The 72,089-nt window shown below is 40.5% G+C and overlaps 1 protein-coding gene and 2 long non-coding RNA genes across 5 annotated transcripts in view; 1 reads left to right on the top strand and 2 right to left on the bottom strand.

Annotated features, from left to right (window-relative positions):
- Positions 1-26,758: 26,758 nt before the first annotated feature.
- Positions 26,759-29,794, bottom strand: LOC107204056. The gene is made up of 2 exons (XR_001521448.1): positions 29,630-29,794; positions 26,759-27,010 (listed from the first exon to the last, which is right to left on the bottom strand). It is a non-coding gene; the product is annotated as an uncharacterized LOC107204056 (long non-coding RNA).
- A 15,400-nt stretch (positions 29,795-45,194) lies between these two features.
- LOC107203665 lies at positions 45,195-50,389 on the bottom strand. Its single transcript, XR_001521298.2, has 4 exons — positions 50,199-50,389; positions 49,289-49,391; positions 47,627-47,673; positions 45,195-47,499 (listed from the first exon to the last, which is right to left on the bottom strand). It is a non-coding gene; the product is annotated as an uncharacterized LOC107203665 (long non-coding RNA).
- A 14,322-nt stretch (positions 50,390-64,711) lies between these two features.
- Positions 64,712-72,089, top strand: part of PCDH11X (protocadherin 11 X-linked) — a 429,361-nt gene continuing 421,983 nt past the window's right edge. For 2 of the 3 annotated variants that reach the window (XM_019006551.2, XM_015626720.3), the window contains exon 1: positions 64,712-65,201. The gene's annotated coding sequence lies outside the window, so the exon portion shown is untranslated. The remainder of the gene's footprint in view (positions 65,202-72,089) is intronic. The other variant, XM_015626722.3, reaches the window with a different exon arrangement.

Below are 72,089 nucleotides of genomic sequence, written 5' to 3'. Positions count from 1 at the left end.
CCCAGCGTTCGGCAGAGACATGAATTAAAAAGAGGCGCCTTGTCTAGCCATCCTAAAGACTCACACACATATATCCATTCCAATCATGAGGAAGGTGAGAATAACAGTCATTTAATTTTACGTGGCTCTACCCATAACAGATTTCTTCTGACAAAAATTTCCTTTAGAAAGAATGGAGAATTTCTCCCAAGGGAAAAAATTTAGACATCCACCACAGAACCAGCTTCATTTTCATCTCCCATCAACACCCTTCAGGTACCCCAATCCATTCATTTCCTTCCTATATAAACATTTATGTAGTACATATCTCTCATAAATGAAATCCCAAAGCAATGATGAGCTTGTTATAAGAACAACTTGATAAAGATTATTATTCTGCAAGGGTACAGCCAGCAAAATAAAACCATCTTAAAGCCAGCATTTGGCAGGGGCTATCAAATCCAGCTTGTTACACAATGTTACCATCGTTTATAAAAGTGCACTCTAATTAAGGTAAATGAGGTAGCAAGAACACAGTGACATTGGTAACTTAATGACCCATAGCCAAATTATTTAAAACTTCTTTGAAGTTCAACTTAATTGTAATAGATATAATATGGAAGAATTTTTAAAAGCCCTGGATGCTGCCTGGTAGAGTAACCTTAATGATGTTTTTCTCCTCTCCCTTATATTCTCGGTGTTTGTGTGCTTGTGTTTAGAATACTGCTTAGAATCCTGGTATTTAGTATGGAAGTGAATTCCAGTTTATAGCTGGTGCCATCCCCGCAGTAAAATGACATCCCTGTTCTCCAGGCCCATCACACTGCCATATTTTAAACTAATAAGGTGCGAGAACTTGGCAGTTATTAGGAGAAAACTGGGTTTTGACCAGATTTCCATTCTGTCAAATGAGATTTTGTCCATGCAAAGAAGAATATTTTTCCATAATCTAAAGACACTTTCTAAAAAAAACCCCAAAAGTTCTAAATACAAAGCACGCAGAAAACCACTTTAAATTAATTACCAACATAACTGTATTTTGCCTTGTTTTAGAAAGCAATCTCAGAAGCACCACAGTGTACTGTGGGCTTCCAACCAAAACAAAAGCCATTAAAAAAAACTAAGCTTTACTGCAAACAGCAAGTTTAAGTTACTCTGGAGATGGAGAGTGAAATCCAACATACTTTATTTTTCTTAGCTGAATTATGAGTGCATTGTTTTCATCTGCAAAGTGAGACCTGATGTCTAATACAAACTTGTTATAAAGCAGAAATAGGAGGAACATTTTTTTCCAAATTATTTGATTATGAGTTCCAGAAGGAGAGCTGCTTCCCACACATTGCAGAACACTCAGATCTGTTTAAGACCATTGGTACAAATCACAGAAGAGATTTGGATTATCCAGAAAAGATGGGCATGTTGTATTTCCCTAGTGGTTATCAGAGACTAAAGAGACAATCAAAAGCACATTTACAGCAAGCATAACACACATGGAAAAACCCCCAAAACCTGAATCAGCTCAGACTGCAGCTTTGTGGTGCCTGAATGCTGGAGACCCCTTGCACACAGCCAGTTCTTCCATTAATGGAAATTTCTGTTAATCACCACATCCTGGGGTTACAGAAGGGGTAGGATGCCCTTAACACCTCCAGAATTACCTTTATTTCACACAAGACAGTAAAAAGCTCCACTGTTACTCACAAAATCCCTCTCTTAACACCACTATCCATCTTCACCTCCAAATGCCAGAAACTTTGTGTAAATGCTTTGTGATCTTCCCACCCACTCCACGAGGTGGGAGATGATTTCATCAGCCAGATCTGCTGCTTTCCAAATCACCCCAGGCTTCAGGCTCAGCGTGCCAAGCACAGGGGGCAGGGGAGGCTTAGCTTTAGTCCTGAGCTCAGGCCTATTTTGCCAAGCCGAGTTCTAGAGATCAGAGCTCAGGAAGAGCAGTGCTGGGCTGTATTTAGCATTTCACAAGACACCACTTCCACCCCTGTGTCACACTGCAGGTTTTTCATCCTCTGTCTTGTTAATGCAAACATCTCTTTCCCCCTTCTCTTTTGAAGGCTTCTTGAAGCATCTCTATTTTATTTCTAATCATGTCTTATTCCTGAATAACTTCACACACAGCTCAAACCCACGGTACTGCATAGCAATTTTCCCCCTCAGTAGCACTGCTTTGGAGCTGACCAGTGGATTATAGGACAACATAATATTAGTGAAAAGGACTCCCTGGAGCAACAGGCCAGGACTGTTAGAAAATCCATCATATTGCTTAAATTTTCCATAAGCTGATCAAACTACACTCCAATTTAACTAAATTTAGTTAGATCATCTAACTACTGGTTAGATTTTATTTTCTTCTGACACTTCTACAAATTATTATTCCAGAGCTGTCTTTAATTACCATTATTTTCTTGCATGACAGACTTTATTTTAATTTCCTCTGAAAAAGCCATATCCTAAAACCCTAATTTAAGGAGAAGCAACATGTGCAGTGAGGAGACAGCAGTCCAAAGTGAGCACAGCCTGTACAACACATCAGAGGCTCTGCATTTGTACACGGGTCACTGCAGTTCCCATTGCTCAATTATCACATATTTACTAATGCCAGCTAAAATGGAATTAGTTTGGATTTGCTTGCTTACACTGTTAATCATATTTTCTTCAGCCACACTGGCAGATTACTAAAGTGAGCTTTTTTAAGTATATGTTTGATTAGAAATGCATAGGAAATGCTGGGGCAAGTGGCATTTCCAGGCAGCCTTTTGGAGATTTCGGTGCCCTGCCACTGTCACAGGCTGCAGGAAATCACAAAGTGGGGCTCTGAGCTCCCAGGCTCTTATTTCACACACAAAGTGCAACATTTCCATGGACTGATGCAACTTTTCAGTTACAACCATTTTATATATATATAATATACCTATATATATATATATATATATATATATATATATAATATACCTCTATACCTCTATATATATATATAAAATATACCTATATATATATTATAGACATATATATGCATATATAATGTAATATATATTATATTAGCATATAATAAATGTTAATTATATTTTAGCATTTTATAATGCTAAAAAACCAACATAAAAATAAATTAAAATCCCTCATAGTGGCTAAAGTAACAACCAACATGGTGAATATATTTTAGTAAACCCATCTGCTGCCTCTCTTTACACAACACCTGCCCAAATAGAGCCCTAATTCCAGTGTTACCTCCATGGTGATTCTGGAGTGTCCTCTGGGTAAATTTCTCTCAAAATTTGGATGCAATAAATGGAATATTCCCTTTGCTCTCTTTCTCACCCAGGCAGTCTATGGTGGTTTTAGCTGCGAATTTGACATGGATGTTTTTAATGCTATTTGCAGATCAATGCAAACAGGAAATTTGTGCTGCATTTAGCAGAAACATAAAGTAATAAAAAGGCAAAAGCAAACCTATTGTGTTTGTGGTTGGGAGTTTTACATTTTAATCACACAGATTCTCAATCTTTCTGCAGTCAGTTGAGAAAGATAACAGATATTTACCATCAGTCTCACCAGTCTCTTGATCAGAGCAAGTGAATTTTCTAAAATGCCTCTATTGGGGGAGAGATGTTTTTTGAGAGCTACTCTGGAATTTTGTAGAGACAAAGTACTTTCTGTACAGAGAGCCTTATCATTAGAGGTGAAACACAGGACAAGCTAACAATATGTTGGGATTTCTGAGACAAAAACGAGCTCAAAACTACTGCAAATGACTCAGGGATTATTTTCCATTTGCAGTTTCAGCTCAGATTGGAAACTGCTGTCGTGCTAGAATGGCCTCATCCTCTTCTTAGGTGTTTCAATGTTATTTAAGGTGCAAATACAGAAAGAGGGATTTGCCTTTTAGAGAATTCCTGCTGCAGTGCTGGCAGCTTCCTTTTGTCTTTTCACAGAGTTTGTACTTCAGCAGGAAGAATCCCTTTCGTGTAACTCAGAGTTTTCTGTTGTGGTAATGAGTGTGGACACCAGAATGGTTTTGTCCACGAAGGGATTGTGTGTAAATAAAGGGGCTGGAGCTCCTATTTCTCATCAGATCCTCCTCCCAAACAATCAGATAAGGATGTCAAAACCCATCACAATTCATTTATAGCAAGTGTTGGGAAATGGTAAAGTCTAGGAGATACGAATGTTATGACCAAAAAATGGTACTGATGTATTCAGCACTGAGACAGAGCTGAACTGAGGAATTGGGACATTTGATTTCTGTACACACAGTGACCAAAAACAGAGCTCTCTATAATTAATATCAGGCAAATTCCATTGCACTTGAAACTTTTGCTGTTCCACAGGGTAAGTTACAGTGGATCCAACGTGCAGTGCTGGTGTTTTAGCAAACACTGAAATACTCAGTTATCACTGTGGAATCACTCACTGGTAATTTTTGTAACATTTCTTTTGACTGAGGTTCAGTGGCATTAGGTAGGACCCATGAAAAGCAATTACAAAAGCTGAATAGCCCATGTTTTTGCAAGAAGCATTTACACCATGGCTGTTTCTTCAATCTATCCGTTCTGTCTTGAAATCCCACAGTGACAAACAAAATAAAACCAAGGCAGAGCTGCTGTGAACTTGAGTAGTGACTTTACCATTTATTCCTTTTCTGCCACATCTGGCATTTCAATATCCCCACAGCAGAAGGGAGCAGAGGGCTCCTGAAGGCTGAATAAAACCCAGGGAGCACGAGGGGTAACACATGTGCATTTGCACTCTGATTTCTAACATCACACTTAATCTATTCCTGCTTGAAAACTCTCACTTTGAAATACTCGGGGGATTTCTTCTCCTTATTTTCCTGAGCTGGCATGAATCAGTGTTATTTGTTAGGGCTAAAATGCTCTCTGTTGTAAAACCTTTTATAATTTCATATTGTAAATTAAAATTTATTTCATATTCCTTAATCTAGCAACTTAATATGTCTTATGATTCACTTGGTTAAACAATGCCTCACTGGATATTTTTTTAATATTTTACTTTAAAATTTCCTTTTAAAATTCTAAGATCCCTTTATATGATGTGTTTCTGTGGCCAACAAGTTCTGGTCATTGATAGAAAAGATAATTTGGGACCATATTCCCTTTTTAACTGAATACCAAACCAATCTTTAGCCTTTTTTACAGTAGGGACCAGCAAAAACATTAAAGAAAAAAATCAGAGTTCACAAACAGAAACGCACGTGGATAACTAAAACAAAAAAGGTAAAATGTAATCAATGCTTATTAACTTTCATATAGGATCTAGAGACTTTTTGCTTTAAATTTGTTTTATACTGACATTATAATTGGCTTCATTAGTCTTGAAAATTGTCGCTGCAAGTCAGACAGGCTGACTGCCTGGCTCCTGCAGTTAGAAAATAGCATTAGAAAATGCTAATTGTTAAATGAAATTTCAGGCTAAAATATCCTACATTGAAACACATTGCACTTTAAACTCGCTGACAGAGCTTTAGAGCAGGCAAGTGGAACGGGGATTTTAAAATACAAACTCAGATCAAGACCAAAATTGAAAATGGAGAACATTGGAACTTTTAAGGTTGAGGCTGATTTGAAGAAACACAAACACAATATATGCAGGAAACACTACAGCTTCTAAAAAAAATAATTTAATGAAGAAACAAACCCTCCATGCTCTGCTAAACTGTTATTTTGCACTTCTCATTTTTTCTAAGATTTGGAAGAAATAATATACAGCAAAAATCCCAAGGAAAAATTGTGATTATTGATAAAGTATTGTTAAATGGCAGAAACATGGGGAAAAGGCTGGTTTTTAATAAGTTTTGCGTAACTTAGTAGTGAGAAGTTCCACCAATGCCTTCTTATAAGGCAAATAATTGATTTGGAATAATGAAGGAGGAAGCAATCATGAGACTTAACTTTAATAAATTATTTGGATTAGGTCTTCCTTAGGAAGAGATTTAGATCTTCATATATTTCTGCTGTTTTATTAAATACTTAAGCATTCGAGTTTTCCTCTATTTGTCATCATTTTTCCCCAGTACTTCCCCATTAAAACATTAGCAGAAGTTGAGAATGGTTGGGGGAAAAAGTAAAATCTTTTTATACACAATGGTCTCTAAAATGGGCTCCTTCACCTTATTTTTCCTTTGAGGCTTCTTTAGACTCTCCATCCAAAATCCATGTGCAGCAGCATCCTAACACAGGCATTGCAAAGTTGAGAGAGAACTACCTCTGAGTGAAATCCAAAACAGAATAAATGTAAAGAAATAAGGTCTGTAAAAATCACTTTGAAATCTGTCATTTACTCAGTTCTTCAGTCTCATCTAAGAGGAAAAAAATAATTAAAAAAAAAAAAAAAAAGACTGGAGGAGGCAGCCTCCTCTCTCTCACATAGAAGAAAATGCATGTTAGCCAAGAAAAACTTCACAGGTCTGCAAAGCTGGTTCATGAAACTTGTCAGACTTTCAGAGCTCAGCTCCAAGTTCCAGATGTAAATTCCATGACAACCTTGGCTAGAAACTGACGTTCAAAAATCTGCACAGAGATGGATTGTATTAGGGCTGAAATCTAGAAAGCAGCCGAGGAAATCAGCGAGACAAACAGAGTTCCTTACTCCTCCTCCCCTAGAAATGTTTGAGAAACATCTCTCAGGAGCATTCCAAGGAACACCCATCCTGCCAGACACTCCTTCACATCCCGAGGGCCCCGCTCCTCCTGGCGCTGGATCTGCCAGCGCAGACACAGTGTCACCAACTATGGAATATTCAGAAAACCAGAGGTGGGGAAAACACAACATTTCTTAAAGCTGATCAGAAAATTCAATCTGGAGACACGAAGAATTGTGCTGACTCCAGATGACAATTTCCTGCTTTGCCCCAGCCCCCAAACAAGCCCTGGACTCTGCTTTGTCCATCTGACGAGGATATGGAATTAGAGCTGAGGTTACACTGGGAGACAGCTCTTCCCACTCTGCTCCCAAGCCACCCAGTACAAGAAGGAGGAACAATCAGGATGAACTCGCTACAGAACCCAGAGGGGAGGAAAATCATGGATTTGGAGACAGATTCTGGCAAAGCTTGGAGCAGTTTACAGCAGCTGCAGTCAAGGATGTGCTCCGTGCTCTCGGAGGAGGGAGCAGGGTACCTCCAGCACAGGAGGTACAGCTCCAGGAGCCCAGCTGGGCTGGGACAGCTCAAGAGCTGAGCTGGGACAGCTCAAGGGCTGAGCTGGGACAGCTCAAGGGCTGGGGTGTGTTCCCAAAGCAGCACCCAGCAGGGACAGGAATCTGCAGCAGTGACAGCCAGCAGCCCCCAGAGCCACTGCCAGGGGAGGGAGGTGTCATCAGCCCCTCCAGTCACTCCCTGTGCTCTGTCACTGCTGCCAGCACCCCTGAGTGACAGAGCAGCAGCAGAGGGGCTTGGGCTGGAGGTTCTGCTCCTAGATGATCTCAAAGCACAGATTTGCTCCCCTTGCCTGCCCCTAGGGAGGAGGAATTATACACACACAGATGCACTGAGCTACTGGAGACTGCTGAGGCGCAGGCAGGATGAATTTATCTGCATCTGGGAAAAGCTATGGAGCAGCAGCACCTTTGACACTTCTGTAACAGTCTGTGTTCAAAGGATCACAAAGAAATTCACATTTTTGTACTCTGGAACAATAATCCTGCAAGATGCTGTGTTTCTCCATATGCTCTGTAAGAGATAACAATTACAAATTCTATTTTCTCTCGTAAGGCTAATGTAGTTTTTAAAATAGTGTTTATGTGTAACTACAAGATATGTTTTCCTGCAAGTGCTCAGATAGCTACTGGAGACAAAAATTGGTTTTGCTTATTCCGAGATCCCCATTAAAAAAGTCATCAGCAGACCATTATGCTGTGCAAAAGAAGCACTCTCCTTTTTTTCTGTCTAGCCTTAAGAAAGTTGTAACAGCTTTGTTATATCAAAATTCAGCAGCACCACAGAGTTTTGTAAAACTGGAGTGTCTCCTACAGCCTATGAAGTCTAAAAGAGACACAAATTTAAGCAGTACATCCTCTCAGCACTGAACACTTGAACACTTGTCTCCAACAAAACACCTTTTCCTTCCACTATCACCTTTGATAGATATTGCTGGTACATCTAAAATCAGCTGACAATGCATGTAAAACCTGACATTTCCTTAATCAATTACTTGCTAAATTACCTCATAGCTTCCATATGAAGTGTTGGTGGGGGGAAAAAAGAGAAAAGTTTGAATTCTATCATGAGATCAAGGCAGGAGGATCTTGCAGGGACTGTAAAAACTTCCAGAGCCTGGTGAGTAAAGTGGTTTAAGTTTTAAAGTACCTGACTAGAACAGCGTGATAATTTTAAAACTAGTAATTTAGACATAGCAAAGATTACTAACCAACATCAATATATCTCCTGAATTATTAATCCAGAATATTCTTATATTTATTTATGCAGTTCTAGCACCCCTGCCCAGGCTAGCTGCTCTCCTGGTGCTTTCATACCAGCATAATTCAGACAGGACTTAGAAAGACACAGAGTGTTGACAGTGGGTGGAAATCAGCCTGAGACTTCACACAGGTAACAGCTGACTCCATCCTATTTGTGCAGAAAATAACAAATCCAGTTTTCTCTCTTGCAGGTAGCACTAAAGACTGATGAAAATGCTGCTTAAGTGGAAGCACAGCAGCGAGTAAGGAGCAGGGAGCAAAGCTGACTGCGAGCTGTGCAGCAGCCCAGCTACCTGGGGATGCTCCTGGGATCCTTCAGGGGAGGCAGAGCACTGAGAACTCTCTTGACAGCCTGTCATAAGGAAAAAAAGAAACAGAATTCCTTTGGCACAGGGAAGGAATCCCTATTGTTGGTTAACATTCTGATTCCATCCTTGAAAGGAGGCATCGAGGCTAACGCTTCATTTGGGTCGATGCCTGCAGCCTCAGCCTTGTTTTGCCAAGGTTTTACTGAGCCCAGCTTAGAGGTGCAAGTGTTAAATCAGAAACTTTTCAAAAGGCAGCTATAAAACAAAACCAAAAAAAAAAGGATTATCAAAGAATCTGAAGTCTCCATGAAAGGCATGACTACAGAATACAAAATATTTAAAAACCTTCCTAAGCACAGCTGCACAATTTCCTCACAAGAAGTTTTGGTGCCCCTCAGATTTCAGCTTTGTTTCCATTTCAGTCCTCTTCCCTAGAATGTATCAAATTTAACAGTATGATTTGGGATTTTGGTTTGATTGTTGTAAAACAGAATAAAAAAGACCACATAAAATATCCATTAATGATTTCAGCAGGCCAAGGGTAAAAGAAACTGCCTGTTTTTTTCTTGATATGGTGGCCTGACAGTCCATAATAAAATTTATGATTCCTTCTGCAGACTGTATAGAGCTTGAAGTATTTATCAACATATTAACTATATATTTTTGGCATTGATTCCACACCTTTCATCTTTGTGATGGAGAGCTTTGCAACTGTGACAAGGAGGAAACCACAACAACTTCAAAGCTTTGCATCATTAAATATCTTTACTTTAGGGCTTTAGTCATTATCACAAGAATATCAGCTGGGCAGAGAGCAAAATTACCTGGGGACAGGTGTTGGGACTGTGCTGGAGTGGGCAAAGAGGCCAAATTCCACATGGTCTGGTGTTTTATCTGTCCTCAGGAGCTTTTAGCACTGGCCTGGGAGCAGAGCACAGCTCCCAGCCTCCCTTCCCAAAATACACAGCAATGCAGGCAAGCCTGTCCTCCACCTGAAGTAGCTCCTGAAAGTAGGTTAAAAACCCTATGAAATGTTCATGGACTAAGGGAAAACTATTTCTCAGCATGAAATGGATTAGTTAAGCACGGAGATGAGAATTTCTATCATGATACTGACTGCTTTATTGTATTTTGCCACAACTTCACAGTGCCATTCATTCAGTGGTTTTCACTGACACATGAGAAAGGCATGAAAAGAGGCAGCATTTTTGTAACATTTAGTCATGGAGGGTCCATGAGGTACCATAACTGTGCAGATGAAAAAGGGAAAAAATATTAACCTAAAAATTAAAAATATATCTATTTATTTTTCTGATGTAGTACATGACACAGGTACAGCACAATCCCAGCCACAGCACTGTGTGAAGAGCCTGTAAAGCCTTGATATCAATCCTAGAGACAGAGGGAGAAAGGGACATTTATTTTGAAGCATCCACTTTTCACTCCTTCAGAACCCCACAGGATCTAGCACAGGCAACATTACCAGGGCCCTTACAAACTCACATTCTTAATGTGTGTTTTAAAAACTTTCCTTTATTATTCCTCCTTCCTTCCAGACACTCTCAAAATCTATTATTTCATACCACTCTAGGCTTTATTTCAACAAAATTATCAGCACCTCCATGTGCAAATATGTTCTCAACTCCCAGCACCTACAAGCATTAGCATATTCCCTTTTCCTTTTTGAAGTAATCTCAGATATGTGCAGAGCTGCTGTTACCTCAGAGAGCTGCTCTCTTTGGGCACAGGATTGGTGCTGAGGATCTCAGCACTCCAGATTTAGTCCAGATTGGTTGCATCACTCAGTACAAGGAGTTTTCTGAGATAATGAGACAAGATAGTGACTAAAATGTCTTGTTTGGCAAGGGGGGAGACACTCAGCAGGGCTGTGCTCCTCTCTGCCTGTGGTTTCAGCTCTGCAAAAGCTGCAGTGTTTGAGCTCTGTGTTCTCTGGCAGAACTCCTGAGGCAGAGAGATGCTCAAGTTTGAGGGCTTGAGGCGCTGAGCAGATCAGAGCTTTGCTGATGGCACGGATTCCAAAGCAATCCTTCCCCCACACACGGGTTAACCTGAGCATTTGAGCAGCCAAGCTGATCCCACAGGATGTGCTGAGTGTGAGGGTGACAGAGGGACACCAGGACTGGCAGCACAGGAGATCAAGGTAACCCAATCAGCAATTTCAGCTGTCCTCAGGATGCTGCAGAACAGAGCTGGAGCACAGAGCTTGTGCCTACTACAAACGATAGGCTGAAATTTAATTTCTGACGCTGCTAACAAGTTTAGGAATTGCCTATTACTTACTGCAGCTCTGTTTGGTGTGTAAAATAGTGCAGTGCAGCTCAGGAAACAGCTCAGGAAACAGCTCAGGAAACATCCAGGGGGAGAATGAAGCACCTTGCCCAGCAGAACGCCTGGTGCTGGCTCAGTGATGGGAGAACTTTCTACTCACTGGAGTCAGGAGTCAGCCTGCCCAGAAAACCACAGATTTCCTAGGGCTGAGAGGGCCCTGAAGCAACAGAGAAAAGTCCTTTGTGTTTAAGTGAAATCAGGATTCTGAATCTAAGGAAACAAACACCCAGCGAGGAATAAAAAGACCATCACGCTCTGTGTATTTCTAGGAGAATTTTGGGATCATCTGTGTATTAGGAAGGAAAGAAATGAATAGAACAATGGAGCCTCAAAATGAAACTTTTCTAGGTAAATTTATGCTTTTGATAGTGTTGTAGAGTATTATAGATCTTTTACAACTGGTGCAAAAAATTGTCCTAGTCTGACACAGGAGTAGGGATTTTTATTTGAACGAAACAATAACACACAACCCCACACAGACCTAGGTTAGAGGAAAACTTAAACCTTAAATTTAAAAAAAAAATAAATAAAAAACCATATTTCACATATTTTTGATGATTCTCCTATCATCCCTGATGGCATTTTGAGATAAAGGTAACTTTTTTTTGCTCGTTGGTGGGCACAGGGCTGTGTTTTGGGTTTGTGCTGGAAGCACTGTTGATAACACAGGGATGTTTTTGTTATCAGTGAGCAGCACTTGCACAGGGCTGAGGCTTTTCTGCTCCTCAGTGGGCTCGGGGTGGACAGGACAGGTGACCCAAGGCTGTCAGGGGAGAGCCAGGGCAGGAGGAAGGGGAGGGCAGTGATGGCATTTCTCCTCCCAAATACCAGCCAAGAGTGATGGATCAACTCTGCTGGGGCTGCTGAGCACCTGGTGCCAGTGGGAAGGAGGGAATGATTTCCTTGTTTCTCTCTCCTCTCCAGCACAGCTTTTGCTTTTCTTAGTAAACTGCCTTTATCTCAGCCCACGAGTTTTCTCAGCTTTACCCTTCAGATGCTCTCCCCATCCCACCAGTGTGGGGCTGAGCTGCCAGCTGGGATAAAACCACAGCACATCAGCAGTGCCCCCACTCTGGGCCATGCTCTCCTTATCATCATCTCATTGCAGCTGATAACAAACACGGGGATAATTGGACTCTGGGTTGGAGTAAACTCGTTAAGCTGTAGCCAGGGGGTGACTCAGCCACCGTGTTTTTAACTCCCTGCACTCTTCTAAACCATCAGCAGCAGTTTCTCAACTCTCAATGAAAAAAAAAAAAGCCATAATGAAGGAAAAAATAAACAACAAAGCCCACAGCCAAAACCCCTTGAAGTACTAAAAAAAGATCAGTAGCAACCAGAATTAAACAATGTCCAAGAACAAAATCCAAGTGTCATGTATGTTAGTCACTTGCAGGAAAATCATAGGGATGCAATCCTTGCCTGCCCACGAAGGGGGGAATGAGATGTTGCAGTTATTTTTTCACACATTGCACACGAGCTAGAAAATAAAATAGTTTGTAAAGAAGTGTGTTCTGTGTGATTTAAAGGCCCCCTTTCCTCCACACACATTGTCAAATGTGACAGACTTAATGAAAACTTTAATAAAGAAAAAGATCAGTCAACATGGGGTGAACATTTGGAAAGTTACAAGCAGTAGAACAGATCTATGCTAGGACCCTCAAAATACCTTGAAATCAGGACAAAAATACAAGGAACTTTTCCTAAAGATTTTCAGAAGGAACAAACTAGGAGGAATTCAGTTTGAAAAATGGCAACTGTAATTCCCAAAATCCACAAAGAGCTCTTGGGCTGAAAGGTAAGACCACCAAACAAGGCTGGAGTCTGCAAGAACCCCCATGGGCTGCTTTCCAACTTCCACTTCTCTCACATGTCAGGTTTCCCTAGAACATCCCTAAAAATCGCTCCTGTTATCAGGCATTTCCTATAATTGGAAAAATTATGAACAAAAATGATGACACCCAAGACTTTGCTAACACCTGGCAAATTAATATCCATCAAATAAAAGGTTACAGGTTCCAACTCCAGTCTGGCAAGGTCCTGGTACACTTTAATCATGCTCTAATAAGCTTTCACACTTTGAGAGTCAGTTCAAATGTGAATTTGCACTGGTTTTCTAAGTATATTTAGAATTAGTGATAAAATACATTCCTGTCAGATGGCTGTGCCTTGATTCCCAGCAATATAAAGATGCTGAAGCCTTCAGAAGACCAAGGCAATTCTCAAAATGAGAACTACTGGAAACTGGACAGTCAAGGCTCTTGCAAATGGGCTTCAGCTCCTTCATTCAGGCCTAGCTGTAAACCACACAGAGTCATCTGAAATTGTCCTATTTCACTACTAGACTGACTGGAAAAATGAATTTTCACACATTTTTCTGACTAGCAAGTACCTGCCCAGCTTGGCCAGCAGTAGCTGTTACCTTTGGTAGCTATGGGAACCACGTCACAGATCTTTGCTGTTATAATGGCAGTTACTTAACCTACAGGATTTCTTTCATATGGTGCTGCAAGAATTAAGAGATTATTCAGCTTTACCATTCCACAATGCCTTGTCCATTTTTTTGGAGGGTGGGATAACTATTTTGTGTGTGTGTGTGTTTTGCTGTTTGATTTTGGGCTAGGGTTTTTTGTTTTTTCTTTCTTTTTGGGTTTTTTTTTGGGGGGGGGTTGTTTGTTTGTGGGTTTTTTTCCTTTTCTGTTTTGTTTTTCAAAGAGAATTTGAAAGATTTGTTCCTATTTCAAGATGTGATTCAGCAGCATTGTGCGAAGCTCTTTCACAAGCCAGTAAGAATTCTTCCATCCCTTTTTAGCAGAAGAAAGAGGCCGTGTGGGAAGGCATGTGGAAAGTGTGGGAGTTCAGAGAACGTTCATTATGTAACTCAGCAGGGAACAGAAACTCAAGGAGCCGTGGAGAAGCCAGCAGAGTGAGCAGTCCAGTGAGCAGTGGGTAAGAGAGAGCTACTGCATCTTCAGAGGCTCCAACTTTTGTGTCCTCCCTCTCCTCCTTCTCAAAGCTGCCACTGCCTCAGATCCAAAGCCAAAAGGGATCCTTACAAATCACTGAAAAGGTCACACTGGCCAAACATGAGAAGTACAAAACCATCCTGAATATCTTGCATTAATCCTTGAAAATCCTGTCTCTGCTTCTCCAGGCTGGCTGTTCAACTTGGGCTTTTTTTAGCTGGATATGCATTTGCTGTGATTCCAGGAAATCTAAAAATCTGGATACCACTTCAATATGGATCCCAGTTTTATAATCAGAACTGCCTTAATTATAGCAATGTACAGTAAAGCTGGGATGTGTAAGGAATCCTCATCAAGTCAGAAGCTGTGCCAAGTGCAAATTGAAATGTTACCTAACTTCACACAGAGCAGAAGGAAATTTCTTTCTACAGGAGCATTTATAGTGAGCCCAGCAAGATTCCTGAATTAACAGGAAAAGCATTAGCAATTGATCTGGATGAATCCAGCATCCTATGGCTGCTCAGCTATCGAGTATTCCACGCCTGTGCACATCAAAGTCTATTGTGATAAAAGAATGAACCAAATGAAACATAATTGTCTCTTGAACCACGATGTGCAGCGAGAGCACAATACAGTTTTACAGCTGGAGTAATATATTTCGTCAAAATTAAATATTCTTGATTGCCTACAGAAGAAATTAACCCCCAGAAAAACAGGCAGAATAGTTCACAGGAAAAAAAAAAAAAAAGAAAAGAAAAAGAAAAAGGAAAAAAGAAAGAACTTTCTCACTAATTATAGGTTGGAATCCTGGAGGTGTTCCACCCACTAAAACATTTCAGTTATCACAGACACGTTTGCATGTCACTTCTGCGACTTGAATGGGGCAGGGAGGAGGTGGGGAAAAAAAAACCAAACAAAAATTACTTTTTTCTCCACTTTGAAAAATGAAAACCACATCTCCAGAGACCCAGGCTAAAATGCAGAAGCACAACCTCGGGGCCTGTTTTCTGCAGCACTGTGAATGTTTAGCCCACACCTGAGAAACCCCATGGAAACACCACAGAGCTCTCTCTCCCCATCTCTGGAAGTGCCAGCTTCTCTAAACTTCAGTACCTGGCTGGGGGAAAGCACCAGCAGCTTCTGCATGCACAGAAAATTGCTGAAAACAAACTCTTTTGTGTTTGGGCTGCTAGAAGAAGGCACCATGAGGTGTTTAAGTTAAGGTACTGCTAATATATCACCATCAAAATGGCACAAGGGGAAATTTAAAGATTGGCAGCACAAGCTCAAGTGTGACTATTCCCATTCAAGGGGAATATTGCTATTTTAGATAAAACACTGGAATCAACCTGTCTGTGCTTTTAGCTTAAAACAGCAAAATGGACTTTTAGTAAATAACTACCATGACATCCTTCTCTTATACTCTTTATACTTTTTTTTTTTCATTTTTACCTTTCCCCATCTTAGATTATTCACTCATTTTCCAGCCCTCAATCCCACAGAGCCCTTCCCCTCTGTTCCTCCTCACATATTTCTGTGGGATCTCCTCTCTCCACTATTTATGTGCATTTTCTCGTTTATCTTCCCCCCCAACATACACTGGGCTGCACACAGCAACACTTTGCTAAAGCAGATTAACATGCTGCATCATTCATGGGGGTTTTTGACAGCTTCCAAAGAGTCACAAAACACATTACAGGAGTAATCACCATTTGGTATTTCAGCCACAGAGTTTCACAGTCTCTGCTGTTCTTACAGCTCTTAACAGATGTACATTAGCACTAGGACTGTTGATTTGCCCTCAGGCAAATTGGAAAGACTCAGCTGTAGCAGACCATGATGGATTTTGGAGTGATGCTGCTGTGTGGCTGAAGACACTCAAGTGTTAGCTAAGTTCCTCCCAGCAGGGTTTCATCCTTCCCTGGATGTTTGTACAGAACCCATTCCACCAGCAGGGCAAACAGGATCTCCTTGGACAGCAGCTACAGCAAAGGCCACTGCACAAAAAAACAAAACCCCAACATGAAACTGCTCACAATTATTTCATTAACTGTAAAAGTTACTGGTAAAAACTGCTGACTCTAAAGGGAAGTTTTATTCAAGTTTAGAAAACACTGAAACACTGTTATACAATCTAGTTTAAAAATAACTGGCTTTAAAAAGAGCAGGCAATAAAACAAAGTAAAACCCAATGCACCCCAAAATGCAGAATCAGTCAATGCTAACAGCATGAAAAAAAAGCTTCCAATAACCACATTTCTGGCATTTTCCTTTATCCCCCTCCTGGCACCATGCAAAGTCAGAATATAAAGGAACTCCTTTTTTGGCTGAGTGAAAATTGCATTCAATAACTGATTTTCTGTTTGAGTTGCAACCAGTGTACAGAAATCAAAACATTTAACACAAAATTTAGTCGGCCTCACTTTGCTGAAACAAACAATAGTTATGAGAAGCAAAATACTCCAAAGTGGAACAATTCACTTTCAGCACTTAAAAGCAGAGAAAATGTGGAAGCAAATACAGATGAATTCTGGAACAGAGAATGGGTGGAACAGCTCTGCTTCCTTGCAGGAGATCAAGCTCCAGAGTTAGAACATTCTTAGCAACCGTGAGCTAAATCTGGCTTTTCTTCCTTCTCCTGCTTAATTGCAAACATTTCAATCAACATTTCTCACACAGGCAATCAGGTTCTGGAATGTGCTGGACTGACCTCAGTGTCAGGCTCTGGGGTGTGCTGGTGGCAGGTTCCTGTGACAGCAAACCACTTTGCAATGAAATAGATACATATTTATACACCAGAACACCAGGTATGATCTCCTGACGATTTGGACAGTCATCTATCAATCAGTGGATTGAGATTCTCCATAAAGTGCTTGTTTATGCCAAACAGAAAGAAATTCAAGTGAAAGGATGAAAGAAAGAACATCATCCAGCATGGGGGTCACAACAGTGTCATAAACAGAAAAGATTAACAGCTCAAAATTGATAATGGAGCAAGAAACATCAAGTACAGTTCTTGTGTTTTAAAGGATTGTCCCAGCCCGAGTGAAAAGAGAAATCCCCACAGCCCAGCACCAGCTCTGGCTGTTTCCCTGGGGAAGAGCTGAATTCACACATCTCTGCACAGAGAGAAGAAAATAAAAAATAAACAGTGAGGAGGCCGGGACAGAGTCCCACAAGCTGAGATCCATTTGAATATCCCTGGTTCTGCAGGACCATTGACTAACCAGACACAGCCCAATAATTCAGGGACACTGAGAAAGTTATGGAGTAGGATTTTCTGCCTTTAACAGAGAAATCCACAGGGGTTACACAATTCACCTACTTACACGTGTGACAGCACATCCACAGGACCCTGTGCTGCTACAGCACTTTCCACATCCACCTTTGGAGAAAGGGCTGGAAATGGAAAGCAGCTTGGAAGTGTTACCAGTTCAGCTTGTGCTGGAGATAGATTTGTGCCTTCTCTAACACCATAAAGGACAAAGGAATTCCCCTCTTTCTCCTCCAGCCTAAGATCTGACCTGCAAACCTAATAAATGGCAAGGGAGAAACTTTTCCTTGAGGCTGCTAGAAGAAACCACATATTTTAGTTTGAGAATAAAGCCTAAATTTAACACACGTGTCATTCTGGGAAACAAATCTATACATAAATAAAAATAGAAAAGTCCACATGTCTAAGATGGAGGCGAAATCTTGCATTGACAGAGATATCATGTACATAATTTCCTTTGGTGTTAGAGTGCTATTAACCATAACAGCCAAAGTCAGCTCTCAAACACAGGGAAGAATTCTCAGAACATCATTGTGTACACTTTTTTGGTTCAGATTGTTCAGATAAAACTCTCTTCCTTTGGGAAATAAGTAAAAATTCTAAAAAAAGCAATTTCTGCTATACCTCAGTATCACAGTGCTCTTCAGATAAGTGAATCTCCACTTTCCCCAAAGAGCAATGCAGATAATTGCCTTCTGCTGTTATTAATACAGAAGCATTTGTTTGCAAGTATTTTGGTTTGTTCATTTTGTGGCTTTGCCACTGAATTTCTACAACCTCAGTGAAATTCCAAAACCAGATTACCTGGTCAAGTGTTGGGCAGAAACGGATTTCCAGCAAAATAATGACTGCTTCAACTTCTGCTTGCAACTATTGACACTTTATGGTATTTTTCTCAAAATACATTCTAGAGTGCTTGATCACTCTTCATTGCATTCAGAGAGATTCTTCTGCTGAGCTCAATACAAAAAGATCTGCCCAGGGAGAGATTGTGTTCCTGAGCTGCTTGGACTGGTATAAAACACATCTTCACTGAGGCACAATTGGACTTCAGCACCAAGAAGGTTCAGTCCATGAGCCTTCAGCATGACAGTTTACTTGTGGATGATCAAAGCAATTTGGTGAAACCTAAAGCAGTTTTTATTTTCCCTGATTATATTTTTGGGTTTCTAGACAGCATCACCCCTTTACCCACCCCTAACAACTTCTATAACATTTTCCAGCTACATAGATAGAAATTCTTTAGGACTAGGAACCAGCCACAAAAACCTTATTTTAGAGGGTCCAACTCCTTAATAGTAATTTAGTGGTTTCATAAAACTTTTGTCCTAAGAACAGCAGCCTCTGATGAAAGGCAGAACAGTTACTTTCTCCTTCTTGTGATAAAGCTGGAAAATATTAATTAATTTGGGCCATTTGCATACAACCCAGAATGAGCAGAAACATGACTGCTTGGTGACAGTAAAATAAAAAATAAGCCCACCCTCACAAAAACCTGAGAGTGAGGTACATAATGCATGAAGGACAAGAAAAGAACAGAGAGCAGGGAAATGCAGCCTGACTCAGGCTCTCCTGAACAGAAACTGGAAGGACATCCACACACAGAATAAAGTATCAGGCAGTAAATGAGGAAAAAAACAGAATTAGTGGATAAACCACTCATAGAAACATATCTGAGCTTCTCTCACTAAAATAATTTCATAGAAGATAGTTGTTACAGCTTTTCTGCCAAAGCCCAAATGTTTGTCTGACCAAAGACACACCAGGATTCTTTGATTCAAGCAGAGAGGACCTCTGTAGCCCCAAAGTCAGTGTGCAGGGACACTCCCCAGGAGATTTAACCACAGCAATTATTCAGCTCTGAGCAGTTTCAGGAGGTCACTCACAAATGGGGTGTTTAACATCCCTGCACTGATAGCACAACACAGGCACAATATTTGTTTTGAGGATCTCAGGCTGAGAAGCCTTTGGGAGTTAAATTGCCTGGTTAGTGAGTGTGCAAGAGAGTGTGAGACAGTGTCCAAATGTTGGCAGGCAGCAACCAAAGCAAAACATCAACATCTAAGTTTTTGTGCTGTGTATCATGGCTTTAATTACACTGCTGATTCTTCTCACCTTCTTTAAGATGATGAAGGGGAAAAAAGTTCAAAGGAAGAAAACAAACAACAAATCATTTATTTGGGACCAGGATTCAGCACAGGCTCAAAAAACTGTAGCAGCAACACTTGCAATTTGTTTTATTAGCACTGCAGAGCTCCTTTTGTTCCACCTTCCATTAGTGACCAAGCACCTCTATTCTTATCCCATATCAATATACCTGCTGATAAGTTACCAAACTAACAGCTATTCTCAAAGACAATAATTAAAAATACAAAATAATGAACAGAGAAAAGGGAATAGGAAAAAAAATACATAATATAATGGCAGTGATATGTCTCCAACAGCAATTTTTCATCAATATCTATTTTTCATGCAGTAATTATAATGCTAATCCATTCTTCTGTGACAAAAAGGCACCTCCACATTATTAATGACAACTAATATCTGTAATATTAATTTTAAATACATAATTCATGCAATAATTTATATACTAATAATGTAATTAGACCAAGGTTATGATCTCTGAATAGTAGATCAGTGCTCAGTTCATGTTGGTATCTACTCTCCTCTGACACAATGTTTCTGGAGGCTTAATTAAAGCCTACAATATGTTTCAGCCCTGTTTCATTATATAAATATTCTGCTCCCTCTCTGGATTGTTCTTCCTCCTGGTATTTATCTTGGCTGAGCAGAGCAGAGGTGCAGGGGCTCATCAGGAGCTGAGCAGCAGCCAAACACCTGGAGTGTCCTCAGAACAGCGAGCTGGGCTTTCAGGGACTCTTCACCTTGGGTAGCAGCTCTGCTCTACAAGAGTTTTTCCCCTGGCCACATCAAGCCCCCTGCAAAGTTACCCAGGGCTCAGAGAAGCTGTCTGAAACCAGAAATCATCAGCAGATGGTGTGGGAACAAGGGACACTCTGGGTGTGCCCTGCCTCCAGGCCCCTGAGCACAGACACATCCTGCACCCAGTGCCAGGCTGGGATGGAGCTGAGCTCTGCTTTCCCTCCCGCAGCTCAGGATGCTTCCCAAGTGTCACCCAGAGCTCTGCAGAAACCTGCACTCCTCAAGTGAGCTGGGGGAACAAAACGATTTGTTTTCCTGCTTTGGAAGTAGATCTGGGTTTCTAAAATGTGGGGGTGGAGAGGAAAAGACACGAGAAAAACAAAACAAAAGAAAACCTTAGGACTGAGCCTCTAATTACCTTTTCTTAGAAAGGCTCTTTAGAGCCTTCCCTACTCAATGCCATTAACTAATACTTGTTCCATAGACAAACCCCATTATCTGTTTAATTAGTTCTGATTAAGTTTGGACAGGAGCAGCACTGCACAGAAATGTTTTCCCAGTGGCCCATAATGGTTGTGGTGCTGTTCCTTTCCCATATCACATAGCCCCACTATTCATCAGGAACCATCTGTGCAGCTCAGACTGCAAAGAGCACAAACAGGAGGGGCAAACAGTGCAGTGTTTCCCCTCCTTATCTGTGCATTTCCATTTGCTTCCTGGATAACTCTTGGCTGATTATTCTCCTCCTGGTTCCCATCAACAGGAACCAGATAATGCATCTGCTTTCCATCCCCTGGACTGACTGTGCAAAAAAGTATTCTTGATTGTCTGAGAGCATCCCATCGTGCTGAAATAATGCAGACACTTAGAATACTCTGGAAACATTCTTTCTGCTACAGAGCTCCAATTTCTTAGGAGAAATGGCTTAAGTGCATTGGTAGTGTGGTGCTCAGGACTGCTTGGCACCGATTTGCTTCTTTCTACAAGCCTATTATAATAATTTATGATGGGCATTTGGAAGATATTTCATATTTATAAACTATTCTGAAGAACAAAACTGGGAAGATATTCAAGGTTTCTGCATCTCATCTAGTGCTAAAGGACAATTTTACAGTAGTGGCTCAAGCAACTCTTTCAGAAAATCTGGTCAGGTTGGACCCCCGTGGTAAGGGGAATTCTTCATGTAAATCCCATCCATTTCCCAAAACCTACCACACAACTCTCCTGGGCCAGCAGCACCCTGTGACCACTCCTGCACACAGGAACATCTGATATTTACCCCCTTCTCACCACCACCGCCACCTCAGCCCTAAAACCAGGTACCAGAACGACTGACAGGTAACAGACCTGCAGCTACACCTAGAAAACACTTTTTAACTGCACAGGGAACACTGTATTTTATTGGGTTTTTTTCCCCTAGATTTAGGGGTTATTGATGTGTTAGAGACCCCAGCAGAGACCACTGTCTTTCCTGACTGAGGTGATTATGTCATTTGTTAACGACTCTTGCTAACACAACTCAATCTCTGAGGCTGATGGTAAGGCTCTCACAGAAGCAGCAAGCAGAAAACAGCCAGTGCAATCACAAATTACTTGCTTTTATGAAGCACAGCATAGTTAAAGACCTAAACAGTGAATTATGTTGATTAATGCATTAAAAATGGAACATGTTTTCACAGAAAGGTTGCAGAAGTCACTGTATAGTAGGTCTGATAAGATTTCACTTAAGAAAATACTAGGAAGGAGCAAAAAAAAAAAGAAAGAGGCAACATGACACTCTGTAATCTAAAGTTACATAATTACTTATTGACAGTGACAAGTGCAACATTAAGGGTAAGATATTACATATTAAACAAAATGAGTAATTGCTGTACACATCTATTTAGCAAGCATTCAACAACAAGGTGAACAAGAGGTCTCTTCATCCCAGCTAAAAAGTCTATTAGCCTAATTTACAATTACCCACACACTAGAAAAAAGCTGTCAGGGCACAGAAATGTCACTGGTGACAGTTTACATTACACCAGTGCTCAGATCACAATGGAACAGCAAATTACCAGCAACTCAAACACAGAAGTGCAAGAGTTGGAACAATGTAAATCAATCTTCCAGCAATTCCATTTTTTTCCCAGATGTTTTATGAAAGCTCAAATAAAAAGTCACACAATGCTAATCCATTCTGGTTTTAAAAAGGATTCTGAGAAAATTTAAACATTCTCTTGTGTTTTTAGTGCTAGAGTAAACACACAGGGAACATTTATATAGGGCACTCTTGCACAGGAAATTACATACAGAAGTAATTTTATAATTAAAGTTTGCTAGGAAATATTTTAAGAAATAATGTTACTAGCTTAGTCTGCAAAACCTATTGTAATTTTGCCTTTATAGAAACGCCTCAATCAATCTAAATTAAATATCTATCAAAATGTACTGTAATCACATTTTCTGTCCCACACCTTTCATCTTTTGCTTCTTCTACTTAAAACTAACAATCACCTTTCCTTCTTGGAAGGAGTGATGATTTCCTATTGCCTGTGGTGAGTTGTGGTTTTTTCCTTTTGTATGATACTGGTGTAAAATAACATTACCAGGTATGCTCAAACTTCACATCAGATTTTCAAGGGGGGAACAAAAAAGGAGAAAACCTTGCACCCACTCTTGTCAAAACTGTAATGGGATCACACGGGATCTCCTCACAAAGCTGAAATCACACCATATTCAAACCAGGCAGTCAATAAACAATATATTCCATTTCCACCCTGAGATAACCGTGTAGTTCATGCCAAAACTACTCTGAAATCTGATAACAGGGTGACCACGAGGTTAAAAACAGAATACTTTCAGTGAGCTTGCTAACATCCATGGTAAGTTCCCTTTTAAGAGTTTCTGAAGAGTAAGGTCAAAGTCAGCTGCCCCAGCCAGCCTCCCAGTGGAAAACTTCCACCCAGGCCTATTTTTCCAAGTTAAAGCAACTTCTCTGAGTACCAACAATGGAATTGTACAGCCAGCAACCACTCCAGCCAGTAAAGAGTTCAATGAAGACATTTTGAACCCAGAAGGAATGGTTAAAGAGGTGCTGCTGCGTCAGGGACAGGTAATCAAAGGAAAGGTTACTGAGTGAAAGAACCGGGTTTGTGGTGTGGGGGTGTTGCAGTTATTGTAAGCTACAAAAGAGAAGAAGAATTTGAAATATTTTGAGAATAATTAACCACGGTAAAAGAGTGAAGGGCTTGGTGCACAGGACATGGAACAAAGGTAAGGATGGAAGTGACAGGCTTTATTAATTCCCAGCAGGAGAAAGAAACTGCTGTGGTTTCTTCTTTACTCAGCCAAAGCAACTGTCCTTTCACCTTTCTGAAGTTGAATAAGTGGTTAAAGTACTTGTTCCCATCTCTGCTCAGCTCTGGGGCGCTCTTCCACACTCATAACCCTTAACAGCTTCATTGATCCTGAAAAACTTATCATTTTGGGAAGTCATTAGCATAAAGAGATATTTATAAAACACCTGCTACCAGCCTTGCAATTCACATCCAATTGCTGACTCAGCCTTGTAGGAACCAACACTGCCTCAGCAGCTCTTGCAGTGACCCAGCCCAAACCATGGACAAGTTTGAGAGTCCTCAGATGTGGATTTTGCTTTAGAAGTCACAAAGAAAAGTCTGCTGTAAATAATTATGGACGCTCCTCAGCAAGAGGAACACTTCCAGATGTTCCACAAGGATGAGCTCTGATAAACCTGGATGGGGGAGAGTCATATCACAGCTATAACATCCAGCATTCAAGCACCTTTGGCCATCACCTGTAGCTGTATTATATTTTAAATCTGTCAATCTGTATTTCTTTATTGTGGAGATATGCCTGTGCTTAGAAAACATCAGCATTTTTAATGACCATTGGTAAAATCAGCACCCCTAAATCTCAGCTTAAGGCAGCCCTTAATATATTAGATATGAAGGTATCTGCAGCCAGAGCATGTGGCCCACAGCACCAGAACAGAACCTCAGGAGCAAGCATGGCAATAAAGAGAATTAAGGAACTTGTTTTTTAAAATAGAAAACTGCAATAAAAGCAAATGGATTGAAAGTCTAATGGTGGAATGAGAATTACGTATTATAGCTCAGGGCACAGAGATCAAGACAGTAACAGCTCACTAAGCTTCTTTATCTAGAAACAATCTGTGCAAAAGCATGTCTAAAATGGGATATTGTGAGTCAGGCTGCTCAAAAGCCCTCTGTAGCACAACTACCTTCTCTTAGACCATTCTGACCTGACCACTGCTGGCAAACTACACCCTGCTATTTTCCCTCCAGCTACTCCCATCTAATCACTTTACACTCACATGCAAAGCTCCATTAAATAATTTATAATTATCACCTGCTCCATGTTGTCTATAAAACACTGCTACTCCACACCTGCCCAAACTGAAGTCCAAGGGAATTGAGACAAAGCCTAAGTTTGCCCACGTGAAATGCTCTAGGAGACCTAACAAAATTACATCCCTGGTGACTTTCCCCATTTCCCTCATCCTATGAATTACCCTGCTGGCTGGGAACAGAATTTCCAGCATGCAGCTGCTGAGAGAAGCATTCAAAGCTGTGACTCACAGAAAGTTTTTATGTAAAAGCCTGAAGTCTATGGGGAAACGCTGAACTATCGTGGCTGCAAAAGCTGTGCAGGCATTTGGGTCTCAAAGACAATCCACATGTAACAGAATTAATAACATTAGTGCAGAATGAGGAATAGAGGCTGATGAAAGATGCACTGCTGCAGCAACCATGGCTTTTGCCAAAGCCATTACAATTCACACACACACAAGGGCAGGAGCAAGGCCAGACCTTTACTTTGTTATTTTAGTCCCCTTGTGCTCCACAATTAAGCTTTAATAGCCATGTGATATTTTTAGCAGTTTTGAATGGACTGCTGTTGCTATTTTTACAAGTACCACCATTAAAATGTTGATATGTAAAATGAATTTTTGCTTCTACTGCTTAGGGTAGACTCTTCAAATTACTTCAGGAAAATGAAGCGTTAGAGATGAACATCTACTGCTGTTTTGGGATTTCTTTCCTTACATTTGATAATTTATGGATGTAAAATTAAATACAAACAAAAGGAACATAATAGTACCAGTGTTGAACTTCTCCTGGGAGGAGAGGGGCAACACAGAAGTGATTATTAAATCTGGGGGGAAAAACTTTCTTAGCCTAAAGAACTTACTCGACCTTGAGATACCTGCAAGAAATCAATTTTTGTTGTAATTGTGGCACAGTTAAATATTAACACAAAATATTACCAGCTCAGAAGAAAAGATGAGAGAAAAATCCCAAATGTAGCATCTGTGATAGTCTTGGTTTGCTGGTTTTTTAACACTGGTTTTGGAATGTTTCTGGTGACATTTTTCCTTGTTTTGGGAAGCTGTTCTGGGTCTGCCCTACAATGTGTCCAACTGCTTCAGTCTAGGGGTTGACATTCCCCACTTCCTCCTGCACCTCTCTCTCCATCCTCCTGCTTTATTTCCAGTATTTGATGCTAATATTTCCTAAATTGCTTCCTTTGCTTTTCATTTATATTTCCAGCTCAAAATCTCTCATTGCTCTTACCCTGTCTATGGGCAAATAATTCCAGCACCCAGCAGCACGGTGCAGATTTCCTCTGGCCAATTATCAATCTTGACAAGTTTTGTTTGAAGCCACCATGAGAATTGTAATTTATAGTTTCACACCAAGGCAGGGGCTTGAACAGCTGGAGTCTCCAGCCAGAGGCCTGGATTCCCATTAAAGTGGTTTTACAAAGGCTCCAGTCTGGGGCTTGGCCAGGACAAAAACCTGTTTATAGTCAGGCTGCTACACCTGTGCAATCACTCACCTGTCTCAACAGAGCCTTTTGCAAGCCCCAGCACACTTCTGGACCAAAATATTCCTTATTCCCTGAGAGCACTGCATTTCCTTTTACTTAACATGGTTATTAGAACCCAGAATTTCTCACTGCTGTCTCTAGAACCATCCATGACAGCACAATGTAATGTCCTTGATTTGTTGCTTCACCTGGCTGCTCTACTTCAGGGTGTTTTTCACAGCCTACACTAATCACTTTCTCCTTTTCATGCACACTGACAGAATAACTTTCTGTGGCCTCTTCTGAATTGAGAATTGCAGCAGCAATCACTGCTTGCATTCCTACTGATAGCACTTGAGGACATGGAAGTTCTTGACTCTCTAAAGACACACACAGAGCAAGTTCCTGGATTCCACACATTAAATAAAGCAAAGCTTTGTCTTTCCCTTGATGCACAGTGAGAGTTTCCATGAACTGAACCTTTCTTTTTGACTGATTCAAAGCACTTCATGTGCTCACTTTTGTATGGTTTAAATAATACGTGCTTTTCAAAACAACCACCAGGGACATAACCCTGAAAGCAGAAATCTGCTCCTCCTGATGCTCTACCCAGAATTTTGGGTTGATCCCATTAGCAGAAACTCCACCAGAAGCAAGATTTGCCAGTCAGTGATAGTTTCATAGGTGGTGTAAAGAATACTTCACAACCCAAATGGTTTTAGGGAAAATGTTTATTGTTTTGGGTTTGAGTTCCATGAGAACAATATTTACTGCTCTAAAACATAATCTGTAGAGTGATCCAGCAAAAAGTCGGCTCAGTATTCTCTTCTGAAGAACTCTTAATATTAGGACAAAGTGAAAGGAATAGAATTCTGCTGAGCTTCCCACTCTCAGATTAAAGATGTCAGGAGTCCTCCAGAGCACAGGTGAAATTCCCAACTTGAATAATACATCTCACATATTTTCTTTAGTAAAAAAAAAAAAATTAAAAAAAAATAAAATTAAAATTCTCATTAGACAAACTATTAGCAAAGTAAAACAAAACCTTCAGGGTCTGTTTTGTTTAAAAGCTGTTCTGTTATCACGTTTTTGTGCTTCACACACAGCAAATGCCTGCAGTGTTATGTAAGAGAAACTGTTCTGCAAGGAGGCAGCAGGTTGCCATCAGTGCAATTGGCAGTGAGGTCTGACAGGCTGAATCCCTTCCTTGCAGTTATATTAATCTTGCATTCTGTATCACACAATTGGGGGTTTCAGGGCCCGAGTGTTCGCAGCACCGTGTTCTCCTTGCTGACTTTCTAACACTTCACTTATTGGCAAGAATATTCAACCAGGGCTTGGATTACCAGCAAATGTTCCTGAAAAGAAATTGGGGAATTTGCACCTGCACCACAGCCCTGATAGTGGGAGTTCCACACAGCCTGGGAAGAGCATCAGAGCACCAGCCTGGCACCAGAGCCTCTGATCAAAAAAGCTATTGTTAACTGCTGACAGGAATAATAAATTAGCACCCAGAAAGGCAGAAGAAGAGACTGTTTAACATGCAGCAATTAATATGTTTCCAGTGACAGTTTACAAATTAAAAAAGCAAGCTAGCCAAAAGTTACCTAACACAATTTGGAACTTGTTTCAATCATTTATTCAGCTCTGACAAAGTTTAAGACTCTGTTAATTAACAGTGATACATTCAATATATGCCATGGCTGTCATTTTCCAAGTGTTCCTTCTGCTAAGAAAACAATAAATAAATGCACTAAGACCAAGTAAAAGCTTTAGGTGTAATAACTGTAGAAACAGAACTCCTGTACAATTATTTCCATTACATTATTTTCCATATTTCCATATATCACAGTATTTTGGGACAATCTCCCTCCAACAGAACAGCAGCCAGGATAAACAGTTTCTCTGGAAGCAGATTCCTTGTGCAATGGAAACAGTAATCCATTATTTAAGATCTTGATTTGTCCATGTGTAAAGCTGAGTTGGAGATGTCAATACGAGCTCCAGATCCCCTTTTTTCCCCTAAAGTTGTTTCAGATGTAAAATTCCCTATTATCTGATCCTTGGACAGCCTCATCTCCCAGAATAACTTTAAAACAAGATCCTCTGCATCTTAACTAAAGCTGGAGATGAGAGGTTATGGAAAGAAAACAGATAATCCTAATTTCCATTTCTCCTTCCCATCCCAAATGAAACACCTCAGCTGTACAAGGCAGCCAACATCTGCTGGACTGCCCGAGGTCCTGGAGCAGCCAGCAGAACAGAAAGTGTTCCCCATCCTGTTCCCTGGACATCTCTGGAAAGGAAAAGGAAAGGAATAAACCCATTTAGCCCTGCACAGCACCAGAGGACCGAGCTGGCTGCACCTACCCAAGGAAACAATGGGCTCTCTGCACATTCCCCAGCCTTTATTGGCTGCTGGGGTTTATTTTTCACGCTGCAGATGGATGATATTGTAATTAGTTATGACAGGCAGAGCAGAAAGGTCAGACAGAGCGCTCAGGGGAAGGCAGACTTCTGGAGAAAGGGAGAGATTAAAAACCAGGGGGAAGCAACAGCCCACCCAGGGAGACCTTCTAAAGCACCCAACTGATGCTGGAATGCAAATCCATTTTATTTCCCACTAAAACTGATGGAAAAACATCTCTATTCCCTAACTTCTACAACAATAAAACTGGCTTTTATGAAGACAAGCTCAAAGAACTTTCATTGTGTTTTGTTTTTTTTTAAAAAGCCTATCATAGATTATTTTCCCCTCATTAAAGTTCAACCCAGAAAACCGAAAAAAATATTTCAAATGGACACAGCACAAGAAAACTTCTCTCACAGAAACACAGGAATGTTCAGGGAAGCTGAAAGATGGCATCAAGACCAAACATTATTACTGCTTTTCCTTATTCTCTCCTTTTCTGTTTAAGAATACATGCATTTTTAGGTGAAAAAAAAAAAATCATACACCATTTGCTTTCCTACCTCTGTGGAATAAGAAGGACAAAAACAATGTAAGAACGTAAAATAGAAGTCTGAAAGATGAAAGGAATTCAAATATAAGCTAAAAATGTAATAATTTTGAATTAAGATTAGCCATGTTTTATAATACTTTCTGCTAGAGAGTTTTACACTGGAACAACTTTATCCCATCTATGCATTTTTATGCCATTAAGATCCATTCAACTGAGTTCTAGAAGTCAGTAAATACTCAGAAGATACTTTATAATTTTCTGGATACTTGATGGCATTATAGGTATGCTGCTGTTGTGACATCCAACTGAATATAAAGCAAGATGTAGGTGAACATTGTTCATTTTCAGATGAAGTCCAAAAGTCACCACCAGCTCATTCAGTTTTCTGGATATTCTGTTTTGCCACACTTGATCTCTCCTACTGCAGTAGTTGTATTTCATATAAATAAAAAAAAATATCTCTGAAATAAGGAGAAAATACCAGATAAGCTTCTAAACAATGGTCTTCAAAGGCAGCCTGAGGTGGTGTTTCTATTTGGGTACTTATTTTTTTTACCACAATCTAAACATTACCAGTTTACCCAATTAGTGTCAAAAAATTATTTAACTAAAGTCTCTCACCTTTCAAAGCATTCCTCCAGCTTAAAGCTTTCTGAAGTGGGTTACCTTCAGTTCTTCTGAGAAGAATTGTGCTACTTGATACAAAACAGAAGAATATTCATTTCAGGGAGACTTGGAAATTTGTTTAGCATTGCTTGTTAGAATGTCTGCCCAGTCCCTTTTGATTCTAATCTGGTCAATAAGTGTTGAGCTCATTTCTTCTAATGAATAACCAAACAATTAGTGCTCAGGTGCACTAACATGTGGAATAACAATCAGAGTGAGGGCAAAATACCCCACTCAGACAGCACTGCAAGGATATTTTATGTTCCCCTGATAGCAGCAAACAGGTTTTCTGTCATTAGGGCAAAGCAACAGAAATCCAATTAAGGCTTCAGAACCACATTTGATGTAAATCTGTTTACCCAAAGCTATCTTTTGGCTGAACTAATTACTATTACCTGATATGTCCAGTTGTTAGGGATGGCTCTAAACTTATCCTGAGGCCCTTCCAGAGCCATTCCTTAAGTGACATTTCATTGTGGTGAAGCAGAGGTGAAGTGCATCAGAGAGTATCAGCTCCAAGACACACATCAGTAATATTAAATATTAATTCCCCTTCTGCTCTCAAACTTCTTTAAGAGGGCTTCACTTTCCTGCCTTTAGGTAAGACAATTCACAATTTATTTATTTCATTTTTTAAGGACCAGGACAAATGTGCTTTTATTTTGTAGGTAATGGCTGGGTTTCCAGAAATGGAGACTTCCATTTTTGTTGTGACCCTAATTCCACTAGGAATAGCCTAGAATTTCTTTATGGATACTTGGAAAAACAGAAGCAATAAACTCCTCTAAATACCGATTCATTTGTAGAAATAACCTCCCATGGCTCTCAAGGGACCACAGGGAGACGACACAGTTTAACTAAATAATCTCTCAACCCAGCTGAACCATTTGCTGCCCATGCTCCTTTTACCACAAATATCTGCAGATTTATTCAGTTTGTGTCAAGCTGACACCAGCTCTGCCTATCTGCACTGCTCTTTCCAGCCTTTTCTTCCCCCATCCTTGCCTCACAGTTCTATCTTTTATGTATTTATCTTCTTTATGTTATTTTTCAGGTTTTCAGTGTTTAACTATAGCAAGTTTTTCTATCACCTTCACTAAAACCACATTGCAACAAAGGTTATTATTAATTATTAGCAATAAATTATTTAATTTATTAATAAGTTAATTATTAGCAAAAAAAATTATCACAAGTAGCATGAGTTCTTTTCTCCTCTCATATTTATTTTTTTTTTCACTAGGTGAAACTGCAGAAATTGCAAGAATTAAAAAAAAATGAAAAAGAAGGATACAGCAAAGCTGGCTATGAAATAATGATGTGTCTAAAATGACTTTCCCTAATTCCTGTTTACAAAGGTGTTTTATATTTAAAGCAGCCCAGGTGCTACTAAAAGCCATTAAGATTGTGGTTCCTCATATTATGTCTATTCTAAGAAAACCTTATCAGAATAACAAGTGCCCAAGCTGCCACTTACGAGTGCATTTCCTTCTCACACACAAGATATTCTAAGTATTTAACTTAAAAAGTCTGGGCTTTATCAACTGGGGCCAAACTTCTTCCAGATCTTTCATTTGGATCAATCATCTGGATTGGAAACCATGACCCATCACCATACAAATTCTTTTGCTACTAAAAGTAAATGTGTTCTTACATTCAAAACATGTGTCTGTTAATTAGTCATACAATTTAAGCTTTCAAGTGATCTTTCATTTAATTTCATCTGAATCCCTGTCCTACTGTGAGATAATGGTTCTATCACACACTTTTATTACTTTGGGAGAAGCAGGATTCAGGTGGGGTGGAGATCAACAGTAAGTGGGTACAGACTCCCCAGTGGCTCTGCTTGTCATTTTTCCTTGCCTCAGACACACTGTTATAACTGTGACACATTATCAAAAAATTAAATCAAAAATTAAAACTTCAGGGAGCCTGAATGTCTGGTTCTAGTGACACAACACCTAGTCAATATCTATCTCTTCAATTTGCCAGCAGAGCTCGCATTTTACCTCAGCACATTTAATAGCTTCCGTTTTAAATTACATCCGAGTAGAAAAGGCCAGAACAACAAGGTTGCTTTGTAAAGCAGAATTTGCACCCCTGGATCCACACACAGGTCAGTCAGACCATCAGTAAATCAAATGAATGATGTACTAATAATCTTTCTTCCTTCATTAAGAAGAAATTCATTTCTTTCTTCTTGGTTTTGAGGAGAGGAAGAAGTTCAGATGGCATTAAAAAGCCTTATGGTACCACAAAAAGGTCAACACAAATGCAGATATAAAATGGGTACTTGATTGCCCGAGGTAAATTTAATGCCAGTAAAAGAACCATTCAGAGTTACATACACATTTCTGTGCTGTTCTTCTGAGGTGCTAAAAGCCAGGGCAAGACACCCAGCTCATCGTTCCTCCTCCTCCCAGGGGAGCTGCAGCTCCACGTGCACACACACCGAGGACAGAGGGGAAAATTCTCATGCAAAGTAAATTTAAAAAGACTAAGTAATATAAAGATAAAATTACTAAGCCAAGTTTAAATGGTAGTAATTGGTCACTTTTCCAGAGAGACAAACTGGTTTTCTAACTCTGTCTTTCCATAGCAAAGCAACTCAACAGGAATCTTTTAAACCAAAGCTGAGGGAAGTTTAAAATCAGTAAATCAATAAGAATGGCTCTAATAGGCCACCTTCCTCTCTAACCTTTTTAACTTCTATTTTCAATTAATTCATGCTTTCTGCAATATGTGTAATTATCTAGCATGCTATTTTGCCACCAAAAAAAAATAAAAATCTTTGATTTAGTTACTCTCCACAGTTCTGCTCCATCACAACAATTTTTGTGTGACCTCGTAGCCACTCCCAGGAGCTCAGCAACCCCAGAACAATGATTAAACACACACAGATTGCCCTGTTCTGAACAGCTGAACCAGTCAAGAGTTAATTCTGTCTGGTCACACAGACTTTGTGAAACTTCTCTTTCTCTATAGGCTTGGAGGAGTTTGTTTTTGTTGTCCTTCAGTCTGTCATAAGTGACATGCAGCAAAACAACCCGTATCCATCTGAGTGACACACTAATATCTAGGGATGAAAACATGACAGCAGAACAAGGTCTTCCTGTCCTCCTAACTGAGCTTTTTCCTGGCCACGGTGATAAACTGTTATGGAAGAAGGAAGATGAGAGACAGAGGTGGAAAAGCAAAGTGCTGCACTCAGTTTAGCCTGATTTATAGCTGACAAATGACTCAAATCACACTGAATCACCTCAAACAAACCAACAAAAGAACCTCAAACCAAAGCCCCAAAAGGCTACTAAGCATTAGTCCTGTGTCACAGAATAAAATGTGGCTGCTCCCTCCCACCCCATATAACTTCATTTCTCACTTTTGATCATTACTTAAGGGCAGAAGGCTTTCATTTCATAAATGTTTTCATTTCATAAAGTTTTATAAAGTTCAAAGCAGTATTTCAACTAGAATTTCTAAATCAAGATTTAAATGGCTCACAGACACTTTTACCTTCAAATACCCTAAATGTATTGAAGTACACAAATACATTGTTTTCTATAGTTATGATGTCACACCACTTAAAAATTAAGTCTGGGAATTGCAATAAGGTGACCTCACATACCTTTAAATGTGTAATTTTAGATATAAAATGTAGAAGTTCTAAGGCTGTGCTTGAGTGTCAAATACAAAATCTTTTTCTTTCAGCTCATGCAAAAAAGGGAGAATTTCCCACAATTACATGAAATTAGGAATCACGTGGCATTTCTAGAGCAAACACCTCTTGCACATTCAAGTCAGCATTTGTTCAACAGTGAAGACATAGCCAGCTAAATACACATTATTTCCATGGCATTTGATCACAGAACCTCACTCAGTGCCCATCTGACTCTGCAGACAGACTCCACCTGGCACAGAAGCAGGAGATGAAACCCAGACAAGCTTTTCATAATAACATCACTCATGTTCCCTGGATTAACCACTTCGTTGGGGAGTAATGGAATTAGGCTAATGGAACATAGTGTTTTCTGTAATTGTATACTGTGCAAGCACTTTGCACATTTCAAACACAGATTTCAGCTCTTCTATTCTCTTACTGTATCTGCAAAAACATCATTAGGGAACTGCCTTCTTTGCTGCTTGCTCTTCATCACTCCAAAGAACGCAGCACAATGTCTGAGAGAGGCAGACAATCCTTTCACTTACTTTTCTCAAATTAGATCTCATCCACTCTTGGTAAAAACCTTACAGCTGAGGTTACCTGGGCCATTTAAGTGTTGAAAAGCAGGCTGGCTGTGTCTCTCCTTGGAGATTTCCAGTGTAAAATTCCTACTACTTTGAGGTTTCCAGCACTCACAGAAGGAAATTTGTATTTGTATGGAATATCAGGTACTGCATGACAAACTAATTGCTATGCATTTTGTTATAATTTAGGAAATACATTTCTGGGAAGATTGGATGAGAACAATGAGAAAAAAATGCAGCAGCAAATGCCATTATGAACCGGATCCATGACAAACAGGTAATTTATTCTGCTTTTCTCTAATAATATCATTTAATCATTACATTTGGCAATACCTTACACAGCACAAGCTGTCACTGTAATCAACACCATGGCATTTACAGTGAGGGGAAAGGATCCACATTCTGGGGGCAAGTGAGGGCTGAAAAGGAAATTCAGCACTGAGGCACAATCTTTTTTATCTGCTCCACCCTCCCACCGCCTTAAGATTGTGTCTGCCTCTCATTAGAGTGTCTGGAAGTTATGAGCACCCACACTGAGATTAGCAAATACCCCAAAATCCACAAATTCTTCAAGTAATGAACTCTAACATGAAAGGAGACAACAAAAGGAAAAGGTAGAACCTAGCAGGGATTGGACAAAAGTTCCGTAGCAACCCCTGCTTAGCGAATTCTCTGCCAAGCAATTTCTACCCACGAGAGGTACATTCCATTCCCTCAGCCTCCAGTGGCTTTTAAAACTCCTGTCTTGCTGCAGTTTATGGCACATTTTTACTGTGTGTACTTAGGAAGCAAGCAAGGCCGACTAAACAGATTTCCTCCATGACCTTTACTACTGTCGGCTGAAAACAATTTAGTCCATTTTAAGTCATTTGAGAGCACTGTAAACATTATCCAAGGGGCTTAGGACTGACTGCCTAAAACATGACCTTTCAAGCTGACAGCTGACAAAAATCCTCCACTTTAAACCATTTTAAGAGATATGATAAAGGTTCTCATCCTGCTGAAACAGAAAGGAATTTTCTTTTTACCACTAAAGAATAAAGATGCCTTTCATTCCATTTAAGAAATCCTGGGGTTTTGTTTTGCTTTGTTTTTGGTTTTTTTTGAGGGACAGGGAAAAATGAAGGAAATAAAGTACTCAGATACTTTTTCTTTTGAATAAAAGTTCTAGCCACACAATTAATATAAAACAAGAAGTGAAACTAAGAGGGTAAGCAAGCAATGAAAGATGCAGGCCATGCAGAAACAGAAATCCTTACATAGGAAATAGTTGGGCTGGAAATTAAAAAAGAGAGAAATAAATTATGCAGTCCAGTTTTGTTAGCACTTGGTGCACATATTGTTAACTCACTCATATACAAGGGAAGATGGACATAACTTTCCACACAACCAAACTGATGTGGGAAAAGCTGAATTTTGATACTCTGGCTGCTTCAGAGCACAGGAACGCTCTGCTCATCATCCCAGCTCAGTGCAGAAGGCAGCCTGACTTAACCAGAAGTACCCAGAGAAAGCAACATACATGATTGATTCCATATGGCAACAGAGATGATCCCATTGGGTTGAAATGAAATGGATTTCAGGCTACATAACACAATGAAAAGTATTCCACATTTATTTGGCCTTGTCATCTCTAAAAGGGAAAAATTCTTATGAAGAACATATTCCGTTACCAATTTTTAGAAAGTGTATAAACGTCATGACTACCAGTTTAGAATCACCATGCCTTCCTCTTAAAACTAAAATAAAACCAACTGCAAACAGGCTGGAAATATACAATGAGATAGAACTTACTTCCTGTGTAATTGCAAAATAATTCTGAAAACAGCCAAAAATATTTTGAGATTCACCAGACATTCTGCTATGCAGATTTACTTGGCACTCTGAGGTACCAAGTAATTTTACACAAAAACCTCCAACAGCAAGCTAAAAAAATAAAAAAATCCCTATTTTAATCATCTTGCTCCTTTTAAAGTTACTTAGTTTGATACTGTACCAGTCTTTGTAGCAGCACCCTGTTGTGTGTGCTATCTAAAATACTCTACTGCAGCCTAATCAGCTAAACACACTTCAAATCCTAATTTTCCCCAATTTTTCCCTAACTGCTAACATCCAGTGGGAGCTCCCAGTTATCCTTGTGACAGGGAAACAGAAAGGATGAGAGCTGTGTGTGTGACAGAAGGACACACACGACTGAAACCTCAGAGGATGATCACCCTGCCCATCTGGATTCTTCCTCTACCCCAACTTCTGTGAAAAGAAACTCAGAAGATAGCATTGAATTGTTTTGTTGGAGTTTGAGTGAATAAAAACACATCTCCATTACTGAAATATTGAGCATCACTTATTTATCAGGTAAAATGGAGCTGGGAAAGGAACACAAATCTACATCTACCTGTTTTTCACTCATTGCATATGGGATTTCCAGTGTGGCCCATTTTTCTCAGGTTTTAATTCCATTACCTCTCTCATACTGGGCACTGTTTCTTCCTTTGCAGAGATCCAGCCACTCAAATAGAAGGATTCTACCCTAAAAGCAGAATGCAAACACACTCCTGCAGAAAAGCTTTATCAGCTCGCACATCCTCCACAGAACAGTGGGATTTAACCAACCACCTTGCTGTTACAAAACATTCACTTGCTTCAGGGCTTTCAAAAGCTTGTTCTTGTCTCCTGTCATACCATTTTAAGCTACTTTGTACCTCAGAAACAGCACAAGAAACGCTCTTTTTTCCCCCATTCCTTTGGCACAGCAGCACTGCTGGACTGACACCTCTGCTTCCCTCACCCTGCAGGATGAGCAGAGTGCCCTGGGCTGCTCTGGGCATCCACAGGAGTGCACAGGACACAAATACAAACTACAAATGCACACAAAAATGCTGCAAAACAGCTCAGATACCAAACAGCTCTGTGGGTTATCTGCTACAAAATTACTCCCATTTCTCAGAAAGCTTAAGATTGGTTTGATTTCATGTTCAGAAACTAAACCCACTAAATAGAGTTTCTTCACTAAAAATAGAGTCAGATTTTCCAGCTTTTTTTAAAATGTTAAAAGTATTTAAAAAAAAATACTTTTTTTCGCATTCAATTCTTTCTTAAATTCTTATTGACATGAAGAAGAAATATTCTCACTCGTTGTATTAATTTATTCAAAAGCAAATTCTTTATCCTAAATACAGTCCAAAAGGGATAGAGAAGATTCTCATCCCATGGTAGATTTTTTCACCATGTCTTGGTAGTCTTGCATGGAGAAATACCATTATGATTGATTTTCTTCCCTTCTCCTTTCTTGCCTTTTTTGTCTAGGCATTTCATGTCTCTAAACATATTATGTGAACCACAGAGATTTCCCTCTTTATTCAAAATTCACAGGTTTTGAGAAATCAAATGAAATCTAGAGAAGTTCCAGATTACAGATGGCAACTGTCAATTTTGCTTATGCTTGTAAGATTACCTTTAAGGGAAACATTCCTTAATCAGATTTCATCTGCTTGGCCCATCTCTGCAGTATTGCTGATGTGGGAACTTCACTGGCAGGAAAATTTTCTCCTTCAAACAAAAAGTAGATTCTTTTACTTATTTTTTTTACACAAAGTTGCTTTGTGCAAACTGTACAACACAAGCTTTTGAATGATGGTAGAACCTTCACAATATTTTTGAAAAAAACATTTCCAGAGATTGCAAACACAATGCTACAAATAGATCAGCAGGGAATGAGAGAACAGCCTGGGTTGGAAAGGACCCTCAAGTCTGTCTGGTTCCAACTCCCCACCATGGCAGAGACACCTTCCACTATCTCAGGTGGCTCCAAGCCCTGTCCAGCCTGGCCTTGGACACTTCCAGTGATCCAGGGGTAGCCACAGCTTCTCTGGGAACTTGTGCCAGAGCCTCCCCACCCTCACAGGGAAGGATTTATTCATAATATCTAACTTAACCTACTCTCCTTCAGTTTGAAGGGCAAGAAGATGGGCTTCTCCAATTTCAGAGATAAACCAGGCAAGTGCAGCCTCACCAAACAGGGGACACAGTCCTACAGGATGAAACAGGACACAGCTGGAAGAGGAGAAACCTTCCCCAGAGATCAGACAGGGTCAGAGGCAGGACTGGGCTCAGGCCAGTCACAAATCCCATCTTCCTGCTGGAGACTGGACCAGAGCTAAGCCTGGAAACAAGGAACCCACAAAGCTCCGAGGTTCTTCCAGGAGAAGCAGTCCATGGGCCAGGCCAGCAGGAGACCTGTAGGGTTCAGGTATTTCTGTGGCACAGCACAGGCAGGAGCCCCAGGCCATTCTGCTCAGGACAATAAAGGCTCATTGGTGCAGCCATGGCCTGACAAAAACCAGGGATGCTGCAGCCTCCAGGGCATTGTTTAACAAAAAAGGGAACATGGAGCAGGGAATGTTCCCTGTTTCCCTGGCTCTCACACCAACATCTGTTTCAGTTTAATGCTGTATCAGTTTTCATCAGCAGAATTTTAACTTGGAGCTCTGGTAGGGTTCAAAAGGAGCATAAGGAAACTCTTAGCATACTTTTAAGAGCAGACACTTGATCAATCAGAAAACTAATATAAATTACATAACTGGACAGGAAAACAAATTCCAAGCATTATAATTTATCCTGCAAAGGATCTTTAACACACTCGTCATCACAAGCCAGGGGGAAGAGGAAAGCATGACTCACTCACCACTGATAATATCTCAAATCAGGATTGAGCCCAAGTAATCACTGAGGATGCAGAGCAGCCTGAAATTTTAAACAGAAATGCTATTTTCAAATTATACATTACCAACTGCAGCTGACCAGCCATTCTACTGATTACACATACTTTCAGAATTAGCTTTTCTACAGTATTTTCTGTTAAATAATTTTCTACAACAAGGAATAAGAATGACATCAAGTAGCACACGTGTGTATCCTGCTAAAATATCATTAGAGATGCAAATCAATTAATTCATTAGGTAGAAAAGGTGTGAATCTATGATGGCCATTTCAAAGCACAGCTGTTGTGGTAAGACAAGAGCAAGCCAGTTGTAAAATAAAGGCTTGTTGAGGATATCTGGGTACCAAAAGAGTTTATAAATAAAGGAAAGCACAAAACATCCATTGTGGAATGGGCTCATTTTTCTGTCTTATCAGTAGAGAAGCTGGTGACTAATAAAGTCCAAGTATCAAAACAAGGAACAGAGGAACATTTAAGTTCTGTGGTTCCCAGGCAGGTCCCTTTCATGCAGACACTTGTTCAGTTAACAGGTAATCCCTGTCTTCACACAAACCAACCTCTGAGCAGGAGAATTATCCCAGCTGAAGTCCAGCTCCCCAAACAAAGCTCTTCCCTGTGGTTTCCCTACCTTTACAGTGTCTGTAAGGTTATTAAAACACAATAAACTCTCCTCTCAAACCCTTCAGTTGCCTCAGTCATTAATAAAGGATATTAACAAAGACATTTTGGAATCCTAAGGAAAAAGGGACACTTTCTAAGAAAGATGCTGGAGAAGTAACACAGTTTATCTACACTTTTGCAGAGCTTTAGAGGCAGCTTATTATAAAGAGCAAATCTACAAAGTTACCTTAAAATATCTGAGTTGCTGGAGTAGATTAATGAAAGCAGATTTCAAATCAAAGGAGACTTGCAAGTGGGAATAGTTTTGAAGGAGTGCAGCAAGTACAGGAGTGCCACAAGAATCAATATTAATACTATTCTTTTATCTACCTCTAAAGATTTATACAATGCCACATGGCATTGTATATATATATATATATATATATATATAGTGACAATATTCACGTAAAGGACGAAGCTGGGGCACTCAGCACCAAGCAAGATTTACAATTCACATGCAGAGAGGGCTCACTCTGCTACAAAGGGGACAGTGATGGAAAACAAAAAGGAATGTAACATTTTACTGAGTTCTATCCTACAGAGATGTGCAGCAGAAAGACTGTTCCAGAAAAACAACTGTATTATTCTTCTAACTTGACTATTCAGTTACCAAATTCTTACCAAAGGGAAAGAACATTTTGTGATACATTTGTGAAGCTCAACTTACATACTTGTTTCTTTGTTTGAAATAAATAGATTAGAAGTCTGGAGAGCATAATGCAGGAATAACAAGTAGTACATCAATTTTGTATGAGAGTGACAAAGAATAGGTAAAAAAATTAGTATTTATAGCAAGAATATGATTATTCATAAGAATATGATTAATTTAGGTATCACATGTCCTGCCTGAAATGCTGCACCTTGGATTTAATGTGAGTTTGATGGCCATTGACACCTACAGAGGATTGTGGTTCATATTCACAGCTTCTGGAAGCAATGAACTCATGGACAATGGAGGGTCCATATAAAAACTCCCTAATTACATATTCAACGTACAGTTTGATACACACACAGAACATACAGAGGGATTAAACTTAATTCTCATGTTGCAGTTGCCTGAGCTTTCCCACCACTACATACACTTCATTTTTCACCATCACACACTTTCTTTTACCCTCCATAGTCACTGCTCATGATGTTGAATAATCTCACCTGTCTGACTTCACCACATCTGTCTGGATCAGCGACCCGGCCTCTTCATTATCTGCCTGGTGTAATCCACTTGGATGATTTCATGTTTTCTTCAAGCTCATTGATAATGTGTCAAGCAGTGAAGGACAAAGAACCAATTACATTAGGATCCTATCAGAAGGTTTTCAGTTGGATGACAATTTCCCTCTGACTTGCCAGTTACTAATCCCTTAAATGTATTGTTTTAATTTCTTCATACATCACCGACTAGAATATCATGATTCCTCATTACAATATTTTTCTCTGAATTAAAAACTCTTAACTTTTACTCATGAACTGCTAGAAAAATAATGTAAAGAATTTACCAAAAAAAATCTGATTTTTAAACTAATCCCATAACACTGACAAGTTAAAAACTCAGTTACAATATTACTTATATTTTCTTTTTTATAGCTTGTTGCAATTAATCAGGAATTTCTTACTAATTACAAGGAGCTTGTGATTTGTAACGCACAGTTGAATATTACTGTCTCCTACTTAGCATAATACTCATTTTTTTATTATAACTATATAGAAGTCTGGATTCAGAAGACTGACTATGCAAGCTAATGAAAAACATTTCCAACACTTTATATAAAAAGTAAAATAAAAACATTATTTCCAATGAGTAGATAATCTGTTTAAACTGGGACTGAAATGATTTCTTTCTGAGGTGACAAGATACAATACAGTTTTCCATAGAATGAGGGAATATACATTATTTTAAATAAAGTCAGACAACAAGGTGGGCCAAACTGTGGCCTAAGCAGTGCACTTGTCCAGATGTTAAAGTTGAATAAAAATGTCCTCAAATCATTTAAGGGTTATTTCCAAGTTAGCAGTTTTATATTCCCCTTTCAAGGGTGTAACCCTTTATATCAAAACCCAGGACTGTGCAGGAGACCCTGATGGGCTGATATAAATTATTCCATGCTTTCCACGAGGATGGAATCCTGTGTAAGTGTTTGAACAAGAGCAGGAACAAAAATGGTACTGGTTAATATCAGAAGTTTATAAGTTACATCCACACACACATAGTCCTTCCATTATATTCCTGTTCCTGCAACATAATAGACTGGCAGTAACAACATGTCAAGTAAATGCAATAATAAATATATCCCTTTTTCTTTTTCTTTTAGAATTAATCACATTTTAAGCATTTTGTGTTATTCCTTGTTAGGTGAAAATTAAAAAGAAAGCAAAAGAAAATGGTTGAAATTGATAACAAAAACATCCAAGCCAAATGTTGTAACTTTCAGGTTTTGACTGCTAATTTTTTCCTACCTTGTGTACAAATGTTGAGCGTAACATCTGCGAGAGCCCCACAGGCTGTTTTCCCAGCCACTTCCCCACAGAAACCACTTTGCAGGTTTTCATTGACATGAGTAGATTTTTCTTCAGACCCAGAAAGCCTGAAGGACCAGACCTGTCATCTGCTCAGAAATACCATTTGGTTTTTCATTTACAGGGACAAACTGTGACATGAAATTACTGGGAGACAAATCCATACCTCTGTGGCCGCTCTCCAGTTGCTCACTGCAGGCTCAAAGGACAGAGCAAAGTTTGGGCAACTCGTGTCTTTTCCACATTTCTCAGGCACAGAGCAAAGGGATGTGAGGATTTTGTTTTCTACACAAATGTGTCAGACAACAGAGGAGGGAATGAATACAGATTTAATGGACTTCTGGTCTAAGCTCAGCACAGCCCCTTCTCCTCCTCTGCTGATTAACACAACTGATCTTAGGTTCTCATATATAAAGAGAGAGGAAAAAAAAAAATAAAAGTATAAAGTTGTGGTACCTGGAATAATTTTTAAATTGATTTCAGTGTCTTACAGCATCATGTTTTAATTTGTTTCTGCACTTACTTTGAAATTAAGTGTTAACCAAATTACTTGTAAAGAGAGTGAATTTTGACAGAACATTCCCTTCAAAATCCATTGTAATTCAATTTGTTTTTCATGAACACCATAAATTAGTATTTACTTCATTTTTGGGAGGAACAAGGAGCAATACTGTTAATAATCATCATGCTTTCCTTCACATTTTGAAGTGCAAAATACACATAGTACCAGCCACAGAGCAGCAGGAGCTTTATTCAGAGTTGTGGTGGTGGTGAACCAACTTACATTTGTTTCTTACAGTTACAAGCAATGCAGATTGCAGGTGTTTGCACTGACATTTGCTTGATATGAAAATATACTTCCAAGCAAATATGCACTATCAAGCATCTTTAGCAGTCACTCTCACCATTTTCTTTCACATTTAAACACATGGGTGCAGGGAAAGAAAACATAATTGGGCCATATTAGCAATCATTTTAAAAATGGCTTTAGATGATGAGGATGTTCTTTGACATTTTCTAGAAGAGCTCGCTCAGTAGCAGAAGCGAGCGGAGCTGTTCACAGCTGGCTTCTCGCTCTGCTCCTGTTTCCTTCTCCTCGCACACCTTCAGCTCAGCCCCACGGCAGCGATTCTTCACACCAGCCCAGCCAGCCAGAATTCTCTCTTTGTTTTCCAGCACACAGCCTGTCTCTCTGCCACAGCCACCGCCTCGTTCCCACACAGATGAGATCCAGGTCTCAAGTGACACCAAACAGCCGAGTGCTCCCGTTCCAATTCCGTACACAGCGCTCCGCTGCAGACGCGCTGCCACGCACAAAGCCAGAGAGGAAGTTAGCGGTTTGTGACAAGATTTTACTGTTATTTCAAAGCACTAACAAGTTGTGAGTTTTCAGCCAGTTTTACATTACATACCAGCATTAAAATGCAGCAGCATTTAGTATAGTGATGTATTTTTTAAAGTATTAGTCCATGCAGCCTTACAGTGAGAGCAAAGCTGATCACACAGCTACCTGTGTGAGCAGAATTTTAAGTAAGATTCTTTGCAAAATGTGTCCCTTGGCAGTGTAACCCTAGATTTTTCTTTACTGGAAGATGCTATGACCGAATTATTATTTTTTGCTCCTTGCTGTACTTATTGCTGTTCTTTGCTATCTGTCTTGTCTTCCACATCTGTATCCTAGTCCTTGTATCCTAGTTCCTGCTCCATTCATTTACTACCTGTCTTACTGGTCCCATTTGCCCTTACTCTACATTTTCATTCTCTTCATGCTGCTTGCATGCTCTTGCTTATGTTCTAGCACTACCTCCTCCTCCTCTTACTCAGAGGATCTCAAGTGTGTTTAAATCATTCTTGAGCATCTCTCTCTTTTTCTCTGAAATTTGGCTTTTTTATTTAGAAAAGACTGTCTTTGCTGTCCTGTCATTTACATTATTTTTCATAACTATGTTTAATATAGAGTGCATTTTAAGGAATCAAATAGAAATCCAGCTTTTGATGCAATGGCAGGTTTTGCTTTTAATTTGTACCTACAGACACACATCTGTAAACCTCTCCTTCACAAAATCAACTGGCAGAAGCAAACAGCTCTCCTAAGTGCTGTTGCTTTTAAGACCCTTTTCCATAATGGAGTTGTAGCAGAGTTTTTTTCACAGAGAGTGAGAGAGACAGCAGCATTTTTGCTATAAAGAGACCTTTATTAGATTGGGGGAAAGAGAAACTTTGGCTGGTACACGATTTGGAGATCTCAGTGCTCCTTTCACAAGAATGGAAGATGATAACTGATGAAGGGACCTTAGAGGGACTCCAGAACTGTGCACACCTCTTATTTTACCTTAGTCTAATAAAAGTGTAGCTGCTTCTACATTCAGCTGCCGAGTTCACTTGACAAGAACAACATTTTCCAATAAATCATTTTCTAGCTCTTTTGATATCAATTCCCTTGTGTCAATGATAGGTTTCTGAAAAAGCAAAAGAACTCTCCTGGGCAGTTTTTCAGTGGCAAGTACCAAACACAATGGATCCCAGATGCTGCTGGGCACTTACCTGTAACTGTGTAGTATTCTCATAGCAACAAAGCTCCCAGGGCTGTGCTGGCTCAGAACATGGCACAGTGTTTGATGTACAAGCTGGAGCAGGGGAACCTGAGTCTGTGTTGCTCTTGTTTTCCCATGTGGGGCCCAAGCAGATCACTCTGAGCCTGTTTCCTGTCCTGCTCCCCTCCTGCTTTGTGTGCAAGTTCTTCAGAGGGAAAAATGTGTCTTACCAAAGTGAGGTACTGTTATTGTTTGAGAGCAGCGTTCTCTTACACAGTGTTACTGAGTAATTCAGTGCTCTGTGTATAAGATATATTTCTTAGCAAATTGTACAAACTAAAAGTTTGATTTTCATAGCCAACACTTTTTAAAGCCCATCTTCCTGGGTTCCTCATTCCAAAGTGCTGCCAAAGGGTGGCAGTTACAGTGGCATTTGGGACATTTGTCAGCACTGCTGACATTTCACCCTTGTGTATTACCAATGATCACACAACTCCAGCATGAGGGACTTACCTCGTGGGTTTTTTTAATTTGACACAGTTTTTCCTCCTAAATTTGGAATGAGAAGTGAGATTCCTTTAATTTGTAATAGCATTTGTTTGGTTTGTATGCTTTTATCATGTCTCATGCATGGGAGTATGACCCAAGTTTATACAGAAAGACTTTTTATAAGGCCATGGAGTGCCAGAACAAGAGGGAATGACTTCAAAATGACTGACAGAAGATTTAGATTGGATATTAGCAAAAAAATTATTCACAGTGAGGTGATGAGGCCCTGGCACAGATGCCCAGAGAAACTGTGTCTGCCCCTGAATCCCTGGAAGTGCCCAAGGGCAGACTGGATGGAGCTCTGAGCAATCTGGGACAGTGGAAGGTGTCCCTGCCCATGGCAGAGGGTTGGACTTAGATGGTCTTGTAGGTTCTGTCCAACCCAAACCATTCTGTGCTTCTGTGACTCTGTAAGGATCATACATGGAGCCCTTGATCAGGTTACTTCAACCTTCTTCATCTACCTATGTATAAAAGAGCTATCACATTAGGCCTCATCCAAGAGTATTGCAAGCCTCAGCATATCACAAACTTTAAATAAAAAGTATCTGTAATTGTCATTATTGCTAATTACTTTAGTTGGTCTTGTAATGTCACTCATCCAGTCCATTTGTGGCACGTCCATTTAGCTGACCCAAACTCAAAGCTGTTAAATGGAATGACTTTCTAAAAGAGCCTCTAAATCCAAGCATACGGTGTTTTATACTTAGAACAACATAAACATGCTGTCGTCTCATCAGTCAGCTCAGTATAAACGTGTTTTTCACACAAGGTTTAATGTTTGGCATTGTGCTGCCTCCCTTGCTGACCAAGGAGTACTTTTACATGCTATATGTGCCACATTCATTGCAAGCTAATGCATTATACAAAAATAATTTTTATAAAAAAAATTAAATATTTACATTCCTTTGAAGGTTTAATACCAGATATCCCTAATGGCTGCATTTTCTCATTTCTGCATTTTATAGTAATTGCTTCCCTCACCATGTACTCTTTGGTGATTTTCCAATTAATTGCCAGCCCGTCTGACCACCTTTACTCTGTGTTTTATTTCTGGCTTATAAAAGAAATTTAGCAGCTGTTAAGAACATCATGGTAATGTTTTTGACTGCTTATGAATCTGAAAATGCTAGGCAGACATTAATTAAGTCACATAATGGCATTTAACAGACACCACTATGATTGATGGGATTACTGTGTGCACTGTATATGTGTAGGCAATTCAAAGCAGTTTCATAGGGATTCCCAAGCCTGGGTTTCACTGCTAAAGTCCACCTAGGGATTAATAGGAAACTTAACTCATAACATCAACAATATGACACAGCACCCAAAACCTGTGGCAGAAAAGAAATGGCAGCCTGACAAATGTTAAATGGTACAAAAGGCTACAAACATTAAGTGATACAAAGAGCTACGTATTCCACTGAGTCTTCACATGCTTTGTATGAACAGACTTTACTGTACTGAGGGTTTAAAGCTATTTTTCTCTTCAAAAACCAGGAATTAAGATAAGGAAGGGTGTCACACTGCAATGCCTTCCTGAAGCAAATAAAAAAAACCACAACAACATAGAAAAGAAGAGAAAATGTTGCCAAAAAAAAAATAAAATAAATAAAATCTCAGCTCTATTGGCTGTGTTTGGTAGGGTTTCATTTGAGGCCCTAATCGCAGGAACAAGATTTGCTCTAAATTGTTTGCATTTGCTTCTGAATATCTGGAAATTTGCTTGTTAAGTGTTCAGGTGGAGGAAAAAGCCTTCTCAGGTGCAGAAAGAAGTAATGCTGTGCAGTCAGTGGAAAGAAACATTCAAACAATTATACACCCTACTGCTCCAAGTCATATTAAAACAATCTATAAGCTAATTCAATGCTAACACAATGCCTCATAAATGGTAAACGGGCCGGATGAACACCCTGGCTGAGCAGGCTGGATGAACAACCTTCCAAGTCAAGAAATGCAGTATCATTGCAGTGTTCAACAAGGTTTTAACTGCCAGTTACACTTTATACCTGCTGCATTTAATCAGTGTTGCCAGCACAGATTTGTTTCCAGAGTGTGTGAAGGCAAACCAATAACTAGCAAGCAGGATTCTGAAATCTGATGATCTTTTACATTTCTTATTTCATTCCTGTATTTTCTCATACAAGCTGGTCAGGAGAAGATAAACAATGAGATTAAAATAGAGCTTTAAGACAGTTCCAGGATGAGTTTAACCCCTGATCCCTTCTCCTCAGCTCTATAAGTTCCTCCCACAATTTATGTCTGACTCTTCAAGGTGAATAAGGATGAATGGGTGTTTTTGAACTTCCCAACTTTTTCCTGCTGCTTTTTACCTTTTTCTTTTGAGGCAAAATTCTTGGATCTAATCATCATAAGCACATTATCCACTTTTAGAATAAACACTAGAACGTTACTGTAATTCTTTAAAAAAGTAATGATGGAAAACTTAAATTTGGAGATGATGGTTAATATCACCTTGCAGGCTTAGTCATGAGCACTTGGAGATCTTCTGATTGAAACTTCAGCTGGCTGCCTAGTCCCCGAGACAACATTAAATTAATACAACTTCCAAATGCTTGCTTTCTTCTTAATTTTTCATGATGTTTCTGTTTGATGAAAAGGTAAAGCAAAGCAAAGTGTGAAGATAAAGGTAAACATGAGAATCCTGAATGCTGTAAATCCAAGGAACATCACTAAGGGTTCTCCAGTTTGCAGATGAGATGAGAACTTTACCTTCCATACCCTGGAGTAGCAGTAGGATCAGCTGCAACATTCATCAGCTGGGATACAAGGAGAAAAGTACTTTCAATAATGTTCCTGGTGATTCTTACATTACATTCATAACCTTATTGTCTTTAAAATTGGAGGCTACTCTAGATCTGACAACCTACAGATCTGATAAATATTTTAAATATAAAAAAATATAAAATTTAATTTGGAGGAATGTTTGAATAGTAGAAAAAACTTTCAACTTTTCCACATTGCTGTCTGCAAGCCAAAGTATGTTCATTTATCTCATTTTTTTTGCCCCCCACCCCCAAAAAAGAATTATTTTAGGTCTGGAATATGTCTTGAAAAGCCAAGACAAGAAAAGACTGCCCAAAAAGACAAGGTGGCACATACCATCTGTCATGCATCCCCAAATGTTAATTACTTATGACTAAGATTTAAGATCAAAATGGAAATGAAAATGATCTTCAAAGTGTAACTGAAGAGCCATGGCTGCAATTCAGCTCTCTGTACGTCTTGATCCTCTTTTCCTCACACTTCTATTGAAGTAAGATGCTTGGACTTTTCACAGAATCTATATTGCAGCACACATTACTAATCTGGTACAAATTTCTGCAGCACTAAAGGGCAATATCTATTTGGAATGGCTGCTACAGGAAGTTTTGTATTTATAGAAAAATTCAGATTGTAATTAGAGATCTTTAAATAGGCTTTTCCCCCCCACTTTTGCTACTATGCAAAAAGAAAGAACAGTGAATTTCTTCATAGTCCATTAATATTATTAAATCTACAGAATGGCAGGGGCAGAGGAAAGGAAGGCAAAACTATTGATCTAATTTTGAACCTCTAGATGTGAAATGTTGGTTACAAAGCAGCTCAGTAATTTTGATTCCAAGCTACATCCAAAACTGAACAAAGTCTATTCTTTTACCCTTAAGATATAAAATAATTTTTTGGTAATAACTTCTGTTCACTGAAGATTTTGCCCTGAGAGGAACAAAAGCAGCACAAAAATACCTAATCTTCAGGGGTTTCTATACCTTACATGGGAAAATTCCTGCACAGAGAATAATCACTTGAAAAGAACTTATTTACTTAGCCCTCAGGTAGAAAAGAGTTTATGCACACACAGAAAATCCAGATAGTGTCTTAAACGGAGTATCTCACACACAACCTCTATTCACCGCTTTAAAACTGAGTAACAGCTTCAAAATCGCTCTTTGCCAGCATCTCCGGGGGAGGAGCTGAAGCTAAGCACAGCTATAAAATGCTTCCCAAAAAGACTAATAACATTTTGCAATGTAAGAATGGAAATCCTAATGTTCGGCTTTTCTTCGAAGAACAGTTTCTTTGTGTCCTTTGCTCAGAGAAGGCGAAGTGGCTGTTCAAAGCCCCTTGTTTTGCTGAGGAATGTTTTTGTTGTTACTGCCCCGCAGTGGCTCATTGGAATATGTATGCAGGGTGGTTGTTTTTTTCTGCCTGAGCAGGCATTTGGAGACAGGGAGGGTTGCCAGGGAATCTTTTATTTTCACTCAGCCTGCCTTGCAAATGATCTACAGTTATAGGCAAATACAGCTATAATCCAAGAGCACGTTTTCCTTCACATCCTTATTGCAGAGCTAATGTATTCCTTGCCTCAATGTATAGATTATATTTTCTACTTACCGATGGTTCTTTAGATTGGATGAAATGGAAAGATTTAGTAGATAAATGGGGGACTGATTTGGAGAACAGGCTTTTCATTCAGTGCTCCCACTGACAGTGAATCCTGCAGTATGACATGAATGGTAAAAACCTCAATGAGTGTAAATACACATCCGTGTGTGTAAATACTCTTTTCTCACACGCTGATCCTCTGTACACACTTGCATTTAACATGACTTATTCTGAGAACAAAACCAAAAACTACCTTGCAATGTCAATAAAAGTTGTTCTGTATATTTAAGAGGGGAATTTAGCAAGCAGGAGCTCCTTTTTAGGTTAGTGGTCTGAGCGTTTCACTACTGTTATGATTTGGCACAGTGAACACATTGCACAGTGACCCAGATTCTCCCAGTGCTCTGTGGCTTTGCACTGCTCTGCCAGCATCATCCATCTCCCAGAGCAAAGGGGAGCTCCAGCCACACATTCCCAGCCCAATGCAACTCTTTGCTGGGACTGTAATCAGAAAAAAAGAAGGTTTACACTGGAGAACTCCAGTGTCAGCTCAGCCTCCTGCCCCCCTTAGCCATGGACATGATACCCCAGTTCTGACGCTGGCCTTTGTGCACAGCAGCAGCAGCACTGGGATACAGTAAGAATAAAATTACTTTTCTTTGACTATTTTTTCTAACAGTTCTTGCCTGTTTGAGTTGAGATACATTTAGTTCTGTAGTCAAATACATTTTCAAATTACTATCAGATTAAAAGAGAAAAAAGCATTCTGGAATTCACAACTGCTTTCAGTCAGTGAAGCAGGGAGAATATTACAAAATACGAAATCACCCTTCGGTCTGACCTTGATTTGCAATCTACAATTTAGTGAATCTCACATCACATCAGATGTTCACTGGGTTAAAAAGATCAGTGAGCTTACCTGCCAGTACATATGTAGCTTATCTCTTTGTTTGGAGTTCAGCTTGTCAGCACACTAGTGATCTGTGCTCCATCTGCACATGGAAGCAGAAATATTCCGGTCTCATAATACATAGGCTAGCACTGCCCTGTAGTTCCTGTTTCAGCTGAGGAATGTTTATGGGGATGAGCATACTGGTGCTGTCATCCTAATTTTTCTACATTGTTATTGTACCAACACAAAGTTCTTGCAGTGTGTGGTTTAAAATGCTGGCTGCTCAGCAAATGAGCTAGTGCATGCAGCATTGTAATAACACAGAAATCTGCATGTTGAATTTCAATTATGCTTTAAAGCTTTTGAAACAGAATGCTTACACTTTCTTTTCAACATGCAATGAAATGTTAGTAGGTTGTTTGTTTTTTTTTCTCCTTTCTCTACAAGCATCAGCAGGGCAGGGCACTAGAGAGTTTCCTTCTATGTAAGTGATTGTTTACTTCAGCTCCCGTGCCCTGTGGAAAGCCCGCCTAGTGAGTGACCATGTTAGAAAAGAGGCTCACTCTTGTTTTCAAATCAGTTAATGCATTATATCCCTCTCATGAAAGAGAGGAAATTAATTCTGTGAGATGCTTTTTACCTTCCCGTTTTTAAATAGCCAGAGCAGTAATGCATTTTGGGGTTGGTGCAAAGTAGAAGGTGCCCAGTGATGAGATTTATTTGCAGGAATTTGGCACTGGTGCCTGCAGTCAGTACATGGGATCAGCTGCTTAGGACAGGAAATAAGAACCATTATTTCTTGAAACTGAGGTTTGCAGCTCGCTAGCAATTACCTTTTTTATTCTGGGAAGCGTTTGGATTCACCACCCTCTGGCAGGCTAGATTTCATGGTCACTCTCGTGATGCCAAAAGAACATCTTTAATGATTTTAATAGAACATAAAGTGGAAATAGTGCAAGGCTGGATTCAGCCATGATGGCATGGAGGAAGGAACTGGGAAGCCTTTCTACTGTAGCAGAGCATTCTCACTGTCACAAAACATGGTCACTGAGAATTTAACCTTGGAATGTTGCAAAGGAGTTGTCACAGCCTCAGAAATGCAGAGGTCACCAAGCAGGCAGGTCTGCACACCTTAAAGGCAGCAGCGTGCAGAAACACAGCAATAAAGCCTAAAAGCAATACAGTCATGTTAGAGTGGCTGAACACAATCGTATCAGCCCAGTTTGGAAGGCAGAGCTAATCTGCCCAGCTGCAATTTGTTTTGATGAAGCCACACTGCTCGAGGGATCTCTGCACTCTGCTGCACTGGGCTGTGGAGAAAAGTCCATGGAAAAGTCTGGAGAAAGAATGGTCTGCCAGGTCAAGCTAAGTTGGGTTAAGGTAATGGCATCTCCCTCACCATTGAGCAAAATTGCAGGACTGAACAGGAAAGCATTTTAAAGTTAAAGATAATTGAAAAGAACAATTTTAGGTTTGGAAAAGGTGTAAAATAAGAAACATAAGATGCTCGTTTGCCTTCTGTAAGAGTCGAATACTTTATGGTTCTTCAACATAATGGACAAAGAAACAATGAGAACCAAAGTTCTCATTAACAATAATCAAAGAGAAGAATGAAGCTGTAAACTCTGAATAACTACTTCATAAACCTCTTTTATAGAGGGGTACAAATTAAAGCCTACTACTGGTACTTTACTGGTGTAAACTACTGGTTTACAGAAAAAAAAAATAGTCTCAAAATGAAGATCCAGAATATAAAAATCTTGTTGCACATAGTTTTAAGAAAATAGAAAGAAATACCTTGTACCCATGGTAGTTTGTTATTGATCATGGTACCCATCGTTTGTCTCTATGGCAACAGTGAAACAAGAGGTGGAGGAAAAAACAAAGGAAATAAGATTTTAACTTTCTTCCTGCACAACATAAATTAAAAATGTGAGTACTATACCATGAGAAAGGTTCTAAGTACATTTCAGGGGCCCTAGTGACAGAACTAACCACTCCAGCTCTGTTTTTCAGTTTAGTACAATGTCACTGAAGTCCCTGGAGGTGAACAGCTTCATAACCCACAGAAACTTCCAATGCTAATTCTCAGTTCATGCATGCATGCAGTCTGCTTTTAGTGAGCAAGAAAACCAAGAGTAAAAATCTGTATTTTTCATAACTAGTGAATTCAACAGTAGTCTTGAAACACTGCAATAGAATAAGATCTGTACTGGTTGTGTTTTAACATTTAATAAATTGACACAGCTAAGATGATGATAAGGGGAAAGGAACTGCTCCCCATTGTCACAAGACAGTACCTCCAAAATTAGCACTGAATTGTGATGGAGCCTCTTCTTAGAGCCAAGAAGGCAATCACAATGCAGAGATGATAACCACAATGATTTGAATTATTATCCCATATTTTCAAGTAGAATTTGGCTCCCCGACCAACATGGGTGTTAAAACAAATGACAGAAGGAGCTGTTTTGGTAGCAGCCAGATTTTAAGATGAAGTGATAATGGAGAAGACTCCAAAGTAAAAATACCAGTTTATCCAGCAGCAGGAGGGGAAGAACAGGACCTGGTCCCCTGTGAATTCACTGTGACAACAGAGTTGCTTACAGCAAAGGCCACGAGGACTCCACTGCTCCTTTCCCATGAAAGCTTCCCACTTCTCAAACTATGCATTTCCAGGGAGATTTAGTTGCCATAAATGCCAAAGCAAGGGAAAGCAAGCCTCAAAGAGAAACAAATATTAAAGATACAGCATTATGTTTTGTGATTCATCACTCACATGCTGATTTTTGTTGATCTCATTCAAGTATAACTTCCAGCAACAGACTGTGCAACACTCCAATGAGAAACTTTGCCCTTCACCTTCTTTTTGTCAGAGATAAAATTGACTCTAGTAGTACCTTTTTTCTGTGTCCTTGCTATTTTATCAACATGAAGCTGCTTGGAATTTGCTCCCTGCTAAAACAAATGTAGCTCTGTAGAAGTACAAGAGGAAGCAGCTAGAGCTGGTGGTTCTGATTTGAAGTTTTCTTCTGAGGCACAGCTCAGGTTCTCCACATGTGAGAAATAAGCATCTTCCGATCCAATATTTAAAATTACTAAGGCTAAGATAACTGTCTGTGAGGACACGATATTTGTATGGCTAGTTCTTACATGTTCCGCCAACAAGTGATAAGTTAAAACAAATGGGAGCACCTGAACAAGACTAATTCAGGCTCATTTGTTTTTGTCACTCATATATGTATGTGTCAGTGGTTAGTGATTCATTTTTGAGGAAATGACTGGTAAATATCAGTCCAAATTACTGGAGGAAGTAGTGGATAGAGAGGAAGACAGCAATTTCTCATGCATTACGGGGTTATGAAAGCAAGTTAATGTTAGGGGAATTTTGAGTGCTGGAGCACAGACTGTCACAAATGGGGTAATACTTGGTTTTGTCTTATTAATAGGCAAATTCTGGAAACATTCTATAAATCTATAAAATAACTCTAGAAGAAACTGAAAACTAGTCTGAAAAAACACTCAGCTTTGCTTTCATTTCCTGTTAGTCATTGTGAGAACTGTCTTCTGAGATACTGAAGGTATTATCATGGTTGACTACGTTACACTTAAAACCCTCAGGGCAGCACTACACTTACCTGTGCATAACCTGCAATCAAGTATGAAAAATAAATATTAAGGCACATTTTGGAATCCCTGAGGCCTTGTTTGAGTGGCTTATGCTGTCGACTTTGGTTTATATCATGTTTTAAATTTGGCAGACATATCAACAGCAACGCATACTTTATTTTCAGTTCTGACAAACCATTTTGTTTAACTATGGCTGGAAAAAGCCCTGAACTGCATGGCAGTACAGATTGCAGGTTGAACATTTTTTCCTTCACAGAGCAACGTGAAACATTTTTATTTCAGGTCTAGCATAGACCACAGACTCTGCTCTACATTTACAACGTGGTACAAGCAAATGATTAGAAGCTGAAGTGGAGAAAAATCACAGTAAATTGCTTTTGCCTTTTTATATAGTGACCCATGGCTGTGGTCAGGAGAAAACAATATTCTCTAAAGAGATCTACAGTCTATTTCTCTGTTTTACATACTGAAACAGTGCAGAGCACTGTGGGAATTGTAAAACAAGGCAACGTGTAGTTAAAGTTAGACAGTGCCATAATGTATATGCTGAGGTGGTAATCATCAATCTGGCATTTACTGCTGCCATGCCTGTGTGGATTTTCATTAGGACACAACTGCCCACAGTGTAGCTGGAAACCTGGATAACTCTGGCTTGTATTAAAGGATAACTCCTGAGAACCTGAGGGAGGTTTTACCGAGATCAGCTTCTGGCCTTACTCTCCTCTTAGCCCCAGTAAGCCTGACACATAACAGACACTCCTATTATCAGTGTAGGATAAGATTTAGGCTTGATCTCATTTAAATTTTATCAGCATGGCTGTTGATCAGCTGTTGTTATTCACACATCTCTCCCAGTCCTAGAGTTATCTCTTTAACTGCTGTTGTACTGATGCCAGGGTATGCCAGTAGAAACATTTTATACCTGTGTAATTGGATCTACACTAAAGCGATGGAAATAATGATAAAGCCAAAAGCTGGTCCTGTCTGCGCAGGGAATTCTATGACAGAAATGTGTCTCTATAGGCAGGGGTTCAGGCTACAAGTGTCTACAAGAGCAATGCATGGAGACAGCACCAGCTCCTCCCCATGTTTCCAGCACCTGGGGATATGGGACAGGACAGTGTTGCTGAGTTTAAGGTGATGGAGTCACCAGGCCCTTGCCACAGGCAGAGGGCACCGACTCGGCCACCTGCTCGGGTCAGATGATGGATTAACTTGTTAAGCTTCAATAACTTGTGAGTGACTCTGACTTCTCTCTTTATATTTCCAGCAATTCCGGTCACTGTGTGGAAATGCAGCTTTTTTCTAGTTGGCCTTACCCTGCCTTTTCATTTATTTGAGGCACACAAAGAAAACTTATCAAAACCACGGCAGTGACTTTTGTTCAGTAGCTCTCTTCTCTACAAAATTAATGTAAAGAACACAAACATAAAAAATTATTCCTGACAAAGAATCCAAAATATGTGTTCAAGATAGCAAAAGTTCAGTAACTGAAATAATGATGCTCAGAACAAATATAGTAATAAAAATCTCAGCTACCTGGAGGAGACAGGCACCCTAACCCCTAACACTAACCCTGAGTTCTTTATCTGATATTCTTGATAATAATGATGATAACAAAGAAGATGGGGATAAATATCTGCAGATTTTAACATTTTATTCATGCAGATTAATGTTGGAACTGGAGTACAGGCAATTTTTCAGGGTTGTGCCCAAGATTCCTTCTTGGTCTGGACACAGAGCCTGCCTTCTGCCTTATCAGACAATAAAATTATTCTTCCTATCAAGTTAAAACCCAAAATATTAATTTATATATATTATTTTATACTAGTGGATCAAATTATGTTTCTTCAATAATATAAAATTCATACATAAACACAAATAAAGTTATAAATATTCTGGTGTACTTAGATTAATTAAACTTCACAGTATAACGCAAAGGGTTATATTGGTTCATGAGTTTACATGCTGTAGAAAAATGAAAATATTTTCAATAATGTTAATGATCTAACTTTTGATTATACCCTGAAAGGTGTGGTCTTCAAAACTCATTTGTTCCTCAATGATTTTAAAATGTTTCCAGAGAACACAAGCAAGAATATTAGGAAAAAAAACCCAAACTAGCAGCATGTAATGCAAAATGTTTGCAGAAGTATGTTCTCTAGGATTATATGCTTTAAATTCATAAAGATTGATTGGGCTTGGACTATGTATGGGATTGAAACTTTTTTGCCAGTCTCTTGATTTCTAATTTCTTTGCCAAACAATTTTGAACAACAGTGATGATTTATCCTGGCCCTCTGTAGTTCTGTTTTCATTTTTTAGTTCCGTTTCAGAGGAAGTTAATGAAATTTAGGGTGCTTTTGTGCCCAAGTTTTGCAATTTATACTGATAGAGTTAAAATGTCAAAACATAATATTAATTGATTAATATTAGTTTAAAAACAGTTATAAGAGTTCAGGAGGGTGAAATCTCACTTACATAAATCCTCCTTGCTCCAGGTCAACTACAGCTTTTATTACCATGACCAAAGCCATAACTGCCATAGTAGTGCAACCAATTATATCTATTTTTAAACTGAATATCTAAGACACTTAAGAAAATGTCACCTGTATATTTTAATTCTCATGTTCTTTTCAACTAATAGGCATAAGTAACCAACTTTTGAAGCAAGCTCTACCTCACCACAAAGTACAAGTACAAATTTGGTCACTTCTTAAAATTATATTTTTTATGACACTGTGGAATGGAGTACACACTTATTTCACTGGATAAATGGAAATTTGAGACCTCTAGGCTATATTCATAGCTACTAGCTACAAAAAGTAATGGCCACATGTTGCAAATAAAAACAACACAATATTTTGTTGTCAATTGTCTTACTATACATCAAATGCATTATCTGCAAACTGTCATGGTCCAGTTCTGTATATTATTTTTTTGCATTTCAATATAATTAGGAGTAAACATAAGAACAATACTTAATTTGTTTTGGTTTTCCCTTCAGATTCTTCAATCTGAGAAATTATGTGAGCTAACAACTTGATTTCAACATAGAAATGGTTTAGGACAGCATTTATTTTTTTTTTTTTCTTTTTCTCCAACAGGGATTTTCTTTCTCTAGCAACAAGAAAAACTCTATATAAAACATGAATAAAATGAATTATCTTCTACTGCACTGAAATCTAGATTTTAAACCCAAAAGTAAAGGAGACCTAGGCTAAGCTGAATTAGACATAGGTGCGTTAAGTCTCAACAAAACCGATTGATCAACGTATTTGAAGCTGTTTTTTACTCTTTTTCTCTTGCTGTTTGCTCTAAAATTCCTGTGAGTATATAACCAGAATTGCCTTTTTGCTTTTTTGACACTAATTGAGAGATATCTTAATTTGAATCCTTCTGAGGGACGTTTCCCTGGGCGCTTCGTTGATGCTGTTACGCGAGATCACGACTTGCGTCAGGCAGATTGCAAGGTTAAAGCAGCCTCCCAAATAATCAGTAACTAGGCACCGAAATTAAGTTGTAGCGATGAAAAATACCGTGGTTTGGGGTTGTTTTTTCCCTGTTCAACGTTACAAAGAACCTTTTTTTGGTACTTTTTGAGTTGCGAAGCTGCAGGAGGCCGTGAGGGAGTAGCGCTGCCTGCGGCGCCCTCTAGCGGCGCTGCTGAGGGAAATGCAGCCGGCGCCGGGAGCAGGCCCCGGCTCCTCACGGGAGAAACGCTGCGCCTCCAAAATAAAGGTTTTATAGCGCCTGCGGGATTATCAACGCATTAAACAGCTTTGGTGAGCACTGGGTTAAGATACTGTAGGACAAACACCGGTTTCAGAAATAGCTAAAGCATCTTCTGATGCGAGGAGTCTTCTTCCCTTCCATTTCGTTGAGAACCCTGATGAGCCACGGTCATGAGCGTTAACAATAGGTGAAATTTGGATGAAAAAAACACCTACACGCAATTGTAGACTTTGATTGGCAAAGCAGTTTTTGTCAGGAAATAGACTTAAGAGTCCACACATAATAGCCAAAGTTGAACAGAGTGCATATAATGCCCTAAGATGTCAACCCAAACCCCAAACATGACAATCAGTATTGGTACCTCGGTGCTCTTGTCCACAAACCATTCCATGCCCCTGTTGTGGAAGGAAGGTCTGGAATGCTCCATAATCCTGTGAAAACCTTAATACTGAACATTTTGTTATCTCAGTTGAAGGAAAGGAATCCACATCCCGGTGGCACGCATTTCTGCATAACTCTTCCTTCCAAAACAATCCCAAGCATTTTTAAATGAACAGCTTCACTCACTGCTGAGTTACAGCAATCCCTGGAATGGGAATTACTAAGCCCTTGGCAACATTACATAGCTAGAAGCATCCATGCCCATTCTCTGCTATTACTTTGCCCCTGTGGCAGATGTTTGTTCAGCAAGTCCTGTCTTGTACCTGCACTGAATGAATAAAGTTTTTGTTTGGGTCCATGTAAGTGCTCTGTCTCAGAAACTCTGTTTTGCAAAGCAATTCTTCAATTCTCTCACCCATGAGGGAGTCAGTTCTTCAAAGTCAGGGTCAAAGAATTGTGAGACTATGGACATGAGTTCCTCAGTTTCTTTGCTGAGCAGTTTTGGTATTCAGATTACAGAGCATGGAAAGCCAGGGAGCATAAACTCCTGCAAATCATGCATCAGACTGATCTGCCTTTGATATTAATGGGCCACCAATACCATTGGTATTAAAGGGATATCAAAAAGGAACCTAAAACATCCTAAAACATATCCTGTTCTTCCCTTTTGCAGAACACAATATACTCAATATGTTAAGAAATCCAGGTCTGGTAGTGATTTAAAAACACTTTATTCCAACAGGTCTTTGCTCTCTCGGCAAGAGAATACCTGGCAAGAGAATACCAGGTAGATCTAGGCATGCAACATACTCATAAAATCAATTCCATTTTTGAATGTGAAAATTTTGAGCTATATCAAACAGTATCTGCACATGTTTTTATTCAAACATAATTTGAGCAATATTTAAAATATTTCTATTACTGACATATTAATTTTCACATTAAATAAGAACCTGACAGGCATGGGAATTAAAAAACTTGCCAAAAGCCAGACTGAAGAGAGAAGCCTGGTAGAAAAGAAAGATGGGTCTTCCAACACCCGGATTAATACCTGATTAACTGCACCTCTGTTGTTTTCCAGCTACAGGTATGGTCAGCATAGGTATCCACCTGCTTTGTTATTGCCCTGCACAGTCACAAGGAGAAAAATTCTCTATCTTGGCAAGGTCACTTCTGTCATTTCTCCAGAAGAAGCAGCTCTTTCTACCCTGGTGGTCATAAATTCAAAATCTCAATCATGACTCTAGTTGATTATTCTTTAATTGCACACACAATTCAGCTGAAAGGAGAATGAATAAAAACATATTTATTTAAGACCAACGAATATTTGGATCCCTATAATGAATATTAAATAGTATTTAATAATATTTATATGTTAAAATAGGTTAAACATGTCACTAAAGTAAGGAGGTGGAGAAAAAAAAAAAAAGAATGTAACTTTTCTTGCTAGTAAGTGAAATATCCTGCAAAATATCCTGAAGGTTTATTTTTTTCTTTTTCAGGAAATCACTTGTAATTGCATTAAGTTGGAAGGAAATTTATTTTTATTGTGGCAGGTAACAGAATAGCCTTTTAGTATCTTTTGTTTGGAATATTTGAATAGATATGCAATCCTGTTAGTGTGCATCATTCTGGAATTTATAGCTTTCCACTAGAAGCTAATTTAAAATAATGAAAAAAATATTGTTTATTCTAGCATTTTTGCATGTCTAGACTGCTTCTTAAACACAAGCTGTGCTGTAAAGTAGAGCTAAAGACACAATATATTTCAGCTTTCTTAGTTTGTTTCTATTTTGCAAGACATAAATCCCCAGACACTCTTAAAGATGCAAAGAACAGCACAGTGCAACTTGTTACGTTTACAAAATGTATTTAAATGAACAGTTTCTGCAGATTCCTATTACTCAGTTTGCTGTTATCAAGGACAGGTATTTCATTAATTCTTAGCTGGAAGACTCTGTCTGATTTTGATCTTATTTGAGTCATTTTAAGCTGCCACCTGTATTGTCATGGATATCATTGCTGCAGGCTCCAGCAGGGAGCTGGGCCCACTAGTTCCCCCTGTCCTGCCTGGCACAGCCCCTGCCAAAGCCCTGCCCTTTGTGTGTGCATGCAGCAACTCTCAAAGCAGAGCATAAAAATTAATGTGTTTTATACATAATTCATGGCATTTAAAAAACATTGTCACTTGACAGCTGAGTTGATAATGAAATTAGTTTGTTCTACCTCCCGCCGTTAAGTATGGGACTTCCAGAGCTGTGTGTTTTAATGGCTCTGGCAACACCTCTGTGAGATGATAACCACCACTGGTGCCTGGCTCTCCCTCAAAAATCTGTGTATTTAGAAATTGAGACCCTTCTAAAAATAATGCAGTCTAAACTTCCTCCCTCTCAGCAATAGGTGTATAATGTCTCCAGTCCTGGAATGAAAGGAGTAGGGTGCACAGAGCTGTGTCCTAGCAGGTCCCTGAGACAATTGTTCATCTCAATTTGTGGCTGTAGGGTTTCTTTTTTCATACTTCTGTCATTTCTAGTTATTGTTGTATATGACATAAAGTGGTTTGACCTGATGTTTTGCCAGTTTCTTGGCCAAAAAAAGAGTATTTCCACAAATAATTTAGAAAAAAGATCAGCCATTGTAATTAGAGAGCACTGCAAAGGGTTGGACTTGACAGACCCAGATCCACTGTTTTTGTTATTAGCAAATCCAAATACAGGATCAATTGCCATTGATGGAGCATGGTGCAACAGACTTAAACACTTCTCTCAGAAAAGGTAAAACTTGGGAATTTCCATTAATGAGAAACAGAAGTAAAATATCAGCTAGGGCTCAAAAACCAAAGTGGCATTTAATTTACATTTCCACTAAATGGGATGAGGAAATAAGGAGAGAAAGAAACTGTTGTTCATTTAAGTATATGGAGAATAAAAGTCATATTTGGGACTGAGGCAAAATCCTAGCAAAAGCTGTGGTATGATGTGGTTGCAATTTGCTCTCTGAGTTTTTCTGCTGTTCTGACAGCAAAGAAGAAACAAAGCAGAACTCTGTGAGGCCTTCAGCACAGAAAGACCTCCAACCTTATCTGTCAGGCTGGTGAAAGCAGCTCCTTTTTGTTCCCTGCACCAGTCTCCACACAGCCCCCATCCCTAGCACCGAAGGGAAAGCTTGAGTCTCTTATTTTCTTGCATAGAGATATAAAAGTGAATTACAATCTTTCTTTGCAGCTGTCATCATGTGGCCTCTCAATGACTTATCTGGCGACCAAAGTAAGGCTACTCAAGCAATATATTTTACGTGACCTTTGCAAAAATGCTGAGAATTCGTCCTACAGGCAGTGCATTTTTATTAACAGGTTTTTCCATGTCTGTAAAGCCAGGAGTTGTATAATATCCCTGAGACTCTTACATTCTGAGAAGTTAATAAAAAAAGCTGGCATCTGTGGGAAGAAGCACAATAATTGCAATCAGGGGAAGGCAGGGGCAGCCCCTGCTCTGCAAGGCAGCAGCTCCCTGCAAGGCACCCGGCCCAGAAGTCTCAGGGACCTGCTAGGACACAAATTGCTCTTAATCAGCCACGGTGCTTACAGCATCCTGAGGAATGAGCTGAAGGAGCTCTATGGAAACCATAGTTCTGAGAGTTTGTCTGTTAAGAGCAAGGTTTAGAAAGGAAGCAAGCTTGACCTTCACAGTATGCAAAACTTTGGCAATGGTCCTAGCTCTTTTCACATGTGAATAGTTCCTGTGGGGCCTCTTCATGTGCTCAGAGTAACAAACAATTTCAGGACTTAGACCTTGATCTGAACCAAGGGTAGCAGCAATACCTTCTGATGATCAGAAGCAATTTGTTCATAGCACTCTTCAGTTTTGTGATGTAGCTGCTCTGGTTTGTTAAGTGTTCTTACCCTTTTCCAGGGTTTCTCCCCAATATCTGTTAAATAAGCCACCTACTACTTACTCTTTTTTGTCTTTTTTTTAAATGAAATAACAAATTTTTACTAAATATGACTTCTGGCTGTGCATTTCCAACACAGTTGAGGCAGAATGATGGATCCACTGTAGCTTAGACACCCCTTGGAAAGCTGGACAGGTCACTGCCCCCAGGATTTGCCCCTTGCTTTCCTTTCTGGACTGGCTGACACTATCACAGTTGTTCACTCTTGAAGAGGACAAACCATCCTGAAGGTCATTTGTGTCCAAGCAATCCACAGAAATTCCTTCCCCAATTGCCTCTTCTTAGCTGTAAAATAGAGTTGTCCATTATGGACTTTGCTATTTCAGAAATCCTCTGTAACAGCACCTCAGTGAAATGGGTATTAACAAAATTGAGAGCCAGTCCTCATCTGTATGGCACCATCATGATGTAAACCAAACACACAGAGATGCACTCTGCTTTTTATTTTTTATTCTTTTGTGGTTTCTATATATCCCATTTTATTACAAAATGTTGGTAAGTAAGACTCACTGACTGCTGGGTGTTAGTCCCAGCAGCACGGTGCACAGCAGCCAGGTCACAAACTCTTATTTGTGGGCAATGTTCTGTTTGTACATAACAAGGCACCTCTGCCATCTGTATGTATGTGGGACAAAAATAATGAAGTCATAACTTCACTAAATTCACAGAATTTAGCAGCCAGTAGAGTAAAATACAATGGGCATTTGGTTAGAGTCAGGCGACTGAAATACGATATGGAAATATGACCTAGAAGAAAAGGCATTACATCTGTTCTGGAGCATTTCAGCATGGTTAATGGCCATGCAATTGTTCATTCTCATTCCATACTCAAAGGATCTCATTGAATATATGAGTTAACAGGTAAGATGGAGACAATTCACTGAATGACTGGGGATTTTCAGAAGCTGGTTTTAGAACTTGCCCATCCTCTCACTTACATACCTTTTCTTCAGAGAAATTCTGGCATTTTAACTATATTTAGCGATAAAAGTGAGGCATCACCTACATCTTGCTACAGTGAAGAAGGTAAAATAAGGCTTTCACAGACATTTTCATACTATTTTTAAAGAAGAACACATGAAAAATGTGTGCTGTTAGGGTAAGTGCAATGTCTTCTCTTTATCAGAAGAGTTTAAAACTGTCTTGTCACCCAAGTACAGAAAAAAATCCTCAATTATTTACAAATAATTATCGTGTTCACTGAGAAGTGCCTACTGCAGGCATCTGGCAAAATACTGCAAATAATACAAGATACTCAGATTATTAAAATCAACATCACGAATTAACTATTAATTAAACTGTATTTTCATGCAAGCTGAACTCACCACCACAACCTGACTGTGCCATCACTGATCCCTGATCACAGACTGAACTGACTTCACTCGGCCACCAGCCCCCACCCCCGGCTGCATCGCCCCGGGCATCGCTCCCGGGCAGACCCCCCGACCCCAGCGCTGCCCCTCCCGGGGAGCGGGGTCCGGCTGGGGCGGGACAGCCCGGCCCGACGGACACTGGAGGCCGCCCGGGGGCGACCCGAGGCCAGCGCTGCTCCCTTCGGCAGCGGGTCCCCCCCGGAGGCTGCGGCACGACCCCTCCTCCTCCGTCGTCGTCTCCCGCACCCCGAGCTCCGGCCCTAGAAAGGAGCTGCCGGAATGTGCGGGACGCCCGCCCCACCCCGAGCCCTGGACACCCAGCATCCTCCGAGCCCGGGCACCTAGCATCTTCCGATCCCCGGACATCCAACACTCCCGAATCCGGGCACCCAGCATCCCCCGAACCCGGACACCCAACACCCCCGAACCCGGGCATCCAGCATCCCCCGAACCCGGGAACCCAACATCCCCGAATCCGGGCACTCAGAATCCCCCGAGTCCGGGCACTCAGCATCCCCCGAGCCCGGGCACCCAACATCCCCGAGCCCGGGCACTCAGCATCCCCCGAGCCCGGGCACTCAGCATCCCCCGAGCCCGGGCACTCAGCATCCCCCGAGCCCGGGCACCCAGCCCCGCCGCCGGGAAGATTCCGCTCAGTCCCGGGCGCTGTCCCCCCGCCGCCCCCGCTCGGAGCCTTCGCGCGGCGCCCGTTCCGCAGCGGGAGCGCGGCTCGGCCGGCGGCTGCTCCGCTGCCATCCCGGGCTGCGGCGGGGGCGGTCGGAGCGGGCACCGCCGCACTGATGGGCTTGGAGGGCGGGCGGCGGAGCCGGGGGCGGCAGCTCTTCCGCGGGCACGGGAGCTCTCCCAGCCGGGGCCAGGCCGAGGGGCTATTCCTCGTATCCCCTCTTGCTCCCCCGCCGCGGCGCTTGTGCAGGCGGGGAGCCCGGCGGAGGGAGGCAGGGACGCACCGCCGGCGCTGAGCTGCCCGGCCGCCCCGGGCTGCGAGCGCTGCGCCCCGCTCCGGTCCCGTTCCGGCCCCGAGCGCCGGTTCTCCCCGCTTCTCCCCTGTCTGGGAGCCGCCCGCCGGGCAGTACCGGAGGGCGGGGGGCGCCGGCGGGGACTGGGGCCGCCCCCCGGCGAGGCGGCGGAGCGGCCACGCCGCCGCTTTCGGGGGATTCTCCGAGAGGAGCGGGCAGGGCGGCTCCGGGAGGGGGAACCCCCCTCGGCCCGGCTATTCGCGTCCCCGGCGTCGCTCCTCCTCCTGGCGCTGATGTCAGCCGCGGGGAGGGCCGGCTGGCAGCGGCAGAGCGGGGCGCGGGCGGCCGCGGCAGAGCCGAGCCGGAGCCGCCGCCGCCGCCGCCGGGACAGCGCGGGCTCCGGGGCGCCGCCGGCAGCGCAGCCCGCGCCCCCAGGGCCAGCCGGGCCAGCTCCGGGCCAGCCCCGCCGGGGGCCGGGCGAGCGCCCAGCGGCGGCGGCTGCCCCGCGGGGGGACCCGGCGCTCCGGTGTCCGCAGCCGCCCGGCGAGGGAAGGGCTGCCGGGCTGCGCTGCGGAGCCGCACCGAGTTCAGAGTCTCTCCGCGCAACTTGGGTTACGCGGCCGGACCTCTGCGGACTGGTGCGGGGCTTCCAGGGCGCGATTGCCTTTCCATCGTGTCGCGGCTGCAAAAGCAGATAATTGACTAAACCCAACAGAAATAAAACAAACTCAGGCTACCTAAAAGTTAGGATACCTTTTTTTTTCCCCCCCGTTCTTTTACGATTTTATTCCCTATGTGGAAGTCGCGTGTGATTCGTGCTCGGCACACTGCATGGGAAGAAGCGGCTGGTGCTTTGGATCGAGGATTTGCTGTTGCAAAGCGGTCTAAGTTCCATGCAGTGGGGCAGCCTTCACTACTTAAAACGCCTTGATGATGTGCTGAGGAGCCCATGTAGATTGGCATCTTGTGCAAAGAAGGCACTTAAGGTAAGAGGGGGGCTTGGGGAAAAGGGGGGTTTTTGTATCCTTTTATATGATATCTTTTGTCCAGCATCCCCCCCACCTTGGAAGCAGAGCCTCAGCGGTTCATCCAGAACAGTATGGATAGGCTGGAACAGATCAAGTGAAATGAAAGTCTGCTCCTGTGAAAAGTGCACGGAGCTCGCAAGTGATTGCAAAGGCTGTATTTATTTTTAGTGTGGTAGCACAGCACGGTGAGGATGTGTGCTCACAGCGCGGACAGTGAGCAACTCGTCTAGCTCAGGAATGAGATCCACGGGCTCAGTCTCTGATGGGCAGTTTGCATTGGCTGCTGCATTTTGTTGAATGTGTACCCCCCGCTATCTCCCTAGAGCATCCCATCAGCCTGTTTGATTTGTTGTTTTTTTGCAGATATAGTGCCTACTATTAATGAGAGGGGGTGAGGGATGAGAAAAAAACAACAAAAAAAAACAAAACAAAAACCAAAACAAACCATATGGAACATTTTATTGATGTGATCATAATCCTGTAATGGAGATTGCATTAAATGAGGATTGCATCAAAATGCCAGGCTGCTGTGGAGAGCAGAGAAAGCAAAAACTATGCTGGATTGTAAATGAAGTTCTTTGATTGAAGGATTTTCTTGAACCATGAAAGGATGTCTGTAAGCTTAAAGTTGCTGTGTATGTGGAGTACTGGAATGGGATGAAAACCAGATGAAGCTGAAATGTGTTTTAATTGACTCAAGCTCTGGATACAGTTAGAATTGGTTAGAGGCACTGCAGTGATGCCCAGTGAATTCTTGGTTTCAGCTATGGAGACCACAGAAAGGCGAGGAGAGAGCAGAACACAGTGAGACAAGGAGAGAACGTGATGGTATGGGGAAGGGAAAGATGGTTCGTTTGTGACTTTTGCCATCGTGCTACACATCTTGCAGCCTGCCGGCTACAGGCAGAAACCTTGCAGGCGATGTGGAAGGCAAAGGATTTATCTCTCCTTTTGCAGCCTGGGTGTAGTTGCCTGTAAAGTAGCTGCGAGGTGCATGGCAAGAGGCAAACAGGGACCTATTTGCCCTTCTCGGACACTGAAGGAAACTGAGGCTGGGAGAGATGCAGCCGGCTCATCTGATCGTGCCTTTTTGAGCTTGAGTTGATAATACATTTTGAGTAATTGTTGCTGCTTATCTCAATCGGCAGAGGAGGGGAGAAGATGTTCAAGTTTATTGAACCAAAGCAGAGCTGAGGACAGTAGATACTATCAGCTCATCCTTGCATTCTTATTGTGCTCAGTTGTATTCTGGCATAGAGAGCTGAGCCACAAAGAGCACCTTCTTCACGCCTTACTGAAAGGAAGCCTAAAGACAACAAAAAGATTAAGTGAAAAATAAATTGTAACTTTTTGCTTGCCTGCAGTGGAAGTAGCATTGGTCTGCCAGATTGCACAGGTCAAAAGAGGTAAGATAAAGAACAAAGTCATTTATTTATTTATTTTTATTTACTAACATTCCCCCACACACAAAGTTGGCGAGCAGAGAAACATCCCAGAGCGTGGATGCACCATGGTTGAGCACCACCTAAGAAACAACTGATGTAAACAGCAGAGAAATTCGTGTAAGAATCCTCAACAGTACCTATCTGTAACTGCAAAAGAGTTGGCTAAATGCTAATTTACAAACCAACCCGGAATAGCTGATGTTCTCAGAAGGAATTTGTTTTCCCATTTGTGTACAGAATCTCAGGTAACATCTCCAGAACTCAGTCTCTCTCTCTTGCTGTGTATTTGGCACAAAGTTGAGATGGAAACACTTATTTTAAATAAAATGAGGAAAGGCAGTATATAAGCATATTGAATTCCTCTTAAGCATTTTATTTTGGCAAAAGACAACTTTTTTGTGAATTGTAAGAGATAGGTTTAGAATATTCATGGCTAAACTCCAGGGAGCTTAGTGTTAGCTCAGTAGGCAGAAGGTTCTTCCTCTAAAGAGGTATCTGGAAAAAAGATGTTTAAATTTCAAGCCATATTCAGTAGAGACTGTTGGTTTCCACATTTTAAAATCATTTTTTTATGCCTCTTAGGGGAATGATGCTTAATCTGGGCAATAAAGCAAGTGTTCCTAGCTCGCTTTTTTAATGGAAAGAGCAAGCAGAGTGCTCCAACTGTACTTCTGTATGTCCAATACTCCAGATTTCACTCTATTTTTTATCACATAACAGCTATGGAAGAACTTTTGTCCTTTGAAACCATGGTTATTCATGCAGATCTTGCTGTGTATTTTTGCTACAGAAGAACTCTACTTTATGGTTGCATTGTTCATTCTTGCAGCATTTCTTTAAATGTGAGCCTCGCTATAGTTAAAGGATAATTTATATTCAGTGTAGTACTGTCTGCACAGTGGAATTGGCTTTATACATCACAGCCTCTGCAAAAAAAGAGATCAAAGATCTGAACCTGTGTTCCTGTAATGCATTTGTATTCTACTTGGACTTGAGTAATCTCATAGTGGAGCCATTCACGCTCCCACAGTTAGGAGTATGTCAGCCTTTCCATTAAAACACCCATTTGCTTAGGAATTTAACAGCTGGTTTTAAGGACTGGCTCCAAGCTTAAATTGGACTCATTCATATAGTAAAAAGAAAAAAACAGATATCCTAAACAGTGAAGTTTAATAGCATTTGGCATTGTTAAGTTGAGGTTATAGAAAACTTAGTAGAAAACAACACCTGTATGAAAAATTGAGAGGTTAAAAGGGAAAAAAAAACAACCCAGCAAACCTTTCCAAAGGCCCTCGTGGATCCAGGTGAGTGTTTCTGCCTGGATTTTAAAGGGCCCTGTGGTTGTTAAGCAGGCAGCAGAACTTTTCTTGAAGGAGAACAGCGCTGGCTCCAAGCAGGAATTAGTCAGATCTCACACCACATCAGAACTAATGCCTTTGGCACTGTTCCAGGTAGCTCCTTTCAGGTTTAAGTTGCAAGAACAATAAACCCCAACCTTGTATTGTAACCCCTGAAATTTTCCTTTCAATGAGTCAAAGGGAACCGTTCACTTTTGAATAGTGCTGATTGTCTGACCCAGGTGTTGGAAACCTTTGGGGGATGCTGCTGCTGAGGCTCACTTGCCAGGTTGTCCACCTGAAACAGCCAGCCCGGTAATCCTGCTGCCCATCAGCGAACTGCCAGCGGGGACAGCGGTAGAACCCTGTTCCCTCAAGCATCCCAAAGCCTTTTCCTGGAATTACAAATACACGTGGACCCAAGAGCACAGTTGCACATGCTATGTAATGCCAATTTTCAAGGAGCAGGTTCAAGACGCAGCTTCCTTTATTCCAAGTATTTTGGACTGGAAGAAATAAATGAGTATTGTTTGCCATTTACATAAAAATTCTTAGGGGAGATTAATATTCTTCTGTCCCAATTACCTCTTTCTGCAATGAGTTCGCTGAGGAATTTTGTAGCAGTTGTCTTCCACCGGTGTGGTGAAGTAGCAGTGCCCGTGTATCTCTGTTGGGTCTGTGAAATATCATCCTCCCTGCAGATCCACAGGCAAATCGTATGATGTCAGGAGAAGTTAATATGAAAATTAAAATACAGATGAAAAACACTGTGGGATTTGGTCTGTGGACACAATCAAACTGTGGTAGTTTTGACAGTAACTAAGAAACTGTGTCACAATTAAGTATTCTTTTCCTTTGAAGTCTGTTGTCATTGTGCTTAACGAAGTCCTGTTCGAAATTATTTCTGACACTCTTCGAAAATACATGTTTTCCCATAGATTATGCAAGATTTAGCCTTCTTGATCCAACATGGCCTGAACCAAATCTTCCTGCAATCTGTGAAAAAAATTCCTAGTGGAACAGAGCCTTCCATAACTGCTGTTTGCCTTACATTACGTACAGACTTTAACTTGTGCCGCTCCTGCAGGAGTTCTGCCTGTTCATGTGGTACTGAAGGCGCTGCTCTAGAGGAGTTTTGCTTACAAGGGTGGCAGAACTCAGCCAGTTTAACAGCAAATGCTTTACTAACTTCTCGAGGAAGCTCTTTTTAAATGGTTGTTGTTTTCATTAATTCAAGTTGCAAAGGGAACCTGCGTACCCAGACTTCCAAATTCAATAGTGAAATTACAAGCAGAGGTGCTCACTGTCTTTAAAAGCCATCGCTGCTGGGTTTAATGCTGGGGGGTTTAATGTGGCGGTTCCCTGTGCTCAGAAACTTCTGCTTCATCTTCCTGCCAAGGGAACATCTCGCCTTGTGTTCTACTTTGATGTGACATGGTTGTTTTGGGGAAGATTTTCTTCCTCCAAGCTGCTCTAGAAATAAGATGTCACTGGTGATGTAGTCTGTTTGCATATCAGTGTTTATCTGTTACATCCTTAAGGACATAGTTTTATTATTGTTGTAGGAATTTAATTAGTAATTATGTACGCTCGATGCTGTCTACTGAAGTAGCAGGAAATACATGCTAAAGGGGAAAAAAGTCAAGGATAAGTTTATAATGCTTATGCACAGCATATTTCATTTAACCAACTGTGCTATCTTGTTAAATAAATAAATGTATATGTATGGAAATCTATGATCTGCTGGATCCGTGTTCTCACACGTGGGCACGCTGCAGCCACATGCACTCATGTTTCCAGCTCTAGTCCCTGGCACAAGGCACAGGCATGCCCACCACAAGGAAAGTATGAAATGCTTGGGGCATGACTGAACTGCAGGTTCCATAAAATGGAGCATAGGGAACAGTTATAAAAAAGCCAGCTGTGTCCCTCCAGCCCGTAACTGAGATTTCATCAGGTCACATTTCTTTTAATAATCCTCCCGAGAAATGAAATTTTGTGACTTGAGTTTTATCTCTGCTAATGGATGTAATAATTTAAACCCATGTTTAGTCATTTCTGCAGGTTCTGTGATTGCTTTTGTAGTTACAAAAGTTTGTCTGTCCCTGTCTCCTGGCAGGTGTGGGGCTGTGTGTCCTGACAGGCACACGGGTACCTGGATCAGTGGTTTTCCATAGGTGCGATGTCATTTTCTCCCTGAGACGGAGCGTAGCTTCAATGGGAGGCATCGTGTCAAGGCGCAGGCTGCATTCACAGACTGGAAAGAGATTTTCCTAGGATTTGTGTGATGTTTCTGATGAATGATCTAGACTTGTTAAACAGCCAAACAGAGTCCCATAGCATTCCCTGAAGAAAAGTGCAGAGGAACTCAGTTTGGAAATTCCATTAAACGGTGACTTAAAAATAGCTGTAACGTGCACATATAACTCTGAACTCAAATGATTTAGGGCCTCAGTGTAGTAGTTTGTTTAGATTATAGTTGCTGTCAGTAATTTATAAGTATATGTAGGGTATAAGGATGAAACCAAAGCTATCATTAAATGGAATAATGGCTTCACTGTGTAAGTCATTTAATTGACCCTTGGAAAATGTACATGGCTATGTGTCGTAAATCAACATCAGGAGTGCAATGCAACACAGTAATAATTTTGGGAATGAAAATTGGGAAAAGAATATGTAAAATTCATTTTCTGTTCATCTCCCTGCCTTGTCATCATTTGAGGCTTTCTAGAATGAATGGATTCCAGTGAAGGGTTTTGAAATAGTTTCTGGTAATCGGGACTCTCCCCCAGGAGATCAGTTCAGTGCTTGTCAGCTGAGTGTACATCCAGAGATCTCTGTTTAAAATTCATGTTCAGGACACCTGTGATTTTATGACTTATTAAAGAAAATGTGACATATAAAGTAAATCAAGAGTTTTGCTGTCCTAGTTTGTTACAGAGGCCGTGTCCTCTGACCAAGGGGCAGCTGAATTGGCAGATATTACTTCTTTATCTTCTATGATTCCACCAGAAACATCAGGAAAAAATCCACACTTGTACATGTGCAGTTGTTTATGGCATTAGTGAAACCTGAGGAGTGAAAGTTACAGAAGGGTCCTTAGATACTGGGAAATAAGTGTATTTTAATTGTGTGTGATCAATCTGGAATAACAATGACTAAAAAAATAGAACTATCATGAGGTTTTTGGTATTCACATATTCCCCCATCCTCTTTCATATATAAGCCCTTTAAATATATCTGGGAGAGCACCATCAACCACAGTTAGGAAGAAACTCCTTTAGAATCCCTCTTTAAACAATTACAGAATTGTCAGCTGTCAGTTGTAGTTATTTGTTTTTTTGGCAACATGCTCATTCAGATATCAGTTTGTATCTTGCACACTTTAGATTTATCCACATAGAGAGAGAAAACCATTTCCATGAACTGCACTGGGAGTACCCTAAAGCAGAATGCAAAGTATGTTTGAGATCAGTTCACAGAACATTAACTGAAGGTGTTTCAAGCTAGAAAAGGGGAGAAAAAAGACACTTGGCATATCATTAAAAAAAAAATAAAAAAAATAAAGGAGTAAAAAGAGTCAGAAATCAAAGACTTTAATGCTTTCAAAGAAATGTCTCACTTGTGTCTCTGGTCAGAAACTGTTGTGTTGTAGCTGAGGAATGAGGTGGGATGTGCTGAGCACTGGCAGCCCTGTGAGCCCTTCTGGCTGTGTCAGTGCTGAGCCATCGGCAGCACGAGCAACCTGAGCTTGTGTGCAGAAGGGAGAGACATTCCTGGTGCCTAATACCAGTGACTATGAGGAGTTTTGGGTGTTTTGATGGAGAAAAATTCCTGCTTGCTTCTATCCCTGAAAATAAAGTAAATTGAATTTACTCATGCTCGCTCTTTCTCACTTTTTAAATTTGACTCAGCTGTCTTTGAAATAAGTTTGTTAATTGAAGCTGAAAAGTTGATGCTTTGATGGTTGAGTTTGGGGCCAATTACTGATATAACATTCTATGTTTTGTGGCTCATCAAATGGTCAAGCATCAACTGGTCTGTCCAGGTAACTGAGTGGAACC

Source organism: Parus major, chromosome 4A, assembly GCF_001522545.3.
Source record: "Parus major isolate Abel chromosome 4A, Parus_major1.1, whole genome shotgun sequence".
NCBI classification, from domain to species: Eukaryota; Metazoa; Chordata; class Aves; order Passeriformes; family Paridae; genus Parus; species Parus major.
This window is presented reverse-complemented; position numbering and strand designations above follow the sequence as displayed.